The 72,089-nt window shown below is 41.8% G+C and overlaps 1 protein-coding gene across 3 annotated transcripts; it reads left to right on the plus strand.

Moving 5' to 3' along the window:
• The first annotated feature begins 5,242 nt into the window (after positions 1-5,242).
• On the plus strand, positions 5,243-42,128 carry ZMAT3 (zinc finger matrin-type 3). Of its 3 annotated transcripts, none has more exons than XM_036349414.1 (6): positions 5,245-5,463; positions 9,414-9,742; positions 34,179-34,298; positions 38,404-38,570; positions 38,692-38,792; positions 41,631-42,128. In XM_036349414.1, the coding sequence occupies exons 2-6, from the start codon at positions 9,473-9,475 to the stop codon at positions 41,837-41,839; spliced, it is 867 nt and encodes a 288-aa protein (XP_036205307.1). In that variant the 5' UTR covers positions 5,245-5,463; positions 9,414-9,472; the 3' UTR covers positions 41,840-42,128. The 3 variants fall into 3 exon arrangements, with proteins under 3 accessions (XP_036205310.1, XP_036205307.1, XP_036205308.1); XM_036349415.1 differs by lacking the exon at positions 5,245-5,463 and adding an exon at positions 5,493-5,706; XM_036349417.1 differs by lacking the exon at positions 34,179-34,298 and having other exon boundaries at positions 5,243-5,463.
• The last annotated feature ends 29,961 nt before the right edge of the window (positions 42,129-72,089 follow it).

Here is a 72,089-nt window from a genome sequence, read left to right on the forward strand (position 1 = left end):
ATTTTGCTTAATTTGAGATTTTTGTTGTATTGTAATGCTTTGTTTGTAAAAGAAGGACTGTACTGAAGAGCAGAGAGAGAGACAATTTACAGTATTAAATTTTTATAGTATTTTCTTTCCAGCCACACTACAATGATTATTTAAAGAAAGAAGTAGATCTGGAAGATGTAATGTGTCATGGCCTGTGTATAAGAGTAAAGAATATAGTGTCTCAAAGGATGATGGAAATTTACATTCCAGAGGGGATCTGACCTGGCAAATTGTATCAGTCTATGGAGATGGATGAGTACTTCATTTTTTATCTGATGTTGGGGACAGCATAAAGATGTCTGGTCCAGATTACCCAAAGGCTCAAGCATGCCACCAAAAATGTGTTAGAACTATCATCTTAATAAATAAATAATCTAATACAAAAATGTTGATTTTCTCAGTATGGGGTCTAGCAGAATAAAAAATAATTATGTTTGTTTTAACATGAGAGTTTCCTCCTGATTAATTCACAGTTTCCTACATAATAGTTATACCAATGAGACAACATTTCTATGAAGTACAACTGTCAGGCACTATAATCCCCACTATAAAGGGGGAGGAAACAGAAATACCTCATTCATTTATCCATTTATTTGATCAAACATGATGGTACAAATATACTAGTAATGTATGCCATATCAAGTCATAAAATATTTTTTAAAATAACTGAAATAAGTCTGAATGTGGAGGTCCTATTTTTCCTAAGGACAGAAAATTTAATTTAGCCAATTCCACATGCACTTCTGTTACCCACAAATCTCTCCTGTCCCCAAATCAATTCTGGTTTAAATATAATCACTTTATCATGACTCCCCCTGTTCTTCAGAGGGTATCTTTTAAATCCTTTAGGGTGGGTTAGGGTAGGGTGAGGTGGGGAGGCAGGTGCAGGGGAGATTTCCAGTTCTCAGATGCAAACACCCTTGGCTTTGGCCTTGGAAGTTAACATTCAATTTTCCATTGTGTTTGGATCACTGACCTATGTACTCAGCTCTGTCCTTCCTTATTCTGATGTCTAGGCCTTTCAACCCTCTATAGTCCTGTCTCAGCCCCTTTGAATGGTCTTTAATGCCATAAATACTAAATCTTGGACAGGTTTGGGCATATTCCTCTGGCTCTTCATGCCCAAATATTTTATGTAAACACTAGAGGCCCAGTGCACGAATTCATGCATGGGTGGGGTCCCTTGGCCTGGCTGGCGATGGGGGCCAGTCAAGGTTGGCCGGCCAGCAGGGGGAAGGGACTGAGGGAGGCTGGCCAGCTGTAGGAGGTTGGCTGTGAAAGAGCACTGACCATCAGGGGGCAGCTCATGCGTTGAGCATCTGCTCCCTGGTGGTCAGTGTGTGTCATAGCTACCGGCTGGTCGTCTGGTCGTAACAGTCGCTTAGGCTTTTATATATATAGATTCTATTCTCTGTTAGCTTATTAGAGAGAAACCTTAGGACCTTGGTTGCTTTTCTGATTCCCTAGTCACCCTAGGGATAGAGCTTAGATCTCTGTCTTCAGATTTTTTATTTTTATTGATTTTTTAGAGAGGCAGGGAGAGGGAGAGATAGAAACATTGATGAGAGAGAAACATCAATCAGTTGCCTTCTGTACATCCCCTACTGGGGATGGAGCCTGAAACCCGGGCATGTGCCCTGACCAAGAATCAAACCTTGACCTCTTGGTGCATGGGTCAATGCTCAACCACTGAGCCTCATTAGCTGGACTCTGTCTTCAAATCTTAAAACACATATGGGGTTCTAAAATTTCTATCTCCATAGGTTCTTTCAAAAGAAGCTAATCCCAGGGACTGGAGATGGGGGAGGTACAAGGCTCTTCTTGGGGATACATGCCAATACCTCTAGAGTGAGAAAATTGGTTCCCCTGTGTTTGTGGCAGATTACATTATTGTTTTACAATTAACCCCACCACTGCCATCACCACCCTGTAAGAAACATTATAATCCAAGCTCACTGCCATGTGATTTGATGACAGAGGCAGTAGAGTTCTCCATTGACTTGGGGTTTGACCATATGAAAGGCTTTGGTGAATGGGATTTGAGTGGGCATGCCTTGACACATTGGAGAAGCATATTGCAGTCCTCACATTTCCCACAGTTCTCTGGCTCTTCCCATCTGCCATGAGAATTGTCAAGTCACATATAGCGTCTGCTTCTTTAGTCTTGGACCTGGAATAAGAAGACCCATGAGTTGCCCCATAGCATGGGATCCAAGCAAGAAATAAACCTTCATGGCCATAAGCCATTGAGATTTTAGAGTTGTTTGCTTTTACAGCAAAATGAACTAATATATTGTTTGTGGTCTAATTTCTTTTTTCTTTCAGCTCTTTAGGAGCTAAACTCATGAAGTCGATATCCCAAACCAAAATGTCTGACTTATGAACTGCTGTCACTGCGATGAGCTCCATATGTCTACTAAACAAACCTTTGAGAACTGCATTCTTCTTTCTCCCCGAGGAAGGGGAGGACATGCCCTAGCTCTCTGGGAGGAGGAAAAGACTAGAGGGCATGGAAATGTGTATGTGTGTGCATGCAGAGCTATCAGGTGGGGTGGCTCAGTTAATATTTCAGATTTTTATACTAACATATAAAATGGCATAAAACAATGAAAGATAAAATTTGAAAACTCTAAGACATGTATCCTTCCTATAGTGCAGGAGTTTATAGGGCAGATGAGTCATCATCTAGGAAGATAGGTGGGATTTGAAAATGCAGGGATGGCGGGGAGAGCCTTTTGCTGCAGATGGATCTAACTCACAAAGGCAGGTAAGTGACTGGCGTGGATGCAGCCCCATAAGTAAATGTGACTGTTCTGTTCAATGTCTAAGAGACTGATGTGCTGGGAGCCGGTCCATCCTTGCTGTTTCAAGGGACCTGGCATATATGACATACTGTTCTTAATATGTTTGCTCACCTTCTTGGCACTATGTGTTTTAACCAAGGTCACCTCTCTGAGAAAGGTTGTTTCCTCAGGTAGGGATTTTCCCCTGAAGTTAGGGAGGGAATAAAACCCCTTAACTAAGTGCCAGGCGGGTAATTAATCACTTTAACTACGAACAATCATGCTTAAGCTACATAATCTTTACTCCCTGGAATGGGGATAAGAAATGCCCTAACCTTTGCAATAGAAATTGATAGGATTGGAATCAACTGGTATAAATACAGATGTAACAAGACAACAGGACACAGAACCTAGACACAGAACCTAGACACAGAACCTACACAGAACCTAGAGACAGAGGAACTTCGCTGGAGAGAACATGGCAAAAGATCCTGGACAGAAACTGGCCACAGAACCTAGAGACAGAACCCAGCGAGAGAACCTGGCTGAAGAACCTAGAGACAGAACCTGGCTACAGAACCTGGATAGAACACGGCAAGAGAACCTGACTAGAACCTGGTGACTGAACCTGGCTGGAGAACCTGGACAGAACCTGGCTGGAGAACCTAGCGAGGGAACATGGCTACAGAACCTGGCTGGAGAACCTAGCAAGAGAACATGGACACAGAACCTGGCTGGAGATCCTAACCAGAACTTCACTGGAGATCCTGAACAGAACTTGGCTAGAGATCCTGGCTAGGCTGCTGATCAACTGAACGCTGTCTCTGTGTCATTCCTTCTTCACCGACTCCGTCCACACCTTTGGGGACCCCTGGACCTGTTGGGGTTGGACCCCAACACTGATGGGAGGTCAGGTTGGAAAGGCAAGCCCATTTGTGGTCCTAGTTAAAGGGTGTGGACTGTGAAGTGGCTAAAGACAGAAAAAGGGTGGGAGAGTAGATTTCAACAGCATTTATTTATTTTTATTTTTTAAAAAATATATTTTCATTGATTTTTGAGAGGAATGGAGAGGGAGAGATGGAAACATCAATGGTGAGAGAGAATCATTGATTGGTTGCCTCCCACACGCCCCACTGGGGATTGAGCCAGCAACCTGGGCATGTCCCCCCTGGAAATCGCACCATGACCACCTGGTTCATAGGTTGGATCTCAACCACTGAGCCACGCCAGCTGAGCTGCATTTATTTTTTTTTTAAAAAACAATGTGGCCATTTTTAATTTTGATACATAAAGTCTGTATATATAAACAGTTGGAGAATCAGTTGAGAAAAATTTTGTTTTTTATCTAGGCACCATGGATTACTCTCCCCAAATGGCCTGTGGACACTAGCTGGGTGTGTATGGTTGCTAAACACTCACTGTGTTATGAAGTCATTTCTGGAAAAGTCAATCTGGTTTGTGGGTAGTCGTACAGGATGGGGTGTTTTAGCCAAAGAAACAGCCTTCATTTCCTGCAGTAGTTTGCCTATTACTAGGGTCTTTCTCGCTATACTTAGATCTCCTTGACATTTTTACTAATGATTAAAAAATAAGCACCCAACGAAGTAAACATACTGTCACTGAACTATACACTTAAAATGATAATGGTGAATTACATTTTACCACAATAAACCCCCTCCCCATCCCCAGCAAATCTTCCTATGGGATAATTTACAAATTATTAGAATTTTAGAGCTAGAATTTCCTCAGCTTATCTCTCAGTATCAATCCTGAAGGCGTCAAAGTTGACTATGAGAACATGTGACATGCTAGCGTTAGCCAATCTCTTACTGGTTTTTCCTGTCTTGCAGACTAAGTTCCAGGGGTCAGGAGAAAGCCTTCCTATTTCTTGCCCATGCTAGTGTAGGAGATAGGGCAAGTGTGTGTGTGTGTGTGCGCGCGCGCTCATGTGTGATTGGGACCACTGAGTCCGCAGCCACGCTCCTCCTTCTCCATCCTGGGGAGACGTGCAGTTTAAAGGTTCTGTTGTTGTAGTTTAAAGGGTCCTGGACCTTTGGCAGCTTTAGCCCGCAGCCCCCAGACTGAGGGCGCAGCTGGAATGAAAGCGCTTAGCATCTCAATGACAGTAGATGAAAGATGCAAAAGCTGTGCCCGGGCTTCTGGTCTGAACCAACTTTCCAGGGTCTATGATGAGCATCGCTCAGGACCTGTTCGCTGAGACCGACGGTGGGGCATGCTCCTTCTGACTCCCGCCTTGGTTCGCCGTCCCCGCCCAGAGCTCCCGGTGCACCGGTCCACCTCTCACCCCGCGCGCCTCGGTGTCTGGAGCCGCGGCGGCCGCCGCCGCCACCGCCGCCGCCGTGCTCCGCCAGGCACATGCGCAGTGGCGACGCCGGGCCGGCGCCTTCAGTCTCCTCCTCCGCCGCCTCCCGGTTCCGCAGTCACTTCCTGCAGCTGTTTCCCTGTGGGTCCGGTTGGACTGACTTTTGAGTCAGCCCTCAGCTGCGGAGAGGGCTCGGCGGGGCCAGCTGGGAAAGTTGCGCCGCGGGAGGCGGGGTTGAGCCTGACCGGCCGGGCGCGCAGGGGAGACGGCGGCGGGCGACCCGGGCGGACGCGGCGCCCAGACTCCCGGCGCGTCCGGCGGGTTCCGGTGAGTGCGGGCAATCCGGGCGACCCCGGGAGCCGGGGCACTCGGGGTCCTGCGGGCTGCGGGCTCTCCACCTGCCCGCCGCGGGAGAGGCGTGCGCTGCATTTATTTATCGGGTTGTTTTTGAGCCTCTCACGTGCTCTGTTTGGACGAGCGGGGCGTGCAGCCGCCTGGCTCTCGCGCCGGCCCCCGCCTCGTGGGAGACCGGGATTCCATCTTTCGTGATGGCATCCTTAAGGGATCGAGGTGCGTGTGTGCGCGCTCGGGTGCCTGCATGCACGGCGGGATGGAAGGTCTATGGGGGCGATGCTGAGGCATATGTAGCTTTGACTCAAATATGCCAACGGGGCCCTAGGTTGAGGCACCGTCACTGCTGAGACTGGCGAGCGTCCGCTAGTCCACCAAGGCCTCTTCTCCCCCAGGTTCTTGCGTTCTTGTGAGGCTTCCTCATAGGATGTACCTTGCCTCCGCTGATTATTTTTCTGTTTCTCTCCCAGCCCTGGCTGCGTTCTGCTGACCTCCAAAGAATGCTCACCGCCTTTCCCTCGTATCCAGAATTCCCAATTAGAGACTTTCCTAGTTTGCGGAGGTGCCAGGAACCTGTTCCTTTATACTGTGGTCTTGCCTCCGCAGCTTTCTCCAAACAATTAAGTGGTTAGCTGTGAAACGGTCTGTGAAGAGTAGGCCCCAGTCCAATCATGAGAACTATTATGTGATCATTCATTCCCCTTCTGTAAACTGGGTCCACCGGGAAGCTTTGATTTTCTTTATTGTCCCTATACCCCCTTCCAAACCGGGACATTAACTACCATAAATCCTTCATTTATGCCACCTTAAGCGTCACATTGAATGGCTTTTATGATCTGAGGAATATTTTATTTACATCAGCCATCAAGTTGGTTTCTTTTAATCGCATGCAGTAGGTTAATGGATCTGAGTCACATTGCTTTGGTCTCTCTGTAACCCACCATTCATGCTTTCACCGAAGGCTTGATTGTATTTCTTTTAGATTTATACTTTATGCTAATTTTCATTTGCCATTGTAGTAACACTTGATGTAATTGTCATGCATTCTCTTTGGAAGTTGACATTATCATTTTGATTGTTGACTATTACAAGGAATAATTTTGGTTAAATAATAGCTATTCTTTAAACCTTATAAAGATAAAATGCGATAATGGGTAAGTCTGCTAGTATACTTGCTGAGCATTTAATTCCGGAGATTTTATCAGCTCTGGAAACAGGTCTCTTGTACTTCTGTGCTTTGAGAAGGGCCTTTGATGGAAATCTGTAGGCAACTAGGGGAGACTTGTGCCCAAATTTCCTCAAGTGGGCGTGAGCTTCTATAAAACTAGTCCAGGCATGTCTAAACAATTTATAGCATTTGCTTTTCTGTTTATTTTGCTGATTTTTTTTATCCAGATGTTTTGACACCCTCCTTCACCATTTCTCTTCTGAACTGGCAACTTGTTTGTGGCAATTTGGTATTACCGTGTCTCTGTACACGTAGTATGTGTAGTCTTTTAACATCATGAATTATAATTAGGTAGTTAACCTTTTTGAAAAAGAGGTCTTTGTCTCCTTAGTTTTCCTTTTAAAAATGCCCATATATCTTATCTTTGCTTTCTAAATGTCTTTCCTTGATTTCATTAAGAGGGATAATATGATTCTAGAGAACCTGACTTGTTAAGTGTTCTAAATCTATATTGCTTTTCTTTTTTTTTGCTAATCCTTACCCGAGGATATTTTTCCATTGATTATTTTTAGAGATAATGGGAGGGAGGGGGAGAGACTGAGAGAAACACCCGATGTCAGAAAGACATCGATTGATTGCCTCCTGCAGGCACCCAGGCGGGGGCTGGGGATTGAGCTTGCAGCCAAGGTACATGCCCTTGACCAGAATCGAACCCGGGACCCTTCAGTCTGTGGGCTGACACTGTATCCACTGAACAAACCAGCCAGGACTGTATTGCCTTTCTTTATGTTCCCAGAGATATGGACAGCATATTTCTGCTTAAGAATAAAATAACATTATTGTTTTTTTTAAATGTTATGATTAATGAGAAATATTGTTAAATACTATGACTAATAATTTATGTACTTTGCTCCTAAGTACATTCTTTCCCCATTGCATTGATATTCTTTGCTGCTCCAAGACCCTGACTTTAGTAAAAGGTTGTTACTTGATTGCAGTTTCCACATGTGCATACTTATTAAATACGCTAATGGAGACTTTTTAACTTTTCGAAACTTAGTTAATTTTCGTAGATCTGTCATTGTCATAAAATGTACACATTTCTATTGCAGCTGGCAAATTTCAGCAGTTTAAATTAGCCATATTCCAAGAAAGGAGATTTTTAATAATAATGAGAGAGTGGAAGGAATAGTGAATTTTGAAATAGAGATTTTTAATTTGGGTTAGAATCATGGAAACTCAAAGTGTATACTGTAGTTTATTTTGAGATACTCAGGATTAGAAGGTGCCATCTGGGTAGGAGGCAAGAGAGATCATGGATAAAATGGAAGAGGGATTGGAACATATTGAGCCTTTACTGAAGGAAACAGAATAGAGTCTATCAGTCATTTAATAAGAAGGGGAAAAGAAAACGGAAAGACTGGGGAACTGGAATTATATTGGGGCTGTGGTAGTGTGATCCATTACTTCATTGCACCTTTACTTGATGCATTATTTTGTGCAGGTAATTTACCTATAGAGGGAGAGAAAATATTCTCAGAGGGGATTCATGAATATAGTCTAAGGCTATATGAAGTGAGGTCCTAAATTCAAGGGCCTACAGAAGCAGGCAAGTAACATGAGTACAGGCAGCAGGCTGAGTGGGGGCTGAGGTGGCCTGGAGAAGGCAGGCGTGGCTGCCAGGGACACTACACTTTCAGCACTAAGTAGCTGTTGTTGCCCAGGTAGGACCATGTGCCAAGTGTTGCCAAATTGTCCTTTTATCAAAAGAAGCCACTGCCCTAACCAGTGTGGCTCACAGTTGATTGGAGCGTCATCTTGTGCACCGTAGGGTGGTGGGTTGGATTCCCAGTCAGGGCACACACCCAGGTTGTGGGTTTAATCCTTCTTGGGGGCCGTTGGGTGGCAATCCACCGATGTTCCTCCCTCACATCAATGTTTCTCTCTCCCTCTCCATTCCTCTCAAAAAAAAAGAAAGAAAAATAAGAGAGAGAAGCCATGAGTATCTTGATTTGTTGATGACTAATTCATTTTAAAAAATGAAAGCAAAACAAAACGGTGTATATTCCAAGCAGAGCATATCTGTGGCTGCATGCCCTACAGGCTGTCTGCAACCTCTGCTGCGAGGAATCATTGGCTCAACTCTTCAAGTATTAGTAGTTGGTCAGAAGGTACACTTTTCCCCCCAGAAGGTACACTTTTATTTATTTTTGTCACATGGTAACTCCGAGTTATTCCTAGAGTTCCTTGATATTTTAGCTAGTTCTAGAGATGTGTTAAGGACTCTTTATTTCATAATTTTTTTATATGTAATTTGGATGAAAGACTAGTTTGGATGGAAAGTAGACATTTGCTCAGGTTCTTCGCTGGTGGAATTTTGTCTATGCATGATTATCAAGAGTGTTTAAGTGTAAGTGTGCCTGAGGGAAGGGGTCTGGACTAGGTGACCTTTGATGTCCATATCAGCCATGTGATTTTTAGATTTAATTAGTCATGGATGCAGTGCTATTAATATTCAAGGGCCAGAGGGACCGCAGTTGGCCCTGTGCCAAGCAAAGCCAAGCCAGATCTATAAACCTGTTTTCAGTGGAAGAGCATTGTGTCAGTGGGGACTAACAGAAGGGAAGTCTGCTAGATGAGGCCAAGTCCCGGAGAAGGGTTAGAGAAGTAGAGGAAGGGGTCAGGTGGTGTGGTCCTTTACGTGTCCTAGCGCTGATGTCACGTTTTTAAGTGAGTATGCTTTTTGCTTTTGCTTCAGGTTTGGAGACGTAACTTCTCCGCGCGCGCATCGGATTATGCCCAAGGCTTTTCTACCCAATGATCCTCTTGCAACACGCCGGGCTGCCTCTGCCTAAGCGGCCCTCATCCTCTCCTCCTATGTCAGTGGCCGCCAGGTCTACAGGGACCTTGCAGCATCCACCGCAGAGGCCTTTCGTGCAGGAGGCTTCCTTACCGCTGGCAGGGGAAGAAGAGTTACCAAAGGCAGGGGAGCAGGACCCTACCCTGGAGGATCTGTGTAAGCCCCTTTACTGCAAACTCTGCAATGTCACCTTGAACTCAGCGCAGCAAGCCCAGGCGCATTATCAGGTAAGGGAAGAAAAGAAAATCCGGCATTCAGTGGGCGAGCATTTGAGGGCTGTGCCCACTTCAGAGTTAATCAAGGTGGCTTAGTGAACAACTAAGTATTAGCTTGTTTGACTAAAAGTATAACGTTCCCACTTTGAAAGAAAGCATAGTTTTTTCATAAAATGGGGCCTTAGCCTCCTATACGTAGCAGTGTGGTGTTTGATAGCTTACCTGTTGTAAGCAAATGTGCACCATGCCGTCTCTGTTGGTGAACAAACCTGTGATCCCAGGGAGAACAAGTATTTGTTATCAGTGGTCGGCAAACTGCGGCTCGCGAGGCACATGCGGCTCCTTGGCCCCTTGAGTGTGGCTCTTCCACAAAATACCGGCTCTTCCACAAAATACCGACTTCTGCGCACGGGCCATGAAGTTTTAATCGCACTGTATGTGCGCGCCCACACGTGGTATTTTGTGGAAGAGCCACACTCCAGGGGCCAAAGAGCCGCATGTGGCTCGCGAGCCGCGGTTTGCCGAGCACAGTGTTACATGATGTACCAAACTCAATTTGTGTCAAAATTGCTTGGAAGAATTCATCTTATAAAGACTCCCTTCCAGCTAGTACAATTTGCATTGGTTCAAGCTTATCTCTATGAATCGTATGCTTTTCCCTTTAACCCCTGACTCTTCTTATAAATCCTATCCCTGCTGAGGACAACACAGGTATCATCTGTAGTGAGGATAAAATGACGTTTGAGTATTGAGCCTCACCTTTCATTTATAAGAAGCATACTCTGATTTCCTTTAGCCTGTCAGTGTGAACTGATAATCATTTCTAAGACTTAAAGCTTTCACCTCCGTGTAGCATAGCTAGTGGAAAAGACGGTTTTAAAGGACAAATAGAAAATTAAATTTAGGCTAGAAACACAGGTTACAATATCTCTTTCTATTCTAGATTGTTACCTGTTTAAAATAATACAATTTCCTTTATTGGAGAAAAGAGACCTGAGGCAATTGAGGCCAAATGCCACTGAATGGAAAGATGTCTTCTGGGCCATCACTGATTTGACTGTTTGTTCTCTCCATGAATATTTGCAGTAATAAGTCCATCTGGTAGAAAGATGACTTACACAGGCATTTTTTTCCTGTCGTGCCACTATAACTTTTTCCAACTTCAAGTTTTTTTACTCTGTTTCGTTTACTTCGTTTTGTTTTGATCCTAAAGACTGATGATTGTGTCACCTTGTGACTGCATCACTGTTTTGATGGTGTGTTGTTTTCTCAGGTATAATATGTTGCTTCCCTGGAGTTATTTTTGTTTGGGTTTGTTTTTCCCTCAGGTGCAGAGTGTTGAGTAAATTAGATTTCTCAGATCTCGGCACATGTCATCATTGGTTCATAAAGGCATCTTCTGGTTTTATTATTATAATAGAGGCCCAGTGCACAACATTCATGCACCGGGATGGGGGGAGGTCCCTCAGCCCTGCCTATGCCCTCTCGCAGTCCGGGACCCCTCTGGGGATGTCTGCCAAGGGGTCCTTAGCGTTGCCGTGGAGGTGGGAGAGGCTCCCGCCACCGCCACTGCACTCACCAGCTGTGAGCCCGGCTTCTAGCGCACTGACCACTAGGGGGCAGCTCCCGTGTTGAGCATCTGCCTCCTGGTGGTCAGTGCGCGTCATAGCGACCGGTCGTTCCACCGTTAGGTCGATTTGCATATTAGGGTTTTATTATATAGGACTTTTTCCCCTTGCCCCAATCCCCGCTCTCATTCCCTCTGTGTACCAGTTCCCACCACCTTGATTTGATACAGGGTCTTCCTTTGCCTGTTTTATCATTCAAGTGGAGTCTGTTAGGATGATCCATCTAAAACTTAAAATTCAGTGTTAGTTTTCCTCTTCATTCATTCTGGGGGAATGTTCAGTTTTATAGCCTAAGACTTACTTTGAAAAATCAAACCTGGGTTTTAAACTTTTGAATTTTAGCTGTAAAAGTCCCTACTAAATCATTAACTTGGAAGCAAAACCCAAGTCTTGAAAGAAGACTTGTTCACTTTTATGAGGGAAAACTCTTGGACAGTGTGTAATTTAACCTGTGTGCATGGATTATACCTATACCTCCTGCCTTTTCCCCCCTCCTAATATCATTTTGTATCTCTATAGACAGTAATGGATGCTTCTGGTTATGCATAGAGTTCAGTTTGAGCAGGGTCATTGAATTATAAGGTTTAAAGTTGATAAACAGAATCAGCATTTAATCAGTTTTTTTTAAAAGTAAGTCTGTATTTGTGTAGTGTGCTCTGAACTTTTTAGTTGACAACATTAGTGATTATATGTAATTGCAGCTCTGTCAGTCATACAGTGAATACATAAATTAGAAAACATAAGAAGAAGGAAGTATAATTTTGGTAAATTTCTCAATAATCAGAATTATTAAGTAGAAAAGTTGGAAGAGAAAGGACAGACTATCACAGGGGACAATTTAAGCAGCCAAGAACTAGAGTTAACATAGAGTAAAGAAGTAGCAAGTGGGTCTTAAGAAAGTAGAATCTAATAGAAAATGAAAAGTTTGGGTGTAATACTAGCATGTTTCTAAGAGTGTAGAAGCAAAGATTTGAAAGAAACCAATGTTATTGGTATTTCTTAAAGAGGGAAATATTTTTTAGAGAGACAAGGCGCAAGCAGTTAATATATAAAAGTACAGAGCAATTTCATTAGGAGAGCAGAGAAGAAAGCTAATCTTAGAAGTGAGATCTGGATTTCAATAAGACAGAAATGCTCAAGACGAGAGAATGTGGATCAAAGAGAATCAGAATATTAAACAGAGCATGGGTGAATCAACATAGAAGGAAAGCATAGAAATGTTAGCTGGAAAGATGCGTCAAAGGCTACACAAAGGGTATGACAAACTGGCAGTGATTCTTAAAGGTCCCGTTTAACATTTCTTGTAATACTGGTTTGGTGGTGATGAACTCCTTCAGCTTTTTCTTGTCTGGGAAGCTGTTAATCTGTGCTTTGATTCTAAATGATAGTTTTGGTGGGAAGAGTAATTTTGGTTGTAGGTCCTTGCTTTTCATCACTTTGGATATTTTGTGCCATTCCCTTCTGTCCTGTAAAGTTGCTGCTGAGAAATCAGTTGACAGTCTCCTGAGAGCTCCCTTGTAGGTAACTAACTGCTTTTCTTTTCTTTTTTCTTTTTATTGCTTAAAGTATTACTAAGAGTATTTTCTTTTTGCTGCCCTTAGGATTCTCTCTTTGTCTTTAAACGTTGACATTTTATTTATAGTGTGTCTTGGTGTGGACCTCTTTGAGTTTCTTTTTTTTTTTTTTAATATATTTTATTGATTTTTTACAGAGAGGAAGGGAGAGAGATAGAGAGTTAGAAACATCGATGAGAGAGAAACATCGATCAGCTGCCTCCTGCACACTCCCTACTGGGGATGTGCCCGCAACCCAGGTACATGCCCTTGACCAGAATCGAACCTGGGACCTTTTAGTCCGCAGGCCGACGCTCTATCCACTGAGCCAAACCGGTTTCGGCATGAGTTTCTTGTTTGGGACACTCTGTGCTTCCTGGACTTTTGTGTCTATTTCCTTTACCAAATCAGGGAAGTTTTCTGTCATTATTTTTAAAAATAAGATTTCAATTTCTTGTTGTCTCTATTCTCCTTCTGGTACCCCTTTGATTTGAATGTTGTTACACTTGATGGTGTCCCAGAGGTCACATAAAGTATCTTCATTTTTTGGATTCTTTTTTCTTTTCTTCTTATTGGATGTTTTCTGCTATCTTGCCTTCCAAATATCTGATTTGATCCTCTGCGCCTTCTAATCGGCTGTTGATTCCATCTAATGTATACTTCGTTTCAGTTGTTGTATTCTTCATTTCTGACTAGCTCTTTTAAGAAGCAGAAAAAAAAATATGAATAAGAAAATATCACAAAAAAAAGAATTCTCACTAACAAAGGCCCACACATAATAAAAGCACTTGATTAACCAACACTAAAGCTAGTGCAAAGGTTAAAAGGTCAAAAATGTAGGAAGATAATGTGTAATTACAACAGTAAATTAAGGGATATTCAAAACATACTAGTAGTATACACAAAAGAAGTAAAAAATAATGACAAAAACATAAATATGGAATAAGTAAAAATGGTAGTGATTATGGAATGTATTTGAATTTAACAACCATCAACTTAAAATAGACTGCTATAAGCATAGCATGGTACATATGAATCACATGGTAACCACAAAGCAAACATCCACAAGAGATATACAAGGAATCCAGACACAATACTACTGAAAGCCATCAACATACAAAAGAACAGTGTAAGATAATAGGAGAGGAATAGCGAAGAACCACAGAAACAATTAAAACAGCCTGGCTGGTATGACTCAGTGTTGAGCATCGACCTAGGAACCAAGAGGTCCCTGATTTGATTCCTGGTCAGGGCACATGCCCGGGTTGCAGGCTTAATCCTCAGTAGGGGTCATATATGAGGCAGCCAATCAATATTTCTCTCTCATCGATGTTTCTGTCTCTCTATCCCTCTCCCTTCCTCTCTCTCTAAAATCAATAAAAATGAAAAATAAAAAACAATTAAAACAATAAAATGGCAGTAACTACATACCTATCTATAATTTCTTTATATATAAATGGATTAAATGTTCCAGTCAAAAGACAAATGGATAAAGAAGATGTGGTATATGGAATATTAGCCATGAAAAAGAATCAAGTCTTACTATTTGTGACAACATGGACCTAGAAGGTAAAGGTCAGGGGAAATAAAGTCAGACAGAGAAAGACAAGTACTGTACAATTTCACTTATATGTGGAATCTAAAACAAACAAAACAAAACAAATTCATAGATACAGAGAACAAGCTTATGGTTGCCAGATGGGTGGGCAGGGTTGGGGAGCTGGGTGGTAAAGGTGAAGGGATTAAGAAGTACAAATTGGCAGTTACAAAATAGTCATGGGGATGTTAAGTACAGCATAGAGAACATAATAATATTGTAATAATTATACATGGTGTCAGGTGAGTATAAGACTTATCTGGGGGAACACTTTGTAAGGTATATAGATGTCTAACCACTGTGTTATACACCTGAAACTAATATTATAAAATGTCAACTGTAATTTAAAAATAAGAAAATCAACTGGAAAAATAAACAGGCGGTGATTAAAAAAGACTACTAAAGGCAAGAGTAAGACCAACGAGTAAGGCTTACCAGAACCTGGAATAGGCAGAATGGCAATGCTTGTGGACTAATAGAATAAGGTGGGTTGATGAGATGATGAAAGTGAAGTTTTATTTCCACTTTAAAAACCTTCTTTGTAATTTTTAATATAGAGTTGTTCCAAGACTGCAATTCATTATTTCAGTTATGTGTGAGATGAAAGGGGTCAGTGGTGGTAGCCTGTTTAATACGCCAGGCATACATCACTGTGATTTGGGATGTGCTAAATCACTGTGATCACATTACCCAAAACATTCTAGTTAGTTGATGCCACTGTTGAAATCACAAAGTTTCAAATTGCCCAGGAATTTGTAAACAATCCGCAGTCTGGTTTGAACAGTGTTACACTAAAGTCCGGATTGTATCGTGTTCCAGTAACAGTGGAAACTGCTCAATAAGTACTTCCCCTGAAGCTCACCACCATCTCTCCCTGGCATGCTGGTGTTCCCCGGCTGGGGCTGCCTTAGCAGTACCCATGTGTGTCTGTCATCACCACAGATTTAGTTTTATTTCCAGAACTTTTTAAACCGGTCAGTCTGCTTCAAAATACCCTTAGCTGTCCTTTTCTTTTTAATAAGGTTACCTATTTTTGCAGTCCCAAAATTATGGCTTTAGTTATATCTTAATTTAAAATAAAACCTTTGGAGGAAACACATGTCTTTATTATATTAAAATCTGTAGGCTCCAGATTACTTAAGGCAGGTCTGGTATGGAGTAACACAACACTTTCAGCAGCGTAAATACATAGACAAAGAACCACTTTAGACTGGAAGGTCATTAACAAAAATTTTAAGAAAGCAAAAAGCATGGGTAAATTTTGCTAAGGCATCTGCAGTTTAAAAGAAAGCCAGCCAATTTCTCTGCTAATTTGCATATTCATTTCAAAAAGTACTAGTTACTCAAAGTACATTTCTAAAATTTGTCATAAACATCGACTTCTATTTGTAATGTTTGGTAGCCAAATGACCTATTGTTTTAGGTTAATTAGAAAGAAAGAACACAGTTAAAAAAGTAGTTCTAGCGTTATGGTGCTGAGTGTAGTGCTCATAATTCATAATTCAGAGAGTGTAATTAGATGTTACCCCCAAATTTAAAGTACTGATTTTGGCACATACATATTTTAACGTTGATAACTCAGGTTTAGGTGGCATGCTCTGCAACTTTGATCTCACCTAGTTTTTATGTTTTAAAATTTCTCCTATCTGATTGTTCTCTAAATGAACTTCCAGAGGACTGAGATGGTCAAAATATACTTCATTCGGGGACAGAAGCTCTCTGTGACCATGTTGTTAGCTGGTCTCACCAGCCTCCTGCCTGCCATCCCAGTCCACCCCTACCTCGTTTCTTATTTCTAAATAATAGCTATCCTTTCTTCCAGACAAGGGTGATTTGTACTCTGTACTCTTATTTCATCATCTGTCATCACTTTTCCACCTTGATCAAATTAAAAGCAGGCTTAAGCTTTTTTCTATATACATAAAATAGCAACAGCAACCTTCCCTTTCCTTTTAGTGTCTCTTGTTAGCTTCCTCTCTCTTCTTCCCTCCCATCCTTAGAGTTCTGCCGGGTATAATTGTCCTCTGTGGGTCTTCATTTCCCTTTCATTCCCCAGCCCACTGCACTCCGGTTTCCATTCCAGTATTCTAATGAAATGGCCCCTTCTAGCCAAATCTAGCTCTTTTTCACTTGACCTCTTTGTAGCATTTGCCACTGGTAATTTGCCTCCTTACAATTCTTATTTCACTCAAAATAACACCTGTAGATCAAAGCACTTCTAATGAAAAGCTGTAATCATGTCCTTTCCCTTTCTCACCCATCCCCTACCTTTTCTTCCCTAGTCTCCTTTCTACCTCCCATCTTGGGTTGACTGTAGTGTTAGTTTGACACTGTCAAGGTTGATCACATTTTTATTTGATAAATTAAATTTTTCTTGCTCTGTTGGTAGGTTGATTCCAATTGTTGAACATCCACGTTCAGCTTTTGTATTAATATCAGTAGGGAGATACTGTTCACTATGAAGCCGTTTCCTTCTCTGTGTTTCCAATGTTATGATTCTGTTAAATGAAAATGTTCACAGTCCAGCTTGAGCCACACACTAGCCAGAAAAAGGACCAGGTGCTAGGGGTAAGCAGTCTACACCACTTGTAGCAGGGCTCGATGGAGGAGACAGTGTGACCACCATTCTGGGTTTGAAGGGGCTGTGTCACACAATGAATTTGGGGAAGAAAAATGTCAGTTGAATTTACACTGGCTGTAGATAAAGGGGGCGGGAGAGGGTGAAGTGGGGCTAGTTCTGGGATAAGTACGTAGACCATAAGGAAGAGTGTTTGCTCTTTTTGGGTTGGTGGTAGGCAAGTCTGTAAAGTTCACATGTAAGCAAGAAGCCGAGGTACCTAGTGGTTGGTGGTGCCTGGCTGTCCTCTTTAAATAATTGTGGAAATAGCCACCAGGATGTTAATTCTAATTTTCAGCATGCACTCAGAAATGTAAGTCGTCTTGTGTGGGTTTTAGCCTACAGCTATTAACTGATTGGCCTTTCCTCTCTTCTTTCCACCCACTGACCTGCTGTAATTTAAATTAAGGCATCATAGAATTTTTTTTCTTGTCAATTTCATGCTCCTTGAAAGAGATGTTCAGATGGATAATCCTTTCTTGAATGCCACCAGTTGCTCAAAATCTATTTTGGTTTACTTCCTATGTGGATTATAACTTGGAAATAGTCTTTTTTTTTTCTTGAGTTTCTGATACTTTTTTAAAAATAGGGAGAAGAATCTTATGCCTTTTTTAGAGTTTAATGTGAAGGAGAGTTTATTAGTGAAGCAGTGAGACAGAGAGTGGCTAGACCACAGACAGAGTAGTTGAATCTTATGCCTTTTTAAAAAACCATTTACTAGCTTTATGATATATATATTTTTTATTGCTTACAATCCATTTCATTTGTCGTCATGAAACCCACTGATTTTCTGTTCTTATTTGGACTAGTTTCACATTTGGATTATGACTTGTGTAGCTTTCTGTATTTCCCAGAGTTTGTCATTGCCTTTCTTTTTTTTCCTTTTTGTTCTTACACAATGTATCATTACCATATCCTCATTTTCCCCTTCAACTCTCAATCACACTGTCTATTGTGTGGAATGCCCTTTTATTGTCAGTCTTCCTACTTGCTCCATTTTCAGTTGGTTGCCCTCTGATTTGCTGCATGGCTCTCAATTTTGGACTTGTCTTCCTTGCTCTCTCACTTGGGCTACTATTTTCTAAATATACTTGTATGTGGTTTTTTTAAAAATCTTATTTTGTTTGAGTACATCTTTACATTACAGGGGAAGAAAGAATAAATATAAATGTATTACAACACATTTCTTTAAAAATAAAATGAGGGAGTACTTGGGAAATAAATTTTTCTGAGCCCGTGTATATCTGAAATGTTTGCATTGTGCCTTTATATTTGATAAATTTGTGGGTGACCTACTTTAATTTTGGTTCTTTCTTTCTTTCTTTCTTTCTTTCTTTCTTTTTTCTGGGAGCTTTTAGTCTCTCCTTTTTATCCTTGTTACCTTGGATTTCACAGTGATAGATGTGTCTAGGTCTGGATCTTCTTTCATTCGTCCTGGTTAGAGTTAGTAGATCCTGTCAGTTTGCGCACTCCTCTTTCTCTTGAGCTCTGGGGAATTTCCTTTGATACTGTTTCTTCAATAATATTCTTCTCTATATTTTCTCTCTTTTTCCAGGTAATTCTATTAGGCCTATCTTGGACTAGCAGGGTGGATTCTTTATATTGCTTATCTCTTCTCTCTTTTATCATTCCGTGATTTCTTTTTTTTAGATTTTCTGAAAGGTATTCTAGAATTCTAACCCTGTATTGATTTTTAAAAATTTTGGACAATCACATCTTTAATATTAAAGAATCTCTTGATTTCTTGTTGTTACATTTTCTAGCATCTGTTTTATAGGATATTAGGTATGATCATGAAATCATGGGCTTGGGGGTCAGATTGTAGTTTTACTACTTATTAGATGTATAATATTGGAAATATCTCTTAGCTTCTCTATGCCGCATGAAAAGATGGTGACGATAATGAGTTAGTATGTGTAAGACATTGAGAACAGAATGTTCTGGTGCCTGAGATAACCCTTAAGACAGTTGAGTTGTCCTGGGGTCGGGTGGAGCATGATGGCATGGGCTCTGGAGCCAGATTGTCCCCAGCTCTGCCTTCTACTTGTGCTTTTGGGCAAGTTTTGTTTTATTGACTTTTTAGTTTGAGTAACTTTTAACTTACAAAGTAGTTCCAAAAATAGTACAAAAAATTCATGCAGGCCCTCATACCGATTCCCCAAATGTTAGTATGCAATTATCAAAATCAGGAAATTAACACTGAAAACAATATTATGTAATCTACAGACTATTTACATTTCACCAGTTACCTACTGATGTCCTTTTTCTGGTTCCAGGGATCCAAACCAGGATGAAATTTTGTATGTAGTTGTTATATCTCCTTTAATCAGGACAGGTTTAATTTTTCTTTCCTTTTTATGTTCTGAGTTTTTTTATGATTAAATTTAGGTTATGTGTGTGAGTTTCCTCCCAAAATACCGCAGCAGTTATATTTATTGTGTCCTTCCCAATGCATCATATCAGGAGGGACATATGTGTATATTTTGTATCACTGGTGCTGTTGACTTTGATCACTGGGTGAGGGGTGCCTGCCAGGGTTCTCCTTTGTAAAGTTACCATTTTTTTGTCTTGTGCTTAGTAAGTGTCATATGGGGAGATACTTTAAGACTATGAAGATGTTTTATTTCTCATCATATTTTTACTCAGTGATTTTAGCATTTATTGACTGATGCTATTCTAACTTTCCATCTTTTCTTAATGTTTACCTTCTTTGATAGTGAGAAATATGGGTTTATCCACAAAACACTCTAAGGCACCCTCCCTTCCTCTGTCCTGCTCTCCCTCTCTCTCTCCCTCCCTCAGTTCACATCAATATCCCTGTGAAAAACAAACCTACCAACCAGATATCTGGTAAACTTTTTGGACAATTTTAGACAAATTTGGACAGTTATATTTTTAAATATTAGTTCTGCTTGATTGTTTTGTTTTACTTCTTCAGAGACTCCAGTTTTACATAAATTATTCCTTCTTTACTTGTCTTTTATATCCTCTCTGACCCTTTAAATTTTTTCTTGATATTTTTATTTTTCTGATTCTTTTTTGTTTTTCTTCTATGACTGTTATTACATTTTCATCTATGTTTACTCTCCTCTGGTGCTTGTGTTTATTCCTTATTTTTTGATATGATTATCTTACTCTTCTTCCTGAGTTTAATTACCCTTCTTTTAATTTTCACTATGTTTTGCCTGTTTTTCTTTGTACATTTTGAATATCTGATTCAAAGTGATTTTTTTAAAAAAAATATATTTTATTGGTTTTTTACAGAGAGGAAGGGAGAGGGATAGAGTTAGAAACATCGATGAGAGAGAAACATCGATCAGCTGTCTCCTGCACACCTCCTACTGGGGATGTGCCCACAACCAAGGTACATGCCCTTGACTGGAATCGAACCTGGGACCCTTCAGTCTGCAGGCCGACGCTCTATCCACTGAGCCAAACCAGTTAGAGCGAAAGTGATTTTTAATATACCCCAATTCTTGTTTGAATATATTTAATTCAATTTGGAGTGTTTTCTTAATGGTTTTCTTCTATTTTATGTTTTTTTTGGGGGGGGGTTGGGTTTCATTTGCTCAGATGTGTCGATTTTTTTTGTAGTGATTTTATGTAGACTTGATTAGTTTTCATGTGTTCATTGTGGATTTTGGGTGGCTTATGAGATCCTTAACTCATTGGAAATCTCTTCTGTCACTGCAGCAAATCCAGTTCCTTAATAACTTAATGTGTGTGTGTGTGTGTGTTTTCAAGGGAGGGTTTATATGTCCTCTGATTTTTGTTTTTGCCGGGGTCCAACCCCAGCAGGTCCAGGGGTCCCCAAAGGTGTAGACGGAGTCGGCGAAGAAGGAAGGACACAGAGACAGCGTTCAGTTGATCAGCAGCCTAGCCAGGATCTCTAGCCAGGATCTCCAGCCAAGTTCTGGTCTGGATCTCCAGAGAGGTTCTGCTGTTTATTGTCTTGTTACATCCGTATTTATACCAGTTGATTTTAATCCTGTCAATTTCTATTACAAAGGTTAGGGCGTTTCTTATCTCCATTCCAGGGAGTAAAGATTATGTAGCTTAAGCATGACTGTTTGTAGTGATTAACTACCCGCCTGGCACTTAGTTAAGGAGTTTCATCCCCTCCCTGACTTCAGGGGAAAATTCCTACCTGGGGAAACAACCTTTCTAGGAGAGGCATCCCCTCCCTGACTTCAGGGAAAAATTCCTACCTGGGGAAACAACCTTTCTTGGAGAGGTGACCTTGGTTAAAACACACAGCGCTATGGGGAGCAAACATATTAAGAACAGTATGCTATATACGCCAGGTCCCTTGAAACATATGCTGTGCAGATGTTTCTTTCCTGCAGCGACTGTGTCAAGCAGCAAAGATGGACCGGCTCCCGGCAAATTCCCCCTTTTTTATTTTTTAAATGATAGCACATGCAAATCAGTGGCCACCTCTCAGATTGGGCCGTTTAAAACTCGGAAGAAGACTGGCAAGCAATGACAGTGAGCATAACTATAAACATAGTGGATGGAGTGCACAAGGAGCCCCATTCCTGTAGAAGGTTGCCGGCCTCTTCAGTCAAGGGATTACAGCTGTCCTCAAGTTGTTGGTTTGATTGTCTTTGTTGGTCTGGCTAGCGGGCGGCATCACTGGCGACGGGCTTCCTGAAGCGTCAGCGAGTTGAAGGGTTGCATCAAAGGGTCCATCAGGGTCATGGTTGATGGTGGTGTTGGTGTCCGAGGAGGAGTAAGCTGTTCCCTCTGGGTCAGCTGATATGGAAGATGGAGGGTAGTAGAAAAAGAAGAGAAAGCAAAAGAACTACAAGGCATGGAAGTGTTTAGAAAAAAGAGGGAGAAGAAAGGGAAGAAGGCAGCATCCTGACACAGCCCTTTCCTTCAGCTGCCCCTTTCCCTGTGGTCCAAGGTAGAAATGGGAAACAAGTCCTGTTGCAGTGAGAGGGCAGCTGCTGTCAGCCAGTCTCTGTCTTTACCTGGGTCCCGATCTGAGCTGGGCATGGGAAGCAGGAAGCAGCCATGGGGACAGGAGACCTTCCTCAGAAGGGCCGAGTGTTCAAGCCCCTGCACCATTGGGGAGGGGGGTCTGTGCCCCACCTTTGTTGCACCCCAAGTTTTCTCCTACTGGCCCCCGACTGTGCCTGTCTTAGGTTGCCCCACCCTGTGGAGTCTTACCCGTCGTTGACTACCAGCCATCTCTGGGCCAAGTAGGGTGATGTGAGGTTCAGTTTTGTCTCCTTGATAGCCTATGTCCCTCTGGCCTCCATGCCCAGCAACTGCCTTGGGATCCCCTTGCCTGCTGGAGGGGCTCTGGCATTGATCATAGGGAACTCAGGTTTCTTCTCTAGAGAGGGCCCAGCTTACGCCATTGGGCCAGAGACAGATCCATGGTACCAGCCACCATGCGGCTTCAACCTCAGCATGAACAGAGAGCTCAGGCAACAGCTATGGGCAATTGGATTGTAAGAAGAGGGTCCCTCTTGTCACAAGGGTAAGAGGGGCCAATACAGGACAAAGGAGAGTCCTGGAACAGGGCTTTCTCAGCCCAGGATGTCAGGCTCTTGGCCCAAGACAACTCCATGTATGGGGCATATACCAAACACCCCTAGTCACGGCATAAAAGGGAGATGCCCTTCCTGGAACAGTAGGGTAGGGAGATTCTAGAAAAGGCTGTGTTCAGGAAAGAAGGAGAAAGGCCAAAGAACCAGCAAACAAGTAGTTAGATTTTAAAAAAAGGAAAAAGGAAAGGAGATGTGGGGCAAAGCTGGGACATGTGGAAAGACAAAACGGAGGCACATGTGATCCTCCCAATGGACAGATTGTTCCAGCTCAGGTCTGCACATCTGCTGCAGACGGGCACTGGTCAGGTGTGCTATGATGAGGCAGAGATGGTGGGCGGTGAGACATAAGGTCGGACTAGACGGTCTGGAATCCACACAGGTGAGTCTGCATCCTGTGGAAATATACAAGCATATCCTCTCCCCCAGGTTAAAAGTACATCAGGTCCCTTCCAGGCTCCTGTAAGCAAGTCTCTCCATTTGACGAGGGCTTTAGGTTTAGTTAGATCAGGGTTCCAATGCCTGTACATTGGGGAATTTCCCTCAGAATCTACATTTAGTATATTAATTACAAATAGAGTATGTTGTAGAACATGATGAGGAGAGGAATATTTAAACTCATTTTCTTGTAATATTTTGTAACAGGAGTAAATCAAACACCGCTGGGGCTATATAATAGAACTCCCATTTGAGACAAGATATCTCTTCCCCATAATGTAAAGGGGAGAGTCGTAATTACATAGGGACAGAATGTTCCCGAATGTTGATCTTCATCAGCCCAAGTTAAAATCTGAGAACTCTTTTTCACATTAGATGCCTTGCCTAGTCCTACTAGGGAAGTGGAGGTGGTGTGTGTGGGCCATGAAGAGGGCCAATCCTTCCCTGCTATGCAGGAAACATCTGCTCCTGTATCCAATAGACCTTCAATTGGTTTTCCCTGAATTTGTAAAATTTTTGTAGGTCTAGTAGCATGGATTTCTTGTATCCAAAATGCTGCATCACTAGATCCAAAGCCTCCGGCCCCTCTAGCTTCCTGGGTAACAGCTGTCCCTATTTTATGTATTGGTAACAGGATTAATTGGGCAATTCTCTGGTTGGGCTGAATCTGTATAGTTGTGGTGGGTGGGGAAAGTAAAATCTGTATTTCTCCTGTGTAGTCTGCATCAACAACTCCTGGGATGACTAAGATCCCCTGTAACGAGGTGGAGCTCCGTCCTAATATTAAACCTACAGTTCCCTCAGGCAGTGGCCCAGACACTCCTGTAGGAATGGCTGCTACTGGCGAGTCTGGGGTTAGTACTGCATGGGTGGTTGAGTGGAGGTCCAATCCTGCACTGCCTGGGGTTGCCCTGAAGAGGTCACTGACTGATAGAAATTTGCAAAGGGGTTGAAGGTTGATGCCCCTATTATTGCAGGGGCCTGGGGCTGGCCCCTTCTCAAGTTTCCCGATTGAGGTGATGGGATATAACCTCCTTGGGAGCTATTTGTAGAGTTTAAAGGCCGACCATTTTTATGGTATTTTGATCTACATTCCTTTGCCCAATGGAATCCTTTCTGACATCGGGGACAAACGGTTTTTGGAGGATTAATATTATTCCCTAATGTATTTCCAGGCTGTCGAGGAGCTTGCCATCTGGCCTGAGTATTATTATTATTTTTATTTGGGCATTCTCTGCTAAAGTGCCCAGATAAGCCACAAGAGTAGCAGTTCATATTTCTTTTATTACCTGTAGTATTGCTGGCTTGTCCTATAGCCTGTACATATTGAGGGTATGTCTCCCCTTTGAGAGCTGCAGCTATAGCTACACCCTGTATAAATGCTGGACTTACATCAGCACACTGTTTTATAAAATCATTTATAGTTCCTGTTCTGCGAATCGGCCTTAATAAAGCCTGACAGGTATTATTAGCATTTTCAAAAGCCAGTTGTTTGATTAGGATATCGGCTGCCTCTTTGTTATTGATTACTCTCTTGACTGCCTGCATGAGGCGAGAAAGGAAATCCTGATATGGTTCCTCGACCTTCTGTTTAACCTCTGTAAGGGTGGTGGTTTTTCCTGCTGTATAAGGTAGGGATTTCCAGGCACTTACTGCACAACTGGTTACTTTGGTAAGTGCCTCTGTGGGCATATTCATTTGCTCCTCAGCCGTGTTAAAATCACCTTCTCCTAATATCATGTCTAGGGTTATTCTTTTTCTGGTTTTTTCGCTAGTGGCTACAGCTTTCTTAGCAAGATCTTCATATTCAGTTTTCCATAATAAGTAATCGCCTCCTGAGAGACAGGATTTACAAACCTGTGACCAATCATAAGGAGTCATCCATTTACTGGCTAGGGTTTCTACCAAGGTTTGTGTGTAAGGAGCTAGAGGTCCATATTCAGAGCAGGCCAATTTTAATTCTTTAAGTACTTTGTAAGGTATAGGCTCCAAGGTGGGGTTTCTATTCCCACCAGACTCATTCTCATATGTAACTGGGAAGCAGAGTGAGAATTCAAGATCTCCATTAGCTTCAGCTTCTCTTATTGCCCTTTGAAATTTAGACATGGAGCTCATAGGAGCCACAGGACCTGGTTTAGGCTTCCTTTCTAATTTGGGGAGCCTGTTTTGAATGGGAGGGCCATTCTCCTCTCTACTGACTGGAAAGGAACAATGGTCATGTTTATGATATTTATTCTCCTCCCGATCAGTAGGCATAGCTAAATTGCTTTTAGATTGAGCTGAAGACAATGATGATGTGTCCTCTCTGGGTGGAGCCGAGGGACTATTTAAATTTTGAGAAAGTTCAACCGTTTTTGCCTCTGGGGCCAAGGTGTCACAGATTGAATCCCAGAGGGAAAAGAAACATGGCAGGACCTTGTCAGATTCATGGTGTTTCTTTAATTGCTTTCCTACTTCAACCCAAGTTTTTAAATTAACAGTTCCATCCTCTGGAAGCCATTGACATACTTCTTCTATAAAACTTTCTGTCTCACTGGGAAAAACCTCAACTCCAATTCTGCTAGTAAGCATATGCGTTAAAAGATTAATACAGAGTCTTTTTTCTTTAGACTCAGTATGACCCATCTTGTCAATCTAAGTTCTGTACTAACTACCCGCTTACCCTACTTATTCTCTATGGGGGGGGTCTGAAGCACCCTACGGTGCAGTCCTATCCGTCCCAAATACGGGGGGACTTACCTAAGGGAACCCTGTTCGGGCGCCAGATGCCGGGGTCCAACCCCAGCAGGTCCAGGGGTCCCCAAAGGTGTAGACGGAGTCGGCGAAGAAGGAAGGACACAGAGACAGCGTTCAGTTGATCAGCAGCCTAGCCAGGATCTCTAGCCAGGATCTCCAGCCAAGTTCTGGTCTGGATCTCCAGAGAGGTTCTGCTGTTTATTGTCTTGTTACATCCGTATTTATACCAGTTGATTTTAATCCTGTCAATTTCTATTACAAAGGTTAGGGCGTTTCTTATCTCCATTCCAGGGAGTAAAGATTATGTAGCTTAAGCATGACTGTTTGTAGTGATTAACTACCCGCCTGGCACTTAGTTAAGGAGTTTCATCCCCTCCCTGACTTCAGGGGAAAATTCCTACCTGGGGAAACAACCTTTCTAGGAGAGGCATCCCCTCCCTGACTTCAGGGAAAAATTCCTACCTGGGGAAACAACCTTTCTTGGAGAGGTGACCTTGGTTAAAACACACAGCGCTATGGGGAGCAAACATATTAAGAACAGTATGCTATATACGCCAGGTCCCTTGAAACATATGCTGTGCAGATGTTTCTTTCCTGCAGCGACTGTGTCAAGCAGCAAAGATGGACCGGCTCCCGGCATGTTTTGTTCTTTTTGTTTTGCAGGATGCTAGGTTTTCCTGTTTTGTTTCTTTTCCCCCTTACTTCCCAGTAGCCAAAGGGTGTCTGCCACTCCCTTCCTTTTTGCCCCTTTCTCCTCCAGAGCCACTTGGATGAAGCCACTTCAGATCATGTGTACATCAAAGCTCCTTTCCTGTGGTCAGTGCCTGGGTCATGCTTTTGTATCTACAAACTCAGGGGCCTTACTTTTTCTGGTGGTAGTTACAAACCCATTTTGTTCCGCTAGACCCCTCTTCTCTCTTTCTTGCAGTTTTTGTCAGACTGTTCTTGCTTACTGTGGAGACTTATGGAAGGAGCACAAGTGATTGCTTACTGGATTTGATGTTTTTTCTTTTTTGCCTAGTTATTTTGAAGTCTGAACATTCTGTGGTGTCTGCTTAGGTGGAGGACATGATTTGTGTGTAGTTTATTTGTTTTTCTTGTCAGTCTTTATAGAAGATATGTGGAGAGATGCAAATCTAGGCAGCTTACCTACCTGGAAGCTCTTGGGCAAGTTTGTAACTCTCTGAGCTTAGTTTCCTCATATGTAAAATGGGAATAATAATTATACCAAATTAATTGAGATTTCACAAAGGTTAAATAAGAGAATATTTATGAATTGTTTTTGAACACTGTAATTCACATAAGTGCTTAACAACTTGTAGTTGCTAATATTATCATTATGTTATGGATGCAGTATTAGCTAGAATGGTACTGTGGATACTACTTTGAAAATAAAATAACTGATACTGTCTAAGTACTGTGCACCTCAGTATTGTGCACCTCTCTTAGTCCTGTGCACCCCATCTTCTGCCTTTTCATGGATTGTGCTCTTGCAGCCATGCTTTAGCTTCTCCATCATCTGTGGGGGTTTTTCGGACTTCCTCTTGTTGTCATGCAGAGTAGGCTAAAGACAACTTATCTTTTTTCTCTCTCTTTATTGATCAAGGTATTACATATGTGTCCTTATCCCGCCGTTGCCTACCCCCCCCTTCACCCCCCTGGTGTCTGTGTCCATTGGTTAGGCTTATATGCCTGAATACAAGTCCTTTGGTTGATCTCTCCCCCTTACCCCCACCCTCCCCTACCTTCCCTCTGAGGTTTGATGGTCTGATCGATGCTTCTCTGTCTTTGGATCTGTAAAATCAGCAAAGAAACAGCAATCCTAAATGACTCACTAGATCATATGGACTTAATTGACATCTTCAGAACATTTCACCCCAAAGCCATAGAATATTCGTTCTTCTCAAGTGCACATGGGACATTTTCAAAGATAGACCACATATTGGGTCACAGACAAAGTCTCTCCAAATTCAAGAAGATTGACATCATATCAAGCATCTTCTCAGACCACAATGGCATAATATTAGAAATAAACTACAACGAAAAGAACCAAAAGAATTCAAACACTTGGAAGCTGAATAGCAAGCTATTAAACAATGATTGGGTTACCAAAGAGATCAAAGAAGAAATTAAAAACATCCTGGAAACGAATGACAGTGAAAACACAACAATCCAAAATCTATGGGACACAGTGAAAGCGTTCTTGAGAGGGAGGTTCATAGCTCTACAGGCCTACCTCAACCCCCCCCCCCCCCCAAAATGGTAATAAATCATCTAACTCAGGGGTCCTCAAACTTTTTAAACGGGGCCAGTTCACTGTCCCTCAGACCATTGGAGGGCCAGACTATAGTTTAAAAAAAAACTGTGAACAAATTCCTATGCACATATCGGCGGCAAAAACCCGGCAGGCCGGATAAATGTTTTTGGCGGGCCACATGTGGCCCGCGGGCCGTATTTTGAGGACCCCTGATAACTGTACAACTTAAAGAATTAGAAAGAGAGCAACAAGAAAAGCCCAGAGTGAGCAGAAGGGAGATAAAGATCAGAGCAGAAATAAATGACATAGCGACAAAAAAAAAAAAAAAAAAAAAAAATCAATGAAACCAAGAGCTGGTTCTTTGAAAGGATAAACAAGATTAATGAACCTCTAGCCAGGCTCACCAACAAGCAAAGAGAGAGTACCCAAATAAACAAAATCAGAAATGAAAGAGGCGAAATAACAACAGACCCCACAGAAATACAAAGGATTATTAAAAAATACTATGAACAACTTTATTCCAACAAACTAGACAACCTGGAGGAAATGAACATATTCCTAGAAAAATACAACATTCCAAAACTCAATCAGGAAGAATCTAAAAATCTCAATAGGCTGATAACTATGGAGGAAATTGAAGCAGTCATCAAAAAACTTCCAGCAAACAAAAGCCTAGGGACAGATGGCTTCACAGAAGAACTCCAACCTATTGTCCTCAGACTATTCAAAAAAAAATTCAAGAGGAAAGAACACTTCCAAGCTCATTCTATGAAGCCAGCATTACCCTAATACCAAAACCAGATAAAGACAACACAATGAAAGAGAACTACAGGCCAATATCCCTCATGAACATAGATGCCAAAAATTCTAGCAAATTGGATCCAGCATTACATAAGAAAGATCATACACCATGACCAAGTAGGATTTATCCCGGGGATGCAAGGCTGATACAATATCTGCAAATCAATAAGTGTGGTACATTACATAAACAAATTGAGAGATAAAAATCACATAGTCATATCAATTGATGCAGAAAAAGCATTCGACAAAATCCAACACTCTTTCTTGATAAAAACCCTCAGCAAAATGGGAATGGAGGGATCATACCTCAACATAATAAAAGCCTTATGTGACAAACCTACAACCAACATCATACTCAATGGGCAAAAACTAAAACCATTTCCCCTAAGAACAGGAATGAGACAGGAATGCCCACTGTCACCACTTCTGTCACCATAGTACTGGAAGTGCTAGCCATAGCAATTAGACAAGAAGAAGAAATAAAAGGCATCCAAATTGGAAAAGAAGATGTAAAACTGTCCTTATTCACAGATGACATGATTCTATACATAGAAAACCCTAAAGATTCCATCAAAAAAGTATTAGACTTAATAAATGAATTCAGCAATGTAGTAGGATACAAAATTAATGCCAAGAAATCTATGGAATTTTTATACACCAATAGTGAACTTACAGAAAGAGAGATTAAAAAAACAATCCCATTTACCATCACACCAAAAAAAGTAAGATACCTAGGAATAAACTTAACTAAGGAGGTAAAAGACCTGTACTCGGAAAACTACAGGACACTAAAAAAAGAGATAGAGGAAGATATAAACAGATGGAAGAACATACCATGATCATGGATTGGTAGAATCAACATCATTAAAATGTCCATACTACCCAAAGCAATCTATAGATTCAATGCACTTCCCATTAATATACCAATGGCATATTCACAGACCTAGAACAAACTCTCCAAAAATTCATCTGGAATAAAAAAAGACCCTGAATAGCTGTAGCAATCCTGAGAAAGAAGAACAAAGTAGGAGGGATCTCAGTACCAGAGATCAAGCTGTATTACAAAGCCACTGTTCTCAAAACTGCCTGGTACTGGCACAAGAACAGACATATAGACCAATGGAATAGAATAGAGAACTCAGAAATCGGCCCAAACCACTATGCTCAAGTAATATTTGACAAAGGAGGCAAGAGCATACAATGGAGTCAAGACAGTCTCTTCAATAAATGGTGTTGGGAAAATTGGACAGATACATGCAAAAAAATGAAAATAAAACTTATCTTTAAAAATACCTTTCACTGATCCATTTCTCCCGCTAACTCTATACTCTATTTCTCTGTTCCACATCATAGAATTCTTCTAAAAAGTTGCCTGTACTGGTTATCTTCACTTTCACACCTCCCATTGTCTCCTTAAGCTACTCACATGCCTTTAATCCCTCACTGTGCTACTGAAATGGTTCTTACCAAGTTTACTCTTGATCTCTGTCTTTTCAAATCCAAGCATTAACTCATTAACCTCTGTGTTTTGATCCGACAGTAGCATTTGACCTAGTGAACCACTCTTGTTTATATAATGTACATGTGTATTTGCCTTCTAATTAAAAGAATGAAAAGCATCAAATCATTTGAAGAGCACCTTTCTCTCCCCCTCACCCCCCAATTCCTTCCTCTGCTCCCAGATGTAGTCACTATACTGATTGGTATTTCTTGTTCCCACACTTGTTTTGTACTTTCGCTACATGTGTTTTCCTATATAATATGTAGTGGTTTTTTTGGTTTTTTTTGTAGTGGTTTTTTTTAAAAAATGTTTTTAACCTCCATATTAAAAAGATTATTCTTAAGTATCTTTTTCTCTAACTTACTCTTTTTATTCAACATTTTGTTAGGAGAATCATTCAAGTTGCCAATCATTCAAGTATTCCATTGTCTGAGTAGACTACAATTTACCCATTATGTTGTAGACAGACACTTAGTTTGTTTTCACTGTTCAGTTGTTACAAACAGTCCTTCTAGGAACATTGTTATAAAAATCTCCTTAGATGTGGTTTCCGTTTGATAATGCCTGGAAGTAGAGTTCTTGGGTTATAATGTATTTAACTACACTCTTCTTTTGAATCAACTTGTTCTAGGCTTGCATAATACCACACTTGTTTGATTTTCATCTTACCTCATAGGCCAAGCAGTCTCCTCTCATTTTCTGGATCCTCATTCGCTACTGCATTCTATATGTTAGTGTCCTGGGGATTTGTCTTTGGCTCTCTTCTCTATATTCCCAGCTTCTGGCTTCGATTCACTCTAATTTATCCCCATGCGGATCCCAGGATAATCTTCATCAAATGCAACCCAGTCATGCCACGACTTTGCTTAAAGTTCTTCAGTGGTCCCCTGCTGCCTCTAAAGTCCAAGTTCTGTGTCATGACCAGAACCACTAAGGATTAGCCCCCAGCCCCTGCCCCTCACCCCCATTCCTTGTATCTCAGCTCCTACCTTTTCTCTAAAGGATCTTGAAGACCATCTCTCCAGCAGGAGGGGCCTTTGCTCAGACCATTTCCTTTGTTCGCAGTTTTCTTCCTCCTCACTCCTTAGCTGCCTGGTAAACTTTTGTTCCTTTTAAAAGATGACTTACATGTTGCTTTTTCAAGGAGGTCATACCTGACACCTTCAGGAGGAGGTAAGAAATTCCTTCTCTGTGTTATTCCTTCTTTGTTATCTCCATTATACTTCTTGACTCATTGGTCCAGGAAATATTTACTTGTTGCCTACTATATGCTAGAAACTGTTGTAGTCATTGGGCTAGAACAGTAAACGAGACAGACAGGGTTCTTATTTTCCATGGAGTCTACATTCCAGAGAGTAGAAAAGAGAGAAAACAAGTAAATAATACTATTTTAGACACATAATGTGGCAATGTGATGGAGAGTATGTATGGGGGCGGGGGTGGGGGGGAGTAGGTGGGGATGGGCATTAACTTCAGATTGAGTGAGTTGCTGCTTGATTTGAGACCTGAGAGATGAGAAGGAGCCAGCCATGCTGCTGAAAGAAGATCATTCTAGGCAGAAGGAACAGCAAGTACAAAAGCTCTGGAGCTAGAATGAATTTGGTCTCTTTAAGGAAGAGAAGGAAGGCCAGTGAGGCCGGAGTATAATGAGCTGGGGGAAGGGGTGCTGTATGAAATAAAATCTGAGAAGCGGGCAGGGTCTGATCATGTGGGCCCTTATGGGTAAGATGTGTCGATTTTAAGTGTAGTGGGAAACCATTGGAAGATTCTACGTGAGAGAGTGGCATGATCTCATTTATGTCTGGAATTACCACTCTAGCTGGTATGAGGAGAATTAGGAGGACAGAGTGAGAGCAGAAACCAGGAAGGAGTTCTTGCTGCAGGTAGAAAATGTTGGTAGCTTGGATGACTGTGGTATTTGTAGTGCCCATGGAAAGAAGTGGCATGACTTAGGATATATTTTGAAGGTAGGCAGATAGGGCTGGCTGGTGGATTAGATGTGTTGGTTTTAAGGAGGGAGGGAATCAAGAAAAGGATCCCTGGTCTTTCTTGAGTGCCATTTACTGACATGTGGATGACTTAGTTGTGGTGGCAGTGATGAGAGAGTTCTGTGAGGGAGGAACCAGGAGTTATTTTTTAGATATTTTAAGTTGGACATGCCTTTTAAGACTGCAAAGTGTCAATGGCAGGAAGTCATTTGGATAGGTGGCTCTGAAGGTCAAGGATTGCCTTAGTTTGTTGGGGCTGCTATAACAAATTACCAGAGACCGGGTGGCTTAAACAGTGAATGTTTATTTCTCGAAGTTGTGGAGGCTGGAAGTCTGAGATCAGGGTGCAGCACAGTTGGGTTCTGGTGAGGACCCTCTTCCAGATTGCAGATGGCCGGCTTATATTCTCACATGGGAGGTGGAGGGTGAGGTGTACTTCATAAAGGGGCACTAATTAGGCTCCACCCTGAAGACCCAGTCACCTCCTAATACAATCACATTGAGATTAGATTTCAATACTGTATGTTTGGCGGAGCACAGACATTGAGTTTATAACAGGGATGGAGATAGATAGTTTTGGGAGTCAGCAACTTAGTCATTATATTTTAAGGCTATGAGACTAGGTAAAGTAACTGAGAGTTTGAGTGTAGATAGAGAACTGAGGGTAGGGCTTTGGACACCATAGCATTTAGAGAATGAGAGGTAGGGGTGTGAGAGGGAATCATAGAAGACAATAGAAGGAGAGAGCGTCAATTGTATCATGCTGCTTAGGTCACGGCAACCATGGTGCGTGGTCAGAAGGTAGAACTTAGCACATCACTATGTATCTGTCATCTCCTCTAGAGTGTGTGCTAACTCTAATTCCTTTAAAGCTTAGCATATAATAGATGGTAAATAAACGCCTACAAGTTTAATTTTTACAAAGTAGTTTAAAGAATAATATACTTTCCCCTCCTCATTTAGGATGCTTTTAGATCACTGACCCTTCCCACCAATTTGCAGCAGTTCCAAGGAGTATAGTCATGTGAATAATCATGTGACTAATAACTTAAAGGAAACACAATGAGAGAAGCAAATCCATTTTAATAGAGGTTCACAGTGCATCTGTAGCCATCATGCTGTGGTGGACCAGGGCCTTGTTTTGGACTCGGAAAGCCTGCCTCGAGCTCTGCTGTACTGTGTGACCCTATTGAATGTTGGGTGTTGGTGGCAGGTCCCCACACTCTGGATCATGGCTCTTCAGCTGTCCTGTGTGGATAATATTAACAAGTTCCTTTCACAGGATTTTTGTGAGCAGCAAATGATCTACTGCACAAAGTTAAAAGCTACTCTGTAAGAGCTATGTCTGTAAAAATAATTGGATTATCCATTTTGTCACAGACTTATAAAGTAGATTAGATCAGAGTATTATGAAATTTATATTCGGGCAGTGGCATAGGAAAGGCAACACGTTTGGGAAGGACACAGATCGCTGTAAAATGTAATTCTTTTCTAAAATATATAGGAAATTAATTTCTTTTGGCTTTGTTTCCTTATCATTCCCAGATAAATGTAATCATCCTGTTAGAACCAAAGAATAGACATTTACTTTAAGATCAAGTAATCAAATCTAGTAGTGGTCTATTTGCCCTAGTGTGGCATTTCTGAAAGAATAAAATGTAGTTAGTATTGTTTGTAGGTTTTTTTCTTTTTTCTGTTTTTTTTTTAAGTGAATATATTAATTCCATTTGACAAATTTTCACCATGGTGATTACCCATTTCATTTTACTTCTAGGGTAAAAATCATGGTAAGAAACTCAGAAATTACTATGCAGCAAACAGCTGTCCTCCTCCTGCCAGAATGAGCAATGTGGTAGAACCTGTGGCCACGCCAGCTGTTCCAGTCCCTCCACAGGTGAGACATGTGGCAGGGTGGAAGCTGTCCTATGCACAAATGGCCATGGATGAAATTTGTCATCCATGTGCCCATCAAGGTACAATTGGGCAAATAACCCTGAAAGGTCCCATTGGATGCTTTTGACTCCTTGAACTCCAGGGCTGGATTTAATGCATGCCCAAATCCACGACCTTGAGATTTCTCATGCTTTGGTTGTGATGTATGAAATGATGAAATGAATATTGTTTCATGAGTCTTTCTCTATGCATTTCTCAAAATCCGGGCTTAAATGACCCTGAGTCTAGGCCAGTGATGGCGAACCTTTTGAGCTTGGCATGTCAGCATTTTGAAAACCCTAACTTAACTCTGGTGCCGTGTCACATATAGAAATTTTTTGATATTTGCAACCATAGTAAAACAAAGACTTATATTTTTGATATTTATTTTATATATTTAAATGCCATTTAACAAAGAAAAATCAACCAAAAAAATGAGTTCACGTGTCACCTCTTACATGTGTGTCATAGGTTTGCCATCACTGGTCTAGGCTAAGCTAGAATAAAAACCAACAAACCCTGAATAGAACAAAAGATTTTTAAACGTTTATATCTTTACTAGAGACCCGGTGCACGAAATTCATTTATGGGGGGATGTGTCCCTCAGCCCAGCCTGCACCCTCTCCAATTCGGGACTGCTGGCTCCCAACCACTCGCCTGCCTGCTTGATTGCCCCTAACTGCTTCTGCCTGCCAGCTTGATCACCCCCTAACCACTCCCCTGCCAGCCTGATCGACGTCTAACTGCTCCCCTGCCGGCCCAATTGCCCCCAACAGCCCTCCCCTGCCGGCTCGATTGCCCCTAACTTCCCTCCCCTGCAGGCCTGGTCACCGCCAACTGCCCTCCCCTGCTGGCCTGGTCACCCCCAACTGCTCTTCCCTGCAGGTCTGGTCACCCCTAACTGCCCTCCCCTGCAGGCCTGGTTGCCCCTATCTGCCCTTCCCTACCAGCCTGGTTGCCCCTAACTGCTCTCCCCTGCTGGCCTGGTCGCCTCCAACTGCCCTCCCCTGCAGGCCTGGTTCCCCCCAACTGCCCTCCCCTGCAGGCCTGGTCGCTCCCAACTGCCCTCCCCTGCAGGCCTGGTTCCTTCCAACTGCCCTCCCCTGCAGCCCTCGTTGCCCCCAACTGCTCTTTTCTGCCAGCCCGGTCACCCCTAACAGCCCTCCCCTGCAGGCCTGATCGCCCCCAACTGCCCTCCTCTGCTCTCCTGAACGCCCACAACTGCCCTCCCCTGCCTGCCATCTTGTGTGTTGGAGTGATGGTCAATTTGCATATTACCTCTTTATTATATAGGATTGCAGTTAATCCCATTTAATTTATATTGTGCCTTCTATTAAGATCAATTTCTTGAGATTGCGTGCCCTCCTCCTTCTTCTTCTTCTTCTTTTTTTAAACTTCTGTAGAAACACTTTCTGGTTGAAAGCAGAGTTTTGTTTACTCTTTGAATGATAGAGCAGGTGTTTCAAGCAAGGTATTCCTGTACTTTAACAGCCTCTGACATATGGATTCTATTCCTTAATCTGTTTTGAAGTATTATTTGTCTTTAGAACAATACAATGATCATAAATAATAAGTCTAATTGAGTACTTTACTATGCCAGGTACTCTGCTAAGCACTTTTCATGCATTGTTTCATTCAGGGCTGGGACTAGGATGGGGAGAGGGATGCATTACATTTCAGCATAAAGTTTAAGAGGGAGACTAAAATCTCAGTAGTCAAGATAACTATTTATTTTTTTGCCGCTATTAATCCTCACCCAAGGATATTTTTTCCATTAATTTTTAGGAAGAGTGGAAGGGAGAGAAGGAGGGTGGTAGAAGGTGGGGAGAGAGAGAGAAAAAGAGAGAGAGAGAGGGGGAGAGAGAGAGAGAGAGAGAGAGAGAGAAAGAAACATTTATGCGAGAGAGACACATCGATTGGTTGCCTCTTAACACACCTCAACCGGGGCTGAATATTGAACCTGCAGCCCAGATAGATGCCCTTGACCAGCAATTGAACCTGTGACCCTTTAGTGCATGAGCCAATGCTCTAACCCAGGGGTCCTCAAACTACGGCCCGCGGGCCACATGCGGCCCGCCGAAAACATTTATCCGGCCCGCCGGGTGTTTTTGCCGCCGCTGTGTGCATAGGAATTTGCTCATAATTTTTTTTTTAAAGTATAGTCCGGCCCTCCAATGGTCTGAGGGACAGTGAACTGGCCCCCTGTTTAAAAAGTTTGAGGACCCCTGCTCTAACCACTTAACACCACCGGCCAGGGCCTAGATAACTATTTTCAAAATTCAAAATTAATGTAAAAAATTCAATGGTGAACGAAAGGTTAATAAACATAGGATAAATATTACTGATTTTCCTTTTGCCTCAGGCTGCTCTATGGCTTGGCATGGCAGTTACTGATCCTGTTGTTATTTAATATTTTGATATTTTGTTCCTCATTGATTTTTTGCATTTATAAAAATATTCCATTAAAATATTTATTTTTGATTGTTGGGTTGGTTTTTTTTGATGCTCTCTTAAAGTTTGTGCCCATGGCAAGTGCCTGCTTGCCTCATTCTTGTCCTGGGCCCTGACCTCATGGAATGCTTGCAGTAACTTAGCTGTATTGGCCTTATTACTCTGAGAGTAATCCATGGGCCAGCAACCTCGGTCTTACCTGGAAGCTTATTAGAAGCACAGGTAAGCTAAGTAACTTGTCCAGGGTGTTACATGTGGTGGGGCAAGAAGTTTTTTGATCTTAGACCTCTACTCATCACGGTATAATTTTACTTTTCTGAATGTCAGCTGTCCGGTACTTAATGTATGGATAGCAATACCAGCTATTCCTCCATCCTCAAGAATTTGTGGGGGTAAATGAGATGTCTTAAACACAGAATCAGAGGACAGGAAAGTTCCCAGAATGATCTTCTGGTGGTGTCGTTGTCACAGTACTAAGTCCTGAAGGCTGCTCTAGAACTGGATGGCTGCTCTCTGCTGGGACTGTTTTCAGCCAGCTCCACTCTTTTGGGCAAACAGCCGGCCGTAGCTTTCTTTCAGAGCACAGCCCTTTGTGGTATTTGAAGACAGCTCTCCTCTGTCCAGAAAGTCTTCCCTTCCAGGTGAAACAGTGCTATTTCTTTCAGCTGGTCCTGATGTGATATGCTTTCCAGACTCTTATATATTTTGTTCTCCTCCAGACAGAATCTAGTTTGTTGTTTTTTATTAGCCCAATAACTTTTATTGAGTGCATACTACCTTTCAGGCACTATATTAGATTTCCCTTAACTCATTGTTTTCCAATCTGAATACAGATGGCTGGGTCTGCTGATTATCTTCCCCTAATTATATTGTATCTGTAGCTAATTTGTAGACTCTTTGAGCAGGGGCTCATTTAAAACAAAAATATATATATATATACACACACACACACATACAGTGGGGCCTTGACTTACGAGTTTAATTCGTTCCATGACGGAGCTCGTAACTTAAATTACTTGTATGTCAAATCATAAAGTGAACGAGTGAGATACGTGATGCTGGGCTGATGTTGTGGCGTTCACTGTGACGTTCGCTGCGCCAACTAGCTGTGGGGTATCTGAAGCTGGCTCGTAACCCGAATTTTAGCTCGCAACTCAAAGCAAAAAATTGGCCGAGAGATGGCTCGTATCTCGAAAAACTTGTTAGTCGGGACACTCGTAAGTCAAGGCCCCACTGTATGTATGTGTGTGTGTGTGTGTGTGTGTGTGTATATATATATATATCTGTATATAACTTCTGCATTAGGTAGCAAGCCCTATTAACTGTAGGTGATCAGTAAATGCTTATGGATGGATTCTGGGCTGACTTAACTTTTTCTGATAATACAATTTTAGCCTTTACCTATACTACCTTAAATTTTTCATTCTGGGTTTTATTTTATTTTTTTTAATTCCTCATTGGAGATAGCAATGAGCCATTCATGATTTTGTTACATTGGTGATTGTCCTGCAAAACCATGACTAAGTGTCTCCTAGTCTTAGAAGGAACTTGGAGGAGGAGAAGGAAATGCTCCAGATTTTTCTTTGTAACCTTGTTTCTTATGTCTTTGATGTCAGATGGGCTCCTTTAAGCCGGGAGGCCGAGTGATCCTGGCCACAGAGAATGATTACTGTAAGCTCTGTGATGCCTCCTTTAGTTCTCCAGCTGTGGCTCAGGCTCACTATCAAGGGAAGAATCATGCCAAGAGACTGCGGCTGGCGGAAGCTCAGAGTAACTCATTCTCGTAGGTATTGCCGTTTTCTCTGAGGCCGAAGTGTTGTGTGAGACTGAGTGTCTGAAGAGAGAAAGAGTTGAAATGGATCCCTGTTTAGAAGTCTCACTCTTTCAAAATTTCTTTTCTTCAGGGAATCCTCAGAGGCCGGTCAACGGCGGGCCCGGAAAGAAGGGAATGAATATAAAATGATGCCTAATAGGAGAAATATGTATACAGTACAGAATAATACAGGTATCCAGTGAATTTCCACATACCTTGGCTACTGCTGCAAATGGTCTCCTTTATTTTTACTTCTCTTAATGGTAATAGATAGCCCTGAGAATTTGGGGTAAGCTGCTTTGTTTGAATTGATCTAGTGGCTTTTCAAGCTGGTGTTTATTTCAGGTCTCAATTATTTATTTATTTTCTATTTAGTATATTACTTATTTTATACTATAGTTTATGTTTTAAGATGTTTTATTATGGTTCCTTTATGTTTCTTCTGGTATTTTCCAGCTGAGGAATGTAAAATCCCTTATAAAAATGAGCTTTTTGGTTTATGGTTGCACTGTGCTAAATCCATATATATTGAGGAAAATTAAAAGCATTATAGCAGTGGTGCTTAACCAGGGCAGTGAATTAGAATTGCCCTGGGGAGTTGTTATAAAATACACATGCTTGAACCAGGACTCAGAGATTTTCAGTCAGTACATTTGGAGTAGGACCCAGACATACATGTACTTTGAAAATGCTTCCTACGTATACACCTTCAGTTCAGAACAACTAGTTTATAGGGATGATTATCTTGAGGAGGGAAAGTAGGACTGAGTAGTCCCTCATCCTCCCTCTGCTCTGGTCTCAATGCGTACACATAGCAGCGTAGGCTATTCATGTGAATAGTAAAACAAACAACAAATGAAAACAGTTAATTGGAAAGGTAAGAGAAGCATAGAAAATAGGGACAGATAGAAACAAAAATGTAATATAGTTGTAAAAAGCCTAAACATATATCAGTAATTGTAATAAGTGTAAATTTACTAAATTCTCAGTTAAAACCCAGAGGTTATAAAATTAGATTAAAAATGAGCTAAAATGAAGGAAGCTGAGATAGCAATATTAAAGTTAGATGAAATAAACTTTAGATCAGAAGGTAGTTTAGACTATGTTCTCTGACCGGAGAACAAGTGAGATGTCAGTAAAAAAAATATTTTTAAAAATCACACAGAATTTCCAGTTGTTTGGAAATTTAAAAACACTTCTAAATAACTCATAGGCCAAAGAAGAAATTATATAGAGTATTAAAAATATTAGAACCAAACATCAATAAAAATATATTAAATTTGTAGAATGAAGTGAAAGCAATATTTTGAGAAAAGCCTCAACTATTTATTATAGTAGAAAAGGAAAGCATAAAATTAATAAGTTATTGGTCCAACTTAAGGAGTCAGTTATGTAAAAAGAATAAAAGAAAATGATTAATAATTCCGCCAACATTTTTACATATGTCATTCCACTCTTTCTACATAATACTTTTTTAAAATAGAAATGTGATTATATTTTGTGATATTCTTATTTCACGTAATAGCATATTATAATCACACTAGAGGCCCTGTGCATGAAATTTGTGCACTGGGGGGGGGGGGGGTCGGGTCCCTCAGTCCAGCCTGCACCCTCTCCAATCTGGGACGTCCCTCTCACAATCTGGGACTGCTGGCTCCCAACTGCTTGCCTGCCTGATTGCCCCTAACTGATTCTGCCTGCCAGCCTGATCACCCCCTAACCACACCCCTGCCAGCCTGGTCGACGCCTAGCTGCTCCCCTGCCAGTCCGATCGCCCTCATTTGCCCTCCCCTGCAGGCCCAGTATCCCCCAACTGCCTTCCCCTGCAGGCCTGGTCCCCTCCAACTGCCCTCCATGCAGGCCTGGTTGCCCCCAACTGCCCTTTCCTGCAGGCCTGGTCGCCCCAAACTGCCCTCTGCTGCCAGCCTGGTTACCCCAACTGCCCTTCCCCTGCAGGCCTAGTCGCCCCAACTCCCCTCCCTTCCTTGCAGGCCTGGTCGCCCCCAACTGCCCTCCCTCCACTGTAGGCCTGTTCACCCCCAACTGCCCTCCCTTGCAGGTCTGGTCCCTCCCAACTGCCCTCCCTACCCTGCAGGCCCGGTCGCCCCTAACTGCGCTCCCCTGCCGGCCATCTTGTGGTGGTCATCTTATGACCACATGGGGGTGGCCATCTTGTGTGAGGTCATGATGGTCAATTTGCATATTACCTCTTAATTATATAGGATTTTCATGTAACTAAAATATTTTTATTACTTTTGGTGACAGCATGGTTTTCCATTGCAGTTTTTTTTTTTTTTTTTTTTAATATATTTTATTGATTTTTTACAGAGAGAAAGGGAGAGAGGTAGAGAGCTAGAAACATCGATGAGAGAGAAACATCGATCAGCTGCCTCCTGCACATCTCCTACTGGGGATGTGCCCGCAACCCAGGTACATGCCCTTGACCGGAATCGAACCTGGGACCCCTCAGTCCGCAGGCCGACGCTCTATCCACCGAGCCAAACCGGTTTCGGCCCATTGCAGTTTTTACCGTAATTTTTTAAATTGTATTTTTGGAACTCTTCTTTTCTCACATCCTTCCAAAAAAGCTTTTTATAAATACTGATGAAATAAATATCCTCACTGATAAATCTTTACGCAAGAATTCTTAATATTTTCTTAGGATAATCCTTAGAAATAGAATTTTTGGATTAAAGTGTTGGCATAATTATTAAACCATGTAATGCTGGGAAATTAAATCACTTTAAAAACTGTACCTACTGTTTAGAGACATGGTCATTTAGAATTTGGGTTTGGCTCTACAGTAACCTTTTTGACAAGAGTTGGAAGAGTCATATTAGCTTTTAGATGAACCTGTATAAAATTGTAATTTAAAAAATCCATTACCTTCACATTTATTTAAAGCTAGGAATCTGTGAATTTTATAATGACTAAAACATACAAATTATAGTGATGATTGATCAGACTGTTGTCATTCACTTAGTGACTATTTTGAAGTGAACAAATTACTTTCGCCTCTTGCTTTGGCAGGTCCGTACTTCAATCGCCGCTCTCGGCAGAGAATTCCGCGCGATCTGGCCATGTGCGTTACTCCAAGTGGCCAGTTTTACTGCTCGATGTGCAATGTTGGGGCTGGCGAAGAGGTGGAATTCCGGCATCATTTAGAGAGCAAGCAGCATAAAAGCAAGGTGTCTGAACAGCGGTACAGGAATGAGATGGAGAATCTGGGCTATGTATAGGGATCGTTGTGTTCAGATAGAGCAGCTCGTCCTGCCTGTTATTTGCCTTCTGTCAACATGCCCTGCTTTGTGGTCCTTTTGATATAAGTACATTCCTCTGCTTAATGTTAATACATGTAACTGCAGTGGTACCGTGAGATGTCAACATTGGGGAAGGACAAGAGCGTGCTTCTTAGGTCATGATGCTTTTTCAGGTCAGCTGTGTTGAGTTACTTAGAGCATGTGACCTCCCTACCCCATGAAAAATAAATTTTTATCTTGACCAAGTTCTGGTCAGTAAGAAGCCTGACCACTTAGAGCTTTAACTATTTAAAAATCTCATCTTCTTTTGCAATTTTGTGTACTGTTAAGGATTTTATTGAGTTCTTCAGATCACAGTAAAAACAGGTAAGCAGAGATTTCACTTTCCCAAGGCTCCTTTGGAACCTCACCTCAACTCAATATCTTGTCGGTAGGACATACTATTATAAACTGCATTAGGGTCTTTCCCAGGACATTTTTCCTCTTATCATGTCTTCCCATGATTGAGATGAAGGTTTTCTTGGATTCAGACACCTCCGATGTCCTTGTGTACTTCCAAACAGTGTAACTTCATTTCCAGTTATGGATTTCACATGTTTAAATGCTACCTTTCCCCATCCTCGCCACCCCGGTTGAATTAGCTTGTCCCATAAGGTCATTTTCATGCCCCATCTATGTTGTGGGATTTCCAAGCCCCACATTTGAATATCCAATGAATTTAAGATAGATACGATATTTTTTTAAAAAAATATTTTTCAGCTGGTTTTAGGAAATGTAAAGATGGGTTTAATTTTTCAATTTAGAGTTACTTAGTTGATAATAACTTGTTACTTATATGATGGCCTCAGTCATAAATTTAGATCTCTGGGTATTTGGTTTGGCAGACTTTGTAGATACACTGATCCTTATATTTTACTTACATTCATCTGTGTGTTGTTAGTTGGCTGTCCTGAAAAATACTGTTTCATAGAGAGGAATTTTTAAAAAGTTGATTCAATTTCATTATCATTTCAAGTATAAAAATACATGAACTTTGATTTCATTCTTTCTAATTCAGCTTCCTTGAAAATAGTAGAAATACATTATAGATTACTTGTTATCTGATAATTACAGCAGTATTACTAGTTTTGTATTTTTTTTTAAAGCTCTAGTGTATGTCTAGATTAAGTCATGGAGTACTCTATGAACTTTCATTAACTGTATTTTACCTACTTACTGTATTTACATGGATAAGGCTGGTGCTCATCCATACTTCTTTTGAAAGGCCACAAAGAAGTTTATGTTGAGCAGTATTTTTGCATTATGGTCAATTCATACTTGATTGCTTATTAAAAAATACCAAACTCCCGTTTTCCTTTGAGAATTCTATATGCAAAGAGATGGGGAGAAGGAAAATTATGACAGTTCCTTTCTTTAATACTTCTAAACAACGTTGAATGCTCTAGACTAGCCGTGGGCAAACTACGGCCCGCGGGCCGGATCCGGCCCATTTGAAATGAATAAAACTAAAAAAAAAAAAAAGACCGTACCCTTTTATGTAATGATGTTTACTTTGAATTTATATTAGTTCACACAAACACTCCATCCATGCTTTTGTTCCGGCCCTCCGGTCCAGTTTAAGAACCCATTGTGGCCCTCGAGTCAAAAAGTTTGCCCACCCCTGCTCTAGACTCATGTTTAAAATTCAGTTTCGCCATTAACTTCTGGTACAGTATCAAGTCACTCTTCTGTTGGAGTGATGGTTTTTGAAAAGTAAAATTATTTAATAATATTTTTCTCTCCCAGAAACAGAAGAATAATATTCAGTTGAGATTCTCTTTAGAGCGGTGACTCTTAGCAAAATAATCCTTTGTGCAGTAATTTATAAAATACAGTTGATGAGTTTAGGGCAATTTAGAATTTATTTTATTGGTCAGTACGTTATTCATTTTGCTGCTAAGTATAATTTTTTGGTAGATTTTAATATTACAGTGCTGGCCACTTGGTTCTATGATTATTTAAAAATCCCATTTTCCCTTCTCTCTGTATGTGTATTTATATACATACAGACACATGTATAAAATTATAGGTATATGCTTTTATGTGTTACCACAGAGAAGATTTCATTGAATTCTTATTTCAGATAATAGTAAAAGATTGTGGATAAGAATTTGCATTTTGTAAAAGTGACATTCATCCACTTTCAGTTTTTCCTTTGCAAATAAAATTAAAGGAAGGGTTTTCCTCACTCTCCCCACCTAATAATTTCATTATATATACAAAAACCAGTGGATTTAAGGCCTTGATGTGTTTTCCTGGCCTTTCGTGTTCAGGTTGCCAGTCTCCCAGTGCCCTTAATGGATGTTAGGAATGCATAAACGCATTTTCTTTGAAAGAAAAAAGATCTATAGTGTTATTTCTTACTTGCTATATTTCTTTGCACTAAAAAAGAGCTATGTGTTTGTTTTATATGAACACTTTAGATACCATATTGCCTACAATAACTTGGTTTGCTCCTTAATTTCTAAACTCTAGGAAGTTGGTAAATAACTTCCGTGATCATTTATAGAAGTTACATACACATCCCCCTAAAAAGCCCCTACACATCTCTGTGACAGTGGGTTGGGCTCGATACCTTGCAATGGTCTGTGTTCCATAGGTGAGACAAAGGGTGAGGCTGTCAGAAAGGAAATGCCTGAATAAAAACATTTCTGCATGGTGCAGTTTCTCATATCCACGCATCCCTCATAGACAGTGTTTTCCCTGTCGGAAAGCTTGTTGTGACTACTGCAGTCCGTGACTTGTGATCTCTGTTGATTTCATTTGTGAAGTCCAGTCTTGCTCTGTAACGTGCTTGAGCCTTTGCACCCTGTGTTCCCCAGGAATCATGTTAGTGTCTTTTATATGCTGTGTACAAGGACAGACTGAGGCCCAACTGACGGAACATCTGGAGTCAATTAAATTAAATAGATTTCAGTAATCACCTGCAAGAACTCATGGCATCCAAATCTATCTTCTCTGTGAATATCTTTGTGTAAGTTGTCATTGTGAGAAGATGACAGAGACTCTGCTAACATATTGAGGGCAAGAAGTTGTAAAGGAAAAATTCCATGTCCCAATTAAAAGATTGGATTGCATATGCCTTCGAAGTGTTGTTTTTTCCCCCCCAAAAAAGTGAAGCTATAAAACTGAGCGTGCCATGTACTCCTTTTGACTCCACATTGAACAGAAAATACGTTATTGGTCTTGTCTTTGTATATCACATACTGCAACTTGTAAATATGTGCATGTTGTTTATTACATTTGTCTGCCTGCCTCCTCTTGCACTGAATTCTCTAAGTGAATACTTTTTGTATACCACTCATTTTGAAAAAGTCCCTCCTCCAATTCCTCACTCTCTCCCCTTCTAATGAGATGGTACACGTAGAAAACCAATTCGGTTTCTGAACTCTGAGAGTGAGTGAAGAATCGTGGCTGAGGTCATCCTTATGTCCCTCTGACTTGAACAGCTAAAGGAAGCATGAGATCTTCCACCTTATTTTGCAGAGCTGTTCTATGGCTGGCACACTTGCTGTAGTTACCCAGCTACACTTTGAACAGAGATCAAATATATATATATATATATATAATCTTCCTCTGAAGATAGAGTTTAAGGATTAGCTGTGGGATTTATGATTCCAAATTGGCTGGAACGATGAGCAACGGACAGTTTGAGGACTGTCCAGTGACCTATACAAAGATTTTTTTTTTTTTTTAGCACCAGCCAAATCACTGTTATGGAGTTTCATACATAATAGTGTTTTGTTGTTGCTTTTATTTTTGGCGGTGGATCCCTACTATTGGGAGTTATCGGTCTAACAAAATGGACAAATATCTGTGTAAATAGCTTCCCATATATTTGTTCTGATAGCTCTTTTGACTTTTTCTTCCCATTTTGAATGGGAGGATCATTGGAAACCCCCTTTTTGGGTAGCCACCAAAACAACAACAAAATACTGGCTTATAGTCCCATGTGACCCTGTTTTTGTTAAGCCCAGAATATGAGTGCCTTTAGCAAGTTTTAGCATTTCACAGAGAGAAGAGATGTTATAATTATTGTCATTAATCACAGTTCATTACACAGAAGCTTAGAAAGGCAAAGGTCTGTGTGAATTCTATGTTCTACACCTTTTTTCCCCCCCTCTTAATGCTGTCTCAATTTGATATTGAATAAAAGTATTATTAGTGTTGATCAGGAACCATACACCATGAAAATGAATTCAGCTGTCTAGACTGGCAACAGTCACAGATTATTTTTCACCTTTATCTGTGTTACATTTATATTTAGTGAAGGGTGGTGTGGTGGGTTGGGAAGAGCTTGTGTCTTGTGTAGAGAGAAGAGAATTATGTATTACAAATAAGTGAGGGAAGAGATTGTCATGCTCAGTAGGTATTAAGTATGTTACTTTGTCTCTATGTTAAAAAAAAGCATCTTCCCAAATCAGGTCTGAGGACTCTTAAAGCGAAAATTTTCCTACTTCAGATAACTTTTAAAATTCCAAATTGCTGAGTACTTTGAGTCTTTGAAACGTACTACTAAATTTATTGTAGAAATTTAACATTTTATTATGAAAATTTTCAAACACATCAAAAATTTTTTACAATACACCCACCCCTAGATTCTACAATCAATATTTTACTATATTTGTATTACCACATAGCTATCCAATCCTCTATTCACCCACCATTCCATAGTTTATTTTAAATATACATTTCAATGTAAATTTCAGACAATACATTTTCCTTAAACACTTTAGCATAGGTGTCGTTAACTAGAATTTAATATTTGTTTAAATATCAATAGCTTTTAAAAAGCAGCATCTCAATGATAAGTTTAGATCATATGTTTCTTGAACTCATGAAATTTATAACCTGAGCCAGTTAACATAGTTTTTCTTGTGTGGACTTTAGCCTTCCAGTTTCTGTTTTTGTATGTGTTTAGAGTGAGGGAAGACAACTTTTAAACTGAAGTTTTCTTGAGTTGGTCATTTTAAATGCTTAGTTGTCATATGTCTTAAAGTTTCATGACAATAATTTCTCCCTTATCCCTGTTGTTATGATGTATGTTGCTGAACTATGCAGCTTCTTTAAAAAATTGTAAGTTGCTGATTGGGGTTTATTAAATCAGCGTATACCTCATTTCAACCTGCTGCTGCTTTTCTCATCTTAATCATGTTTCCTTCACTACTTTCACCTGTTCTACCAGTAAGTATAGAGTCAAACCCATAGATGGTTAGTTGTTTTAAGTAACTCTAGATGAGCAGATTAAGTAGTTTAGAAAGTTAAAACCATTCATTTCTCTGAAGCCTTTGAGTTCCCTGACAATGGTACTTGCCCATGCTTCCTCCAGCCATATTTAGCAGGATTGAAAATGACTGTACTGTACAATGAGTTGTTGAAATTGTGAGCCTTAGTACCCATCTTTAGCTTTACTCTAGTACTGTCTGGAAAACTTTTTTTTTTTTTTTTTACATATGCCTTTATTATGGCACTTTTTTTTGGTGGGTAAAGAATTTAAGTGACTTGCTCCAGGGCATGAAGATGCAATGGATATGTCAGAATGGAAACTTCAATGTTCTTGAATCTTACACTTGTGCTATTTTGATAAGATTCAAGGCTTCTAAAATAACATTTTCTTTGGGGCCCTTCAAATGAAATTATGAATCTTTAGTAATTAGACTTTTCCTTTTTAGGCATTTCGTATCTTTTTGAACTTAAAGATCTTTTCATGGTCGTAGTTCCCATTAAGCCAATGAAGTTGCTGAAAATAGAACTTTACTGTTGAATACTAATGAATGCAGTTTTTATCGGATTTATTTTTGCATTTCAATGACTTTCATGATTCATTCATAATTCTTTCTATGTAAGTGCTTAAGTGACCCCCTCACTAGTGAAAATAAATGTTCTATATCACTGGTTATATGTATATTCTCTACATGATCTATTTTTTTAAGGAAAAGTAACCCCATATGTCAGAAGGAATGATAATATCCTAGGGCAAAGAACATAGAAAGTTTATTTCTACTCTGCAAATCTGGCATTTACAGGAACAAAACTCTTTTAGAGGGGCTGATCGTTGTTTGCCTTCTCTTGGTACTTGAGCTCCTTCCTGTGGTTTTGTAAATCCGTGTGTCATTTTATAAGAATTTCATGTTGATTCTGTGTAAATTGGTGTTTACCTTGTGGTATCCTCGGCTGCCCACAATAATTTAATTTGGGTATGGTGTGTCTGCTTTGAAATGCCTTACTAGAGTATGTCAGACTGCTCTAACGCATTCCTTTTATCTGCTAGGACAATACACATTGCCTCTCTTGGCTGTATGCTCTAGATCCAGAAGCAAAAACGACTTTGCTTTCACTGTTAAGGTTGCATTTTAGTGCAGCTACTGTTCTAAATTAGAGAATAAAATCATGGAAAAGCAAGGGTGACATTAAAGCCCTTCATTTAATGGCATGGCAAGCTTTTAAAACAGTTTGTGCTATTTCACTAGAACAATGTCTCTAGTAAAGTCCATAGCTAAAAAAAATAAAATAAAATAAAAGCCAGCCAAAACTGTGTGAAATTGGGGTTGCTCCCTAAAATGATTTCTCAGTGTCCTACAGGGGTTTAACATGGTGTGTGCTGTTGGTGCCAAGTGCCAGTCCACATGTTGGAAATCTGCTTCTGTTCTGGGGCTACAGAAATGACAAAAGTGTCATGGGATTAAAACCAATCAACTGTGAATTGTGAAATTGAAATTGCTCTTTTGGTTTTATGTTCTTCTGCACATTGAATTAGAAATCAAAAAAGTTACTTAAAATTTATACTGCTGCTGTTGATGGCTCGTTCTGGCTGTGTATCCTCACCATGTATTGATTTCTGATAAAGGCTTGACGTTACTATAACAGGCATTTTGTGTTCAATTGAATAAAACACTTTCTGAGTCTTGTCTGCAGATTGTTTGGTGATGAGTTGGAGATCAAGGGAAAAGGTTCATTGCCAGCCCGGAGGTTTTTTCGATGCTGATGTGCAATGGCTGTGGGTTCACCGTTAGTCAGCCTGCACCTAATCTGCCATGGACTTGAACGCATGTGGAGACTTGTCAGCTTTTGGGCTTGCAGTGGAATTGACCTAGCTGCCCACACAACCCTCTCCCTTCCCCCCTCACTGGAGTCAGCCTAGGTTGGAGTGAGCTCTTAGTTTTATTGACATATTTTAAAATTTACCTTCCCTTCAAATTCGGAGAATAGTTGAGCTTAGCAGGATCATAACGGCTGCTTCTAGATAATAAGCACATTAACAGGCATATACCCATTAATAGTTTGGGTATTTCACATGTAAATTACTCTGATAATTAGCTTGAAAGTACAATATATTATTGGGGTATGGTCATTAAGCACTCTGTTTTACTGTATGCAATGTGCTTTTGACCTTAAATGCTCATTTTAAAGAGTAGATTATAGGCCCAGAAGGTGCTGTTATGGCTTGTTTAATCAGGATGCGAGACACATACACTTACTGTCGTGGGAAACATTCTTGTCTGCACACACAAAAAATGTTTCTGAATGAACTGAATAGATCACATTGATTCTGTTTTAAAATACTCAAGGCATCAGCACATTTTATTAAAATCATCTCCAAGAGATTTTTAGCTTAAAAGAAAACCATAATAATGGGCATTAAAGAAAAAGAAGTCTTAAACCAGTAGAGCTTTTCAGCTCTTTTATCCCCCCCCGCCCCCCCTCCCCCTCAGGCATTTCTGAGGCTTTCCGTTCCCTGAAAATTTATTCAAGACCAAGCACTTTAAAATTGCCTGTCTGTAAAAGACTAGCAATGCACTCTCCCAATCCATTGTAAGTTGATATATGATTATAGAGAGATCAGAAATAGATATTTTTTGTGATGACTTTTAAGATTTTTATCATCTTGAGTTGAGACATAACTCACCAAGTTTTATGCTTATTTGTGGGATACTCATAAACTGTTGAAAATTGGGAATTTTCAAAAAGATGAAGACAGGCAACTATTGTGAAATGTAAATATTGAATAGGGATGTGATTATGAGTCCTTACCAAACAACAAAAGAATCACCTGAAAATGCACTCCATGGTGTGTATATGCATGTGTGCGTGTGAGAGAGAAGGATGAGACAGAGAGGTTGAGGTGTGCGTATTAGGAGGGAGTATATGTAAACATATTTTAAGATGTCAAATACTTGTGACAAAGTATGTCCAAAGGAGGAGTAAATTGGCCATTGGAAGCAATCGCCACAGGCAGCCTGTGTAATGTCTGCTTGGCATTTTGGATGTCTTTAAATATTATTAGAGCTTTAAATGTGTTTTGACTGGCAGCCATCTCTCCAGAAAGGAACAAGATGTCTTTAATGTTAGCTTCAGTTTTAATCTTTGCTGGTGCCAGAGGCTCTTCTCTGTCCCTGTTTTCTAGAAATAGCTTACTAGGTTATGACTTTGAGCAAAGGTATCTAGTGCCACCCTGTGGACGCTCTGAATCTTACAGCTAGCAGTTTGAATGTGGTTGGTACACTACCTTTGAAGCAGGATCTTTGGCTGAAAACCACATAGTGGAGGAGATGAGTTTTCGTCTTTAAATAAAGTAGTGTGGATAATTTAGAGAATTGACCTTCTAAAAATATATAGTTGAATTTTTTAAAATAAATAAGTTCTAAATTCACTCCTGAACTCATCTCCCATTTTATTCTCCAAAGTTACGCACAGTTACCAGTTGCTTAGGTGTTTTTTTCAGAGATATATTATGCAATATGAATGTAGCATTCCATATAAACTTTTTCCCCAGTGACCAGTGTGCCTTGGCAAACATGCTATACCAGCACTTGCAGATCTGTCTCATTCTTTTTGACTGTGAAGTATTCCCTTGTATGATTTTCAAAACATCTTTTATTGGTCCTCTATTGATGGATGGAGATTATATATATATATATATATATATATATATATATATATATATATCCTAATAACAGAAAAACATGTAAATTGACTGTACCTTTGCTATGCTAACCAACCAATCCGGAGAGTATGCCAACAAAGATGGCAGTTAATTTGCATACATAGGCTTGTGCGGCCTGGGTCCCAGGAACATCCTCTGGACCCAGGCCGCTCCTAGCCTGTAGGCCCGAGCATAGGCCCTGAGCAGCTGGGGTCCCAGAACGCCTCCGGCAACTCCAGGCCTATGGGCGCAGGTGCCAAGTGGATGTTCCTGCCCTGTGGCTGCTTGCACGAGTTCAGGCGCCAAGCAACAGCCTGGATCCATGCCCTCCAGCCCAGCACCCATCACGGGGGCGAACAGGCCAGGCCAGGCCTCCCTGCATCGATTGTGTACCGAACAGAACAGGCCCACCCACATGAACGATCGCTGGGCGAATAGAACAGGCCTCCCCGAGATCGGTCATGGGGCGAACAGGACAGGCCTCCCCGTGAACGATCGCAGGGCGAACAGGACAGGCCTCCCTGCAATCGATCACTGGGTGGACAGAACAGGCCTCCCCACGATCCATCGCAGCGTGAACAGAACAGGCCTCTCTGTGATCGCTGGCGGGGTGAACAGGCCAGGCCTCCCCCAATCGCTCTTGGGGCAAACAGGCCAGGCCTCTCGCAGGGTGAACGGAACAGGCCTCCCTGCGAGGCGAATGGAACAGGCCACGCCTCCCTGCGATCCCAGGTAAAGAAGCCGCTCTGCTGACCAGCCTGTGCTATGGACCTGTTCAGGTGGGTGGCGCAGAGTCCGGGGCCTCTAGCCTACAGCCACGGGAAGTCTCCCAGAATTAGGAGTACCAGCCCAGGCCCACCCAGCCCCGGGTCCTGGCTGCTGGGGTGAGTTCCTGCAGGTTGGGGTTTGATCTCTAGGCATTAGCAGTAGGAGATCAGTGCCTTTATTATTGCTATGTGTCCAGGTTTTAATTGAACAAATACCCTATGGTCCCAGGTGCCAGCTTAGCAAAATCTTTTAGGAGGAGAATTCTGTCTGGGTTTCCTCAAATTCCCTCAGCCACTACTCACCCGTCTTTAAAGGCTCAGAACAAGTGAGGCCCCTGAAATAAAAATCAGAGGTCTCCAGCAACGGTGGGCCTCTCTCATCACAGTCATTTGGACTGGATGGCATTTGAGTATTTATCTAGGCACCATGACAGGAAACACACAAGCTCAAGTCATGACCTCTGCCCTTAAGTAATTCACAATCTTATTAGAGCGAGTGGATGATAAAAGCACAGTAATGACATCAGAATGTAAGGCAACAATACAGAGAGGAACAAAGGCAACTGCTAGGATGATTTTCCAAAAATTAGTACAAAGAGTATGTGCTGTGAATTAAATAAAAAAAATATGTGTGGAAGTAGCTGCTTCATGAGTATGGGATCCCTTCCTATTTTAAAGGAAACTGAGTTCCATGTGAACTGTGTAATATGCTATGATATCTGAGGCACAGGACACGGGAGGCCCTATGGGTACTATGCTTTGATATTTGAGTCATTCTTTATTGTTCAATGTTATTTATTTCTGCATGCCTCAGTTTTGTAATAGTTAAATTACTAGAATAATACATCTTGCTATAAAATATTACTATAAGAGCAAATGATCATGTGACATTTATTGTTATTTTCTATAAATGAACACAATCTCTGGTATGCTAAAGTGATAGGTATTATAGAAATATTCAGATAGGGAGACCTACAGGCTTGATTACAAGTTAGGCTTACTATCACAACCCAAATTTATTGCTTACAAAAAAAAGCAAGGAGCCAACTAGAAACTGAACCAAATATAAGCCCTTGAAGGGCAAATGTAAATTGGATAAGCTTTGCTATTACAAGAGCAAGAAGAAAAAATTCAGATGCAAGAATGAGAAGCACACTGCATCCACTCTAAGTTGCTGTTAAAGAAAAAGAATGATATACTATGAAAATACTTACTACAGATTGTAAAGAGATTTGTTCAATGAGGATTTCCTAGAGTAGGTGGTATTTCAGTTAAATTTTTTTAAATGTGAAGAGGTTAGCTAGATAGGAAAAAGGTGTAGGGGTCCCAAATTGCAGAGGGTGCAGGCGGGGCTGAGGGACCCCCCCACCCCCGTGCACGAATTTCATGCACCGGGCCTCTAATATACATTATATATATATCTTACCTAGTAATAGACAAACATGCAAATTGACCATACCTTCGCTATGCCCCAAGCCACGCCCACCAGCCAATCAGAGTGACTATATGCAAATTAACCCAACCAAGATGGCAGCCGGCAGCCACGGAACTGGAGCAAGCAGGAGGCTTGGTTGCCTTGGCCTTGGAAGAAGCCAAGCTTCCCGGCCAGCTTCTGCCTCCTCTCAAGGCAACAAAGTTTCAATTATAGCAGGTAAATAAGCCCCAGATACCTGCTTCCAGTTGCCATGGCCACGGAGCTGGAGCAAATAAAAAAACAAAAAAAGGAAAGGCTGGGAGCTTCAGTCGCCAGGGGGCTTGGTCAGGCTGAAAACAGCCATCAGCCCCTCACCCAGGCTGGCCAGGCACCCAAGCGGGACCCCCATACTGATCCTGGACACCCTTCAGGTCAAACCAGCCAGCCCCCACCCATGCACCAGGCCTCTATCCTATAGGGTAATATGCAAATTGACCCTAACAGCAGAAAGACTGGGAATGACTGGTCACTATGACACACACTGACCACCAGGGGGCAGACGCTGAATGCAGGAGCTGCCCTCTGGTGGTCAGTGCACTCCCACTGTGGGAGCTCTGCTCAGCCACAAGCCAGGCTGATGGCTGCCAGCACAGTGGTGGTGGCGGGAGCCTCTCCTGCCTCCTCAGCAGCACTAAGGATGTCCGACTGCAGCTTAGGTCTGCTCCCTGCTGGCAAGTAGACATCCCCCGAGGGCTGTCGGGCTGCCAGAGGGATGTCTGACTGCCAGCTTGGGCCTGATCCCCCCAGGGAGCGGGCCTAAGCCAGCAGGTGGACATCCTACGAGGGGTCCCAGACTGCAAGAGGGCATAGGCCAGGCTGAGGGACCCCCTGAGTGCACAAATTTTTGTGCACTGGGCCTCTGGTATTTCTTTCTATCTATCTATCTATCTATCTATCTATCTATCTATCTATCTATCTATCTATCATCTATCGGAAATGGTTGCTGTGGGTGCCGGGTAATGACGTTACGTATCAATGCCCAGCTTCCTCTCCCTAGTGACTAGCCTCCTTGGAGTTTCTTCAGCCCAGGCACACAACTTGCTTTATAGCCAGGTGCAAACATTTTACACTTTAACCAAATGTCTGTGAAGCGTTTTCCTGTGCCTCATCTCATTTGAGCCTCACAGAAGTCCTGGAGTAGGTAGATAGGAGACTTGGTAGAATCCTATTTTCTTTTCATTAGCCGGAAAATGGAGATTTAGAAAATTTAGAAACTTGACCCGACTGAAAAGAAGTAAGAAATGGTGGACCTTGAAAATGACTTCAGGTTTTCTCACTTCACAGAATACAGTCAAACACTGCTGCAGTTACATATTTTACCCTTTGTTCTCCCTGCATGATCTGCGATAATAATCTGCTTTGTGTTGATATTTACTGCTGTGTTGCTGACAATTACCTGAAAGAGAAGTTGGGGTGCTTCACTGGGCTGGAAAAAGTTTAGCTAAATCAGAAAGCAGGTCTAATTAAGCAAGTTTATTCTATATCTATATCTATATAAAAGGCTAATATACAAAGTGTCCCCTCAGGAGTTCGATTGGGAGACCAGGAGTTTGATTGCTCGCTATGACATGTGCTGACCATGAGGGGACAGCGTGGAACATGGTGAGCAGTGGCGGCAGGGCGCTGAGGGAGCAAGGGAAGGAGGAGGCGGGGAGGCGGGAAATTGCATGGTGGTGGCGTGTGGGCGGCAAGGGAAGGAGGAGATGGGGAGATGGGGAGGTGGGGAACCTGATTGGCCCTGATCGCCAGTCAGACCTAGGAAACCTACCCATGCACGAATTTCATGCACGGGGCCTCTAGTCCTATATAATAAAGATCTATTATGCTCATTAGATTGAACAGCAGAACGACTATCTGGACGACCTTCTGGATGAAGCCAGGGCTGTGAGGGCTGAGGCAGCCGGTGCTGCAAAGACCGAGCAGCTGGGGCTGTGAGGGCTGAGCCCCTTGCATGCATTTCAGGCATTGGGCCTCTAGTCCTATATAATAAAACCCTAATATGCAAATCAACCGAATGGCGGAATGACTGATTGCTATGACACGCACTGACCACTAGGACGCAGACGCTCAATGCAGGAGCTGCCCCTGGTGGTGAGTGTGCTCCCACAGAGGGAGCGCTGTTCAGCCAGAAGCTGGGTTCATGGCTGGTGGGTGCAGCGGTGGTGGTGGGAGCCTCTCCTGCCTCCACTGCAGGTGGGTGGTAAAGAGTGAGGGGTCCTGGACTGCGATAGCCCCAGACTGCAAGAGGGGTGTCTGACTGCTGGCTTAGGCCTGCTCCTTGTGGGGAGCGTGCCTAAGCCGGCAGGCGAACATCCCCCAAAGGGTTCCAGACTGTGAGACAGGTGAAAGACCCCCCTCCCCCAGTGCATGAATGTCGTGCACTGGGCCTCTAGTCCTATATAATAAAAGGCTAATATACAAATAGACCAAATGCTGGAACAACCGGAACAACCAAACAACAGGTCGCTATGACATATGCTGAACACCAGGGGGTGTGTGTGGAACATGGTGGACATCGGCCATAGCGGGATGGTGGAGCAAATGAGCGGGAGGGCCAGACCAAGGCAGGGCACCGGTCGCTGTCATTGGGGTGAGCCTCTGGTGGTTACTGAAAATTCTTTGCTCCCACGTGCTGCAGTCCTGCCTGGTGCTTGCACCTGCTGCTGGCGCCAGCCCTGCTTGCACCCGCTGCCAGCGCCAGTTGATAGGTATGTATTTGTTGTTCATATTTCTTCTTCTTCTTCTTCATCATCATCATCGTCGTCATCATTGTCTAGAAGACCTTTTAACATTTCATGTAATACTGGTTTGGTGGTGATGAACTCCCTTAGCTTTTTCTTGTCTGTGAAGCTCTTTATCTGACCTTCAATTCTAAATGAAAGCTTTGCTGGGTAGAGTAATCTTGGTTGTAGGTCCTTGCTATTCATCACTTCGAATATTTCTTGCCAATCCCTCTGGCCTGCAAAGTCTCTGTTGAGAAATCAGCTGACTGTCTTATGGGAGCTCCCTTGTAGATAATTAACTGCTTTTCTCTTGCTGCTTTTAAGATTATCTGTTTGTCTTTAACCTTGTGCATTTTAATTATGATGTGTCTTGGTGTGGGCCTCTTTGGGTTCCTTTTGTTTGGAACTCTCTGTGATTCCTGGACTTGTATGTCTATTTCCTTCACCAGGTTAGGGAAGTTTTCTGTCATTATTTTTTTCATATAAATTTTTAATTTCTTGTTCTCTCTCTTCTTCTGGCACCCTTATAATGTGAATTTTGGTATGTTTGAAGTTGTTCCAGAGGCTCCTTACACTATCTTCACATTTTTGGATTCTTTTTTCTTTTTGCTCTTCTGGTTGGGTGTTTTTTGCTTCCTCACATTTCAAATCGTTGATTTGATTCTCAGAATCCTCTACTCTACTGATGAATTCATGCATATTATTCCTTATTTCAGTCAATATATACTTAATTTCTGACTGAGCCTTTTCCATTTTTTTTGAAGGTTTCTAGAGGATTCTTAAGTAACCTTATAGCCATGGTTTTGAACTCTATATCCAGTAGTTTGCTTTCTTCCATTTATTTTATTTGTGACATGTTTCTTTGTCTCCACATTTTGGCTGCTTCCCTGTGTTTGTTTCTATGTATTGGGTAGAGCTGCTATGTCTCCTTGAGTTGGTAGAGTGGCCTTGTGTAGTAGATGTTCTATAGGGCCCAGTGGCTCAGCCTCCCCAGTCACCTGAGCTTGTTTTAGTTGAGACTTGATTGCTGTTGGTGTCACTGGGAGGAATTGACCTCCAGGCCAATTGGCTGTGAGGACCAGCTGTGACTACAGTGGGAGAGCTGCTGTGCAGGAAACACCCCTATGGAGTAGCACTTGCTTCTGTGGGGCTTTGGTGCTCACTGAGTCTGCCCCTTGAGTGTGTCGCTTATGGATGTGTAGAGTTGTAATCTGGTATGGTCTGACACTGACCACTGGGTACACTGACTCTTAAGAGGAACAGCCAAGTCTCCAGCAGCCTCTGTGTCACTGAGCCCCAATCCACACTGGTTTTTATAGCCCAGTTCTTACTGCCCATTAGAGATGTCTTTTCCCAGCTCTGGGACGCTGGGCTTGGGGTCTGATATGGGGCTGGGACCCCTTGCTCCTTCAGGTGGCCTCCACAGAGACAGTCTCCCTCCTGATTAAAAAAGCAGCCCATGTGGGTGCCCGACCAACCCTTCCTGTGCCTCCACACCTCCTACCAGCCTCAATGTGCTTTCTCCTTTACTTCTCTAGTTGTAGGACTTGCATTCAGCCAGCTTTCCGGTGGTTCTGGATGATGGCTCTTCTGTATTGTAGTTGTAATTTTGATGTGGTTGTGGAAGGTGGCGAGTACAGGCGTTTACCTATGCCGCCATCATCATATCTTTGATTGATCTTATATTTTCCCTGATCAAGGATTGAACCTACAACCTTGGTGTATCAGGATGATGTTTTAACCAACTTAGCAACCCATCCAGAGCCTCTATACTCTTTACTTTGAATATCTATTATAGTGTTTTTTATTTAATTGTATTTCCTCATCTCTCTGCCTGATTGCCAAACTCTTTCTTGTGCTACATTAGCTATGAATCAGTTCACCCAGGAGACAGCTTAAAAACACACTTGAGAATGAAAGCAAATGACCAAAGTCACAGAGTTCACTGCTCTATCAGAATTATATTTAAAAGGCAGGCAGTGACACCTTAGTTATGTATGTCCTGTTTTGGACAGATAAAACTGGAAGGACAATGTCTCTCCTGGGGAGGAGAAATGTGCTTCAATTTTTCATTCGGGCTCTCTTTTCTATGGTGCCAGTGGCTGGCAGAGTCTGCAGCCAGCGGCATTTTCATTTGCTGGATGTGATACTGTTCTTCCTCTGTTCCCTTTCCCCACTTACGCAGGAGGATCAGTTCTGTTCCCTAGGAATTCTCTCTGGTTGTTGGCAGGACAGTACCCAGCCAATGGGTTCGTGTTATCAGCAAGGGCCTTAGGAAATAGACACTGTGCTCTGCAGATGGGCACCCGCAGGATGACTGCTGCCTAATGCCATCATCCATGTCATCAACATGCCCTCCTGCCAGGTTTGCTAGTGGACTGAGGAGAATGAGCAGCTTCATGTTTCCTTGCATGTGATCACCACTTTGTCACTTGGTAGCTGGCGAGGCAAACAGGAATTCATCTCTGGGCTCAAGGACTTTGCAAAGTCACTACCAGTTAGAAAAACTGTGGCCTGTGCTGGATTTGAAGAGAGATTTGTATGCTGCCCCATAACTACCTTATTGCATGCAGGTGGTTGCCACTTTGGAATGCATGGGTTGCTGGGCGAGTGGGAGAGGAAAAGCCAAGCGTTTGCAGAAGGGGCATACTTCCAAGTAAAATCTTCCCATAACATTCTTTGGCTTAAAAACTTTTACTAGTTCCCCATGGCCAAACATTTAAATCCTATTGTTATAGAATTAAATCAAAGCCTCCTGCAAGCAGAGGCCACACACTAGCAGCCTAGGTCTGAATTTGTCTGGCAGGGTCTGGCCCCACAGAGTTTTAGAAAAGGTAGAATCAGTTACTAAGAGAACAAGGTTGAGAGACTGACATACAATTTTGGATTTCTGGTCACTTGGGCCAGCATTTCTGTATAAATTAGATGAAATGAGTCAGGCTGCACTCGTTGGATGGGGAATGAGTTCCACCCTGCAACAATTTCACTGTATTGGACCCCTGGGGGCTACTGTTAACTCTTAAGTCTTGCTTTCTGCCACACAGTCTCTCTGTAGGGTGGGATGTATGAAGGAATTTACTAACCTTTCTGATACAGGTGCAAATCTAAGTGTGAAGAAGGTGTTCCTTCCCTATGGGGCAATCACGGAGAAATGAGGATCAAGAACTAGTTGACAGCCGAAACCGGTTTGGCTCAGTGGATAGAGCGTTGGCCTGCAGACTGAAAGGTCCCAGGTTCGATTCCGGTCAAGGGCATGTACCTGGGTTGCGGGCACATTCCCAGTAGGAGATGTGCAGGAGGTGGCTGATCGATGTTTCTCTCCCATCGATGTTTCTAACTATCTCTCTCCCTTCCTCTCTGTAAAAAAAAAATCAATAAAATATATTTAAAAAAAAAAAAAGAACTAGTTGACAAATATGTCTCACTTTGGAGAAGAGTAGACATGGAGAAGAGCTGATGACTGTCTTCATTTTCCAAGACCTGTCATGGGGACTCATTCTCACCACTCCAGAAGTCCTATGGTCAGTAAATGTGAGTGATATGGCAGCAGATTTCAGCCCAATATGAAAATAAAAAAATTGTCCTTTAAAATTAGCATTTAAAAATGTAAGCCTGCCCTGATTGTAACTTTCTGGACACTGGACATTTTCAGTCAAAGGGTACAATAGCTTAGTGAATAGAACAAGGGTCCATATCTCTAAAACTCTAAGAATCACTCATGCTACATCACTTAGTTCTCTGCCTTTAGAAGAAGACATGTTCCAAAAATCTTCAGAATTTATATCTTTCCTTGTTAAGCCGTGGTAACCAGTGTGTTAACTGCTTCCTGTTAGGAAGTGCTTTTTCAGATGAGGCCTAAATCCCTCTGCATACGCTGAGCCTCCTCCTGGGCCCCAGTGGTCTATCCAAAGCCGAATGTGAGGTTTCCGGGTGCCACAGGGTGATCGATGCCTTCCATTACCCAGGGCAGCCCTGCTGGGCAGAAATGCGGCCCTGAGAAGGGAGCCTTGTCTTTCTTCTCCCTTTTGTATTCACACATACCTTCCCCCTTCCCACTTTACTTTTGAAAAATGTCTGTGGATACTACTGCCTACTCTTTCACTTTGCTGAGATGGTTTTGAATTTGCTGTTTGGAGCAAATGTCTGAACTCAGGTCCCTGGGATTACCCTTGGACTGTTTGGCTGACTACTGTGAATTTAGTGAAATTATTATCCATCTATGTCCATGAAACTTACCAGCAAGCCAGCAAGTTCAAGGTCAGGATGGTGTACTGGTAAATGTACTCACACATTTGTGTGTGTGTGTGTGTGTGTGTGTGTGTGTGTGTGCGCGCGCACGTGTGTAATGTTTCTTTTAGGGAACTGATTGATAACAACAGGCCCCACAACCCTCTTTCTAGGGGCCATAGAAGATGCATGAGGCTAAGAGTATGGCAAGAGAAGGAAGTTGCACTTTTTAGGTTAATACTGTTAATAGTTATTAGAAGACCAGATTGTGAGAGAGGACAGAGTCCATATTTAGCTAGCATCTTAAAAAAGGAATTGATACTTCCAAGGGGGAAGAAAGTAGGCATGATCCCTGATAGAGGAATCATTTTCCTGGCAAGTGACATGCTGTGGCTTTGGGTAAAAATGCCTAAATGTTTCTGCTATCATGTTTTTACTACCAACAATTCTGACACCTAATGTGGGGGTCTCTCCAATTCTCTGCGAACACCAACTGTCTGTCCTACAATTTAATTCAATTCTGACAATAACTACCCAGAGTTAGAGAGCCCAGCAGTAAGAGCTCAGCCACACAAGACTGCCCCCACCCACTTCAGATGGCAACTGCAAGTAGTGCAGGTAACCCACACTTCTGTCTGACTTCACTAGAAATTGCAGGTTTCCTGAGCCCCTTTCGAGGTTTGATATTTGATAATTTGCTCTAACAGCTCACAGGACTCAGGAAAACATTACTTATTATTACCATTTTATTATGAAGGATATAAATCAAGGAAGCAAATGAACAGCCAGAGGAAGAGGTACATGGGTGAGGTCTGGAGGGGTCCTGAGTGCAGGAGCTTCTGTCCCCATGGAGTTTGGGGTATGCTACTTACCCGGCACACGAATACATTCATCAACCTGAAAGTTCTTTGAACCCTGTTGTTTAGTTTTTCTTTTATTTTCTTTTTTTTTTAATGGAGGCTTCATTATGCAGGCATAACTGATTAATCACTGGACATTGGTAATTAATTCAATTTCCAGCCCCTATTCCCTCTTTGTAGGTTTGGATTGAGGCTGAACATTCCAACCTTCTAATCACTAGATTGGTTCCTCTGGCAACCAGCCCCCATTCTGAAGTTTTCCAGGACCCCATCAAGAATCAGCTCATTGCTCGGCTGATGTGACTCAGTGGTTGAGTGTTGACCCGTAATTCAGGAGATCAGTTTGATTCCCGATCAGGGCACATTCCTGGGTTGCGGGCTCAATCCTAGTGTGGGGTGTGCAGGGGGCAGCCGATCAATGATTCTCCCTCATCATTGATGTTTCTATCTCTCTCTCCCTCTCCCTCCCTTTCTGAAGTAAATAAAAATATATTAAAAAAAGAGTCAGCTCACTAACATAAACTCAGATATGGTTAGAAGAGGCTTATAAATAACAAATAGCATCCCTCTCAACCTGTCACTGAGAAAATTACAAGGGTTTAAGGAGCTCTGTGCCAGGAACCAAGAATGAAGGTCAAATATGTATTTCTTATTATATTACATTGAAGGCCCAGTGCATGAAATTCATGCATGGTGGTGGGGGTGGGTGGGGGGTATCCCTCAGCCTGGCCTGCACCCTTTCGCAATCCAGGACCCCTTGGAGGATCTCCTGTGGGGATCACGCCTAAACCAGCAGTCGGACATTCCTCTCGCAATCTGGGACCGCTCGCCTGCCTGCCTGCTCACCCCTAACCGCTCACCTGCCTGCCTGCTCAGTGCACATCATAGCGACTGGTTGTTCTGGTCATTCCACCATAATGGTTGATTAGGCTTTTATATAGAGAGATTATCACAATATCATTTATTCTTGTTTCATTTAAATTTCTTCTTTCTTAAAAGTAGGGTAAATAATAATAATGACTGCTTACTATAGAGGAAGGTGAATAACTAATAACTAATGAAGTTAAACTTATTTGAAGTTCTTGGAGAAGATTTCTTTGGAAGACAAAGCCATATTAGTGTTAAAACTATTAATTATCCTTTTTCTAATAATGATTTTTTCTAGATAATTATAAATAAATTCTAGGACTTGAATTACCCTGTCCCTATTGCTAAAATTAAATACTATATCTATGTCTCCTGTGTAATGCTACCCATTTTGGAGCCCCTGTTGAGGCCAAGGTTCACTCACTGCAAGTCACCTTGTCATGACATCTAACGTTACAGAGCACTTCACTTCCAGCAAGTGCGTTCACATAGGTGGTCTCCTTGGATCTTACAGCAGCCTAGTGAGGAAGGCTAAGGATTAGGTGTCTGGGGCTCTGGGGTTTGCTCTCAGTGATTCTGCTGTTCATTGAGCTAAAATCCTGGGTCCTGACGTAGCTTATTTGTGCTTTAAGTATATATATATATATATTATATATATTAAATTGGTTTCAGAGAGAGGAAGGGAGAGGGAGAGAGAGATAGAAGCATCAACGATGAGAGAGAATCATTGATCACTTGCCTCCTGCATGCCCCACACTGGGAGTCGAGCCTGCAGCCTGGACATGTGCCCGGACTGGGAATCGAAATGTGAACTCTTGGTTCACAGGTCGATGCTCAACCACTGAGCCAAGCCAGCCAGGCTTGTTTGTGCTTTTTCAGTCTTTCCCTAGGCATCATTGCCTCCTCTACTCCAACTCCTTTTGTCAATGATCACTGAGTCTATGACACAGGGGTTCTCTCATCTGAATTGTAGCCTCTTAAGGTTCTCTGTGATTCTTTGGAAGAGGGTCTCAATGATGGATTCAGAGTCTTCCTTTTTTCTTCTCCCTATATCCTGTTGTCTATATTTTCTATAAAGTGAAGAGGTTAAAAATGAAAAGTAATAAAAATATCAATACGATTGGATAATATTTTGCTCATATCCTAAGGGTATGTGGCATGTGGTAGATGGTCAATAAACAGCAGATGAATAAATGAGTGACTAACACCACTTCACATCCGTATGGAAGGTGGTGTATGTAGATGTGAGGCAGGATAGTAAGAAGCCAGAGAAACTCCTTGGCAAGTGCAGTGGGGAAACAGACAGATAGCTGATTCAAACTGGCCCCACCAAGCAACCTGACTCACCTGCTGCTTCCTCAGTTACACTCCCTTAAGCATTAAGCCCTCAGAACAGTGAGGTTCTGATCAGCATCAAATGAGCTTAGGAACAAAGCCTCAAGTCTGCTGTCGACAGAGACAGAGTTTGGTCAAACTAGAGATAATATCTAGGCCTCAGCTGTGTTTCTGCTACAGGTCCAGAAAAGGAGCAGAGCCAGGTGAAGGGACACCATGGCTAACATCAGGACTCAATGCAATGGCTAATGACCCCCTACCCTAGTGCCAACCAATCAGTACAGACCATGACCCCGAAAGCTGATGTGTATTTTACTGTGATCCTCCCCTTAGACCCCCTCCCCTAAAATTCCTGCCTTTAGAAAAGGCAAAGAACCCAGCTTGTTCTCTCTCTCTCTCTCTCTCTCTCTCTCTCTCTCTCTCTCTCTCTCTTTCTCCCCCCCCCCCCCCGTGTGTCTCTTTCTCTCTTTCTCTCTCCAGCATGCCTGTGCCTTTCCCCCTTCTTTTGTTAAGAGTGTATCTTTTGCTTTCTTTCTCCTAAGCTCCAAGGGGCCTTCTATTGCCTCTGTAACTTGTTTCCTGAGTCCAAGCAGGCCGGCTGGCTCATTTCTTCTGCCTCCACGACTTTCTTTCTAAAGGGCCAAGCAGCTCCGCCTAGGCTCAGTCCTGCTGCTGTGATCTTGCCTCTTCTATCCTAAGCCCTTCCTTTGTCTCACTGTTCCCAGCTTTAATAAACATACTTTCAAAATTACCTGGACTCGTATTGTGAAACCTTTCCTATACGAAGTCAAGAACTGAGAGCCCCCATCACTGCTAACAGATGTAGAGTGTGAGACCTGGAACCAGAACACGATTTCACTTAGTAGCTGGGAGACTGTAGGCAAGTTAGTTAATTTCTCTGCCTCAGTTTTCATATCTGTAAAATAGGGGTGAAATCTTTATAAAGTTGTAGGAATTAAGTGAGCCAATAGATAATAAAGTGCCTTTTCATATATAATCTTTAACCCTAACAACCACTTGATGATGTAACTGAAGCAGATATTTCTGGATCTCATGGCTGAGGTGTCTAAAAGTCATTTCTGATTCCAAAGTTTAATTTTCTAGATTAGAGTTATGTGTTTAGTTTGGGAGATGATTAAAAGAAAAAGAAAGCAGTTAGCTTTGATTTCAGTAAAGGTTATAAGTTTTCCATAAGGACAGAATCTCTTTCTGTAGTGGAATGAGATGAAAAGAGTTGGTGTGAAGTAACAAAGATGAGAACTGGCCCTGCAGAAGTAAGAGGCCCTTATCAAAGCACCTCAGTCACTCCCGGGAAGAGGAAAAGAAGGAGTTTAGAATCACCAAGGAAAAGAATCAACCCAATTCACAGCTAAAGAATACCTTCTTTATTCTGTAGTGTTAGCACTGAGTTTTTGCTGAAAAATTGCTTTGCTCTAAAATGGCCTAATTTTTCCTTTTAATTTGCATTTCCTTCCTGCCCAGATGCAACTGGCAGCAGCCCAGGGGTAGTTCCACTAAAACAACCCCGCTCCAGCACCTCAATTTGGATCTCAGAACTGTCCTTTTACTTTTGTCCCTTTGCATAATTTGTCAAAGTTTGCCCGTGGCACACCAAAATTCTGTCAACCAAGAACAGGAAGTTTGGGCCACCCTTTGGGGTTTACTGTTATCTTACTGGTTTGTTTTCAGCAACTGGATTCAAGCCCTGGTGTAAGTATTAACACATTAGCCATTTGGAATCGTGCTCAAGGCTTCTGGGCAACAAATGTAAAATTGAGCAACAAGGAAATTTGGACACATCATACATTTGGAGAGCTCATTCACTCGCCCAGGGAAATCAGGCGAAAAGCAGCCGCCAGCCCAAGGTTAATTTATTTTCTTCTCAGCCAGGGACAGGGTGTGCTATTATACAGAGAGAGGAATGAGGACTTTTTAGTTGGCAAAGAGGAACTTCTGCTGGGTAAGGAGATATTCCCGTCGCTGGAGGTCAATAGAAGTGCTTTAGAATTTTAAAGTCCTGCTGTATTCACAGTTTAATATGAAGTCCGCAAATGGCTATGATTGAAAGAACCCTGCACTAACTGTTTAGAGCCAGAAGAGGGCGTCTCATCATGCCTTATGTTTCCTATGTTTATTTTACTTTATTTTTTGTAAGGATGAAAAGGAAGTTGGTCTTTGAATGAAAATGAGCAGTGTTTCCTTTTTCGGAATGCATGAATGAAAAAATTGTCTTAGTGTTTTCAAAAGCTTCAATAGGACTGAAATGCTGTATTTGCCTCCTATTTTTCAAGAGATCTCAGAGTTTTAGTCGGAAACTAGCTACATTAAGCTTTATTTATTATAAAGTGACTGTTGGAAATAGTGCATGTAGATTGTAAGCAAAGTACAACATGGAAGCACTTCCCCTCAACTGGTTAGGTGGTTCTCAATGGGTGAACCCCCCTTATTTCTCATGTTTAGATCCCAGTTTTTCTTAAAATTCAATCTTTCTAAGCATCTGTGAATCTTCTAAAAATTTATGCAACACAAGTATTTGTGTCGTTTTCTAGAGAGGTTTATAGTTTTAAACATATCACCTCTCCTATTTCTTAGATTAAAACCCTAGGAAGTTCCCATGTTTAATTCTACCTGATACTAATTTGCATTCTATATTCTGTTCCTGTTAAAGACTCAGTTTGTAATAACTTAGACAAAGCCTGTTACAATCAACACCACTGAACTGGAAATCTCAGGATTCACCTAATAATTTAAATTACAGCCATTAAGCAGTACAGCAACAAGCCTTTGGAAAATCTTGGGCATTCTTTGCATTAAGTTTTAGTTGCAGACTCAAGGGAACGCTTGCTCTAATCAAGCCACTTCACTCACTGGCCCCAGAGAGAAGCACGGTCCTGTCCAGGGTTACACAGGTAGTGAGTGTCAGTGTTCAGGATCATAGTCCAGTGTCTGAACTTTTAGCTCACTGTTAATTTCTCTCAGTTTTGCTTGGTCTAAAGCTTGCATTGATCCAAAAATACATGGGACTCTTATATTGCTCTGCTCCTGAATATGTGTTTTTCTTTGTGTTTTATAGCTTTGTGTGTGGGTAATTTTACTCTATAAGTATGAACACTATAAAAACAGTAAGCTGTATTTTATTTCTTTTCCAGTGTCCTAAATTCTTTAACCTAGCAATTCTTAATTCAATTTTATGAAAGGATGAGTTTAGTGAGGGCAAATTCTTTAACCTAGCAATTCTTAATTCAATTTTATGAAAGGATGAGTTTAGTGAGGAGTCTGGAAGCACGGGGATTGGTGGAGGCTGGCATTGGGGGCCTGTTGGATGGATGGGGTAAGAAAAGTTAGCTCCTGAATTGACCTCTGGACTTTTTATAATGGTTACTAGAAGTCCAGTGCATGAATTTGTGCATGGGTGGTATACCTCTGCCTGGCCAGCAATTGAGGCCTATTGGGGGTGGGAGGCTGCCCCAGGGGGAGGGACACCAGAGCTTGGCTGGTGGTGGTGGGGGGAAGGGCCACGGGCAGTTGGCTGGATGGCCCTGCCCCCAATCTGGAGGGGGGGCGATCAGGGGTGGGGCCGGCCAGAGGGAGGGGCTGTGGGAGGTTGGGGGGGTGGCAATTGGGGCCTGGATTAGGCTGGTTTGCTGTCGCAGTGTGCATCATAACGACCGGTCATTCTGGCCGTTCTGGTCATTCCACCATTCGGTCGCTGGGCTTTTATATATATATAGGTTGTATGGTAAGAGCTTGGTGTTCATTGTTTTATTAACATCTTATTTAGTGACCCCATATGAAACTTGCAACTTGGCCTTTGTAGCACCCTCTCTATTTCCATGGAAGTATCTAGAACATTCAAGTTATTTTCTAAGAGCCATTAAGCTTTCAGGAGAAAAAATTCCTTATCATATGAGATGTCAGATTCCTGAAGCTTATCCTTTATTCCTGAGCCGCAGGATTGGGTAAAGATGAGAGATGTTTGTAGCATACATTACTTGTTTTGGTAATTAAAAAAAACACACAAACTTTTACATTTTGATGTGGTTATTGTTACTTGATTGATCAATTCAGCCAGTATCATGTCTTGCTTTGCCCTGGGAGTCTCTGGTAAATATCATAAATTGCCCTGGAGTTAAAAGTAGATCTTTGGGAACCAGAATGGTCTAGGAGAGCGGTTCTGAACCTGTGGGTCTCGACCCCTTTGGCGGTCGAACGACCCTTTCACAGGGGTCGCCTAAGACCATCCTTCATATCAGATATTTACATTACGATTCATAACAGTAGCAACATTACAGTTATGAAGTAGCAACGAAAATAATTTTATGGTTGGGTCACAACATGAGGAACTGTATTTAAAGGACCAGAAGGTTGAAAACCACTGGTCTAGGACGTGTTCTTGGGACTACAGATTTCACACTCTGGTCAGGGCTGAAGTGCAAGCAGCTCCCTGTCCTGTCCTGCTGGGACTATGTGGTTCGGCATCTACGCGGCTCCCAGGACAAATAATTAAGACTCACTGCACTTTATTCAATGGTATTCATGCCTGTGCATTTCCCCTTAGTGCATCTATGGAAAGCATACGTTGGAATCTGCCTGTGCTCTTTTCTTTGTAATATTACAGTTGGTGGCTCAGCCTTTGTAGCTCAGTGGTTGAGCATCGACCCATGAACCGAGAGGTCACTGGTTCGATTTCCGGTCAGGGTTGTGGGCTAGGTCCCCAGTAGGGGGCATACAGGAGGCAGCCAAACTATGTTTCTCTCTCATTGATGTTTCTGTCTCTCTCTATCCCGCTCCTTTTCTCTCTCTCTAAAATCAATAAAAAGTATTAAAAAAATTACAGTTGATGTTTTGTGCATTCCTTTGTATTAGCTACATGATTTGTTTCTTTTTCCTTTTCTTGCCCTATATCACACCCCCACCCTGCCTTAAATCCCTAGACATTCAAGCAGAGGTTTTGAAGACAATGGGTTTTGAAGATAGTTGTAAGTATCCTTTTTGGAAAGGAAAAATTCAGAGATAGAGGAAGGAGCGCAAGAGTCATCAATATTTGTAGAACCATAAGGAGAACTTTTTGTTGAAGACATAATTGTTATTATTGTTAAACAAGTTATTATTTTTAAAATTAGGAATATGTAGGCAAAGTGAGTAATCTGGAAAGGTGATATAGATCTTTAGATATTTCAGGATTCAACCTCTACTACCTGCTTTATAAGGTTAAAAGAAATTAGGACCTGAATTATGCAGGCAAATTAACTATCTAAAGTAGTTCAACTTAGTAGTTAATTACTTGATCCTCTATTTAATCTTACTTGTGTAGACATAATTTTATAAAATACCCACTGATATTGGACAATGTGGGAGTGTTTAAAGGGGCAGTTACTTTCCAATAATAATAATAATAGAAAACATGTTGTAAAAAATCAAATTATGAACACCGAATAAGAAAAAGCAGCAAAATGAGTTAATTGCAAGGCTTTTGACCCCTTAAATTGGGAAACTCAAAGGTATGGGAGCAATGAGTTCCGAGTTGCTCACAGACTAAGGGTTTTTATGGAATAAATGCAGGAGTTATTTGGCTTTTTCAGCTGATGGATTGCCAAGTGGTCTTCTTCCTTATTTGGATCAGGGCAGCTGAATCAGGGGAACAAGGAAGTCCATAGAAGGCATTAACAGCCTTGGCATTTGGGGCTTGACTGGTATCTTCTGATTTCTGGGAAGAGCTGTAAATTCCTGTAAAAGTGGGTTAAGTTTCCTTTATGCATCTGTGTTGACTGTCTCCATTTTGTCCCTGACATAAGTGATTTCATTTTGCTTTGATTTTACAGATATACTAATATAGCATTTATGACTTTATAGACATCATTCTGAGCACTTAATTTTACCCTTTAATGACCCTATAAACTGGATGATATTATCTCCATTTTACCTACAGGACAACTGAAACTCAGCATTAATATTAAGTAGTTTGCCCAAGATCACAAATTCTACAGTGGCACAGCCAGATTTGAACTCAAGTAATCTAGCTCTAGAACTTGGGCATGTAAATACTACACTGTATAATCAATTGCCTTTGGATAGTTTTTTGGTTTCTTTCTGGCACAGGCCAATCTGATGAGCAAGAACCCAACAATTATAAATCTTGAATGATTTTTATTTGAAGAGATTATTTGGTTCTAATCAGAGACAAAAGCTGGAGATCACAAACTCAAATGCCTATGCGAGCCAGACAGAGAGCATTAATAAGTGAAGAGGATGGGGTGAAGGGTCAAATAGACCTGTTAGCTTCTATTTTTTCTTCCATTTTTATTAAAGATATTTTTACATAAAGTATTTCTCTACTATAAAAACAAAAATAATGCAAGTGAAATGATTGGTGGCAGCTGACATTGGTTCTCAGTGTTAGGGAAACTATGAGGGTAGGTGGGGATTACAACATATTGGAGATTGCTTGCCCTGTTTTAGACATTATTAGGTTTGATATCATAAGTTCTTTTCTATAAAAAATGTAGGTGTGTTCATATTTTTGTAAAATATGTGGATTTTTAAAGTTGTCAGCTCGATATTTAAAAAAGTGTAATGAGAGCTAAATAAAATCTATTTTCCAGCCAAAGCTTACCAGTCTGTAGTCTCTGAAAGAAAGACTGTCTTGCAGTTGTGTGTATGAGCATGTGCAGGGGAAAGAATGGATGGAAAAAATTGATAAAGCCCCTTTGTATCTTAGCCCTAAGTCAATAATGAATAATCACATTTATCACCTTTTAGCTGGACTGCATTATAAATAGGAGTGGTTTTCAATGATTTGGCTTCCTAGTCAGAGAAAGAAGAGCCATTGAAATTTCATAATAACAGTTTTATAGATTTATAAAGAAAAAATCTTCATAAATATCTAAGTGAATCAATGTGGTGCATGAACAATAATAATAGGCAAGTATTTTTTTCTGTGTGTACAGAATAATCTGCAATGCTGTAGCAATTTGCATCTTCATTAGATGGATTCTTTTATCTGGATTTTGAATTCTTCCTTTTATTCTGTAATATATAGACTTAGACAATTATACTTGTTTCTTTTACTATGAGATATTGAGAAATGTAGATAATAAATATGCTTGAAGGGACAAATAATCTAAATTGTTGTCAATTCCCACTCTGTCCAGTGAGCATTTCTGGAGACTTCTCTGCCTTTCTCCCCTCACTAATGAGAGTATAGCTGCAATATGGCAATGGCCACATTGGTTGTTGTTGTTAATATCTAGCGACTGGGGAGTGAGACTCTTGGAATGGTAGAGTGAGGAGCATTGCTCTTCACTAAAAGCAATGATAAACCTGAATACTACCAGAAATCTGGAAATTGACTAAGGATGTACACCAAATTGTGAAGTACATATTTAACAAGGACTCCTGGACCTTGGGTCTGAGCACCGAGTCTGTGTTGTACAACATGGACTGCTCCTATTCCACTTCCCTCATTTCACCTGTAATAGTTTGGCCATGGTGGGTCAAGCCATGAAAAGCTGCTAGAGGAGGCTGGCTTGATGTGGAGAGGAGAGTATGAAACCTCATGCCCTCCATTATTGTTAGAAATAGTCAACAAATAAACAGGAAGGGCTAGCCTGAAATTGTGCTCCTAGTTGGGATAAGCAAGAAATCAACAGGCAGATGAATGGAATGAGATAGCCACAGTGGGTCTTGGTAAGCTTTCACTTATCCCTGGTGGCCTGGCAAATGGCTTACATGCTCAAGAGTTCTCCACAAATCCTTGGATGAGAGAGAGTAAAAGGGAGGGGAAAAGGGAGAGGGAGAGAGAGAGAGAGAGAGAGAGAGAGAGAGAGAGAGAGAGAGAGAGAGAGAGAGAGAGGAGAGAGAGAGAGAGAGAGATGTGAGAGATACAGATATCAATTGATTGCTTCTAGTACACGCCCCTACTGGGCCTGGGGAATCTGCAACTTAGGTACATATGCCCTTGACTAGGAATAAGACCTTTGAACCTTAGGTCCCCCAGCCAACACTCTAACCACTGAGAAGAACTGGCCAGGGCCCCTGGATGAATTTGAAAACGTCAGCAGAGAAGTAAAAGCTGGAACAAGCTTGTAAACAATGTGCTTTGTGTACAGAAGCATGTCAAACTTGCATGTGGTCCACTGGCTACAAGTTTGACATGCTTGTGTGGGTTGAATAGTGTCTTCCCAAAGGAAGAGTCCCAGTCCTAACCCCAGATATCTGTGAATGTAAACTTACCCTATATATTAAAAGGCCAATATGCAAATTGTCCCCTTGGGTGGGAGTTCGACTAACAGGGAGTTAGATGTGTGCTGACCACCAGGGGGCAGCGTGGAACATGGCGGTGCAGGCTACACAGCGCTGGCAGTGGGCAGCAGTGGAGGTGTTGCCGGCCCCGGTGGGCCTTGACGAGAGTGAGACCGTGGTGGGATGGTGGAGCAGGTGAGCAGGCGGTGCCAGGCCAAGGTGGGTGTGAGCGGGGGCCCTGATTGCCCTGCTGATGGCCCCACACGTTGGCCCTGATCACCAGCCAGGCCTAGGGACCCTACCCGTGCAAGAATTTCATGCACCAGGCCTCTAGTTTGGAAATAAGAGTCTTTGCAGGTGTAATTAAGTTAACATCCTTGAGATGAGATAATCCTGGATTTAGGGTGAGCCTTAAATCAATGACTGGTGTCATTATAAGAGAAAGGAGAGGGGAGATTTATGACATACAGAAAAAGGGGAAACATGGAGAAGGTCATGTGAAGATGCAGGCAGAGGTTGGAATGATGCCTGTATAAGCCAAGGAGCAGGTTCTCCCTCTAAGCCTCCAGAAGGAACCAACTCTGCCAACACCTTGATTTCAGATGTCCAATCTGTAGAACTGTGAGAGAATAAAGTTCTGTTGTTATAAGCCACCAAGCTTGTGGTAATTTCTTACAGCAGCCCTAGGAAACAAACACACTTGGTGTTGGGAATGCACACATGAGTATGTTAACTTCCCCCATGGAAAGAGTGGGAATGTTGGGCTCAGATAG

The sequence above is a fragment of the Myotis myotis genome, unplaced genomic scaffold (genome assembly GCF_014108235.1).
Source record: "Myotis myotis isolate mMyoMyo1 unplaced genomic scaffold, mMyoMyo1.p scaffold_m19_p_2, whole genome shotgun sequence".
NCBI classification, from domain to species: Eukaryota; Metazoa; Chordata; class Mammalia; order Chiroptera; family Vespertilionidae; genus Myotis; species Myotis myotis.

Excerpts from the sequence above, each read along its gene's own strand:
- ZMAT3 (XM_036349414.1), top strand. The coding sequence starts at position 9,473 with ATGATCCTCTTGCAACACGCCGGGCTGCCTCTGCCTAAGCGGCCCTCA. Across the intron at positions 34,299-38,403 it reads CTGTTCCAGTCCCTCCACAG|ATGGGCTCCTTTAAGCCGGG; the intron begins GTGAGACATGTG and ends CTTTGATGTCAG. Across the intron at positions 38,793-41,630 it reads TACAGTACAGAATAATACAG|GTCCGTACTTCAATCGCCGC; the intron begins GTATCCAGTGAA and ends TTGCTTTGGCAG.